Source organism: Panthera uncia, assembly GCF_023721935.1.
Source record: "Panthera uncia isolate 11264 chromosome D3 unlocalized genomic scaffold, Puncia_PCG_1.0 HiC_scaffold_8, whole genome shotgun sequence".
NCBI lineage: Eukaryota > Metazoa > Chordata > Mammalia > Carnivora > Felidae > Panthera > Panthera uncia.
The window spans coordinates 23226322-23298410 of NW_026057586.1; the positions used below are offsets into that span (position 1 = coordinate 23226322).

General features: G+C 41.7%; 1 pseudogene; it reads right to left on the bottom strand.

Moving 5' to 3' along the window:
* Nucleotides 1-9680: 9680 nt before the first annotated feature.
* On the bottom strand, nucleotides 9681-47348 carry LOC125914303 (cyclin-A2-like; annotated as a pseudogene).
* Between the last annotated feature and the right edge of the window lie 24741 nt (nucleotides 47349-72089).

Genomic DNA, 72089 nt, shown 5'->3' on the forward strand with positions numbered 1-72089 from the left:
TTTCAAATGTGGTTGGAAATGAATCTGCTTGGATCACTAGTTTGTTTTGCTCAAGGGGACAAAGGAAGAAAAGTCACACCATGGAACATTTATGCTTCCCACCAACAAGTGAATTCTTGCCATTTATTTACTGAGGTGACAGAGTAAAGCCAACCATGTCATGAACACTGAGTTAACCATCACAGTGTGTACATCAAAATTGAGGTGAATTAATTTAATTTCTATAACATTTTCTAATGAATTATATTTTCTTCTTTAACTTATAATGAATAAATAAGAATTCTTACCAAAACAATGTAAAGTTTTGCAACAATCACAGACACATGGGTAAGGGTTACATTTCCATAGGAGATAGCCATGAATATTTGTAGATAAATAGCAGTCATCACAGGAGGGCTTATCCTTTTCAGCAAGTAAGTAGTGAGAAATTTAATGTAGTAGTTCAGAATACAAACAGATATAATTTCCAAAGAACATTTGTCCCACCTGGCTAAAGTTTGTTCCTTTTCTTTCTTTCTTTCTTTCTTTCTTTCTTTCTTTCTTATGTATTTTATTTATTTTTTGAGAAAGAGAGAATGAGCAGGGGAAGGGGTTGGGGGGAGGGACAAAGGATCCGAAGCCAGCTCTGCACTGACAAGGTGACAGTAGTGACCGCCATGTGGAGCTCGAACTCATGAACCTTGAGATCATGATCTGAGCCAAAGCTGGGTGCTCAACTGACTGAGCCACTCAGGCACCCCTAAAGTTCTTTCTTATTGGACATTTTATAGTAACTGATTTGTAAATATTCCTTAACCTCCTCTCCTATCTTTAAGGGAAAGGATAATGAACTAGCCCGAGGCTTTCTATTCCCATAGTCTCTTGGGTTAAGTCTCCTTTTCACTCCTATTTTCTGTCAATCTGTTGAGATCTACAGCAATAGTTTAACCACAATTGTGGCCTAGAAAAATTGTGAATTGAAAAATATGACTTTCAATTTCATTTTTCCATATATGAAAAGTGCCTAGCTTTTCATATATCATCATCACCTAGCCTGATGAAAGAGCTCAGGCAAAACAGGACTCACTCTGCTTCCTGTCTGGTCTGTGCGCTCTCTCACTCTGGAAAGGCTGGCAGAAGTCCAAGCATCAAAGTTCTTCCTGGGGAACTCTCTGCCATGGGGGCGGGGGTGGTGGGCAGAAGGGGACAGAGTAGATCTGGTTCTTTCTAAATCTTAACCAGAAAATGAAAACTGGTTTGGGGCCAATATAGTCGGTAACGTTTCATGATAAACAATCATAAATCACACATGTGGAAGAGCTACTTTACTCCTCAAGGAAAGATAATTTCTTCCTTCACCTGGCTTCTCCCTGCTCTCATAGACTGGCTGAGACCCATTGTAATAAAAGTAAATTCACCTTGCAGGTAACTAGAAGGAAAAAAGACTCCACAAAATTGGTACAATAAACCTTCTCCGATTGCAAATACACATCACATAATTCTAATACAGGTGACCCTGGATTTAAACTTGCTGAACTTGTGATGCCCCCTACTTTTACACCACAGTAAAGACCAAATCCCACAGTGATGGCTTCTAATTCTTCTGCAAGCAATGCTTCAGCCTGCTGACTGGCAGCCTGATGTGCTCACCACGGTTGGCAGTGGCTCAGCAGACATCATCTGCAGGTGCACTTAGAGCAAGTGAATCTCTTTCAAACTGCTCTATACCTCATCTTTGCAAATTCTCTCTAAACTTTTAAATTACTTGCTCTTCACTGTGTCAAAGAAGAAGAAAATTTGATGGAATACACAGAATGTCAAAACTACCCACAAAAAAAAAAAAAAAAAAAAAAAAAAAAGGCAAGACAATCCATCTCTTTGCAAAGGAAACATGAGAGCTTAACTTAGCAGTAGGAGAAACGAATGTGAATGAGCAAACTTCCAAGTCCAGACCGTCACACTCCATGCACAAACACAATTCTGGAGTTCAAGGAAACATATCTGAAGATACGAAGAGCACTGGGCCACTGCAGTAGATGGTCTTTTTTAAAAATGAAAGGGCATTATTTATCAGATGGAAAATCTTACATTATGCAATAGGGTGCTGAAGCCATGTGCCACTTCTTTGCCGAGTTGGACAGAGCTAGTCACCTTGGAAAGGGTCTGCCGTAATGAAAGAAGAATTTTAAGGGGTCTTCCTTATCTGATAGGTGCTCATTGTTCTAGAAGTGTATATAACAGACTTTTAAAAATTGTCTAATAAGTAGGCTTTTGAAGTGTAGAACTGATGCCAGAAGAAGGTAAAGTAAGTTGAATGATTTTTCTCGAGGCATTTTGAGAGGGAAGGAACAAAGACCCCCCCCCATACCTGCTCCCTAAAATCCAACGTTAAGAAAGACTATTAGTGAAGACTAGGGTTGTCTGATCCAAGTTCTGCTGGCCTAAAGAGATCCCAGGCACTCTAAAGCATGACTGTGCTGGTGTGCTAGTTCCAATGGAAGAATCTGAGTGTGCTGGTCCAGGCTAGAGCTAGAAGCATTTCTATATTTGGCTACCTGACACCATGATTCCTGCTTTGAAAAAAGCAATGGGTGAGCATGTAAATGTGACCAAGAGCAACAAAAAGGCCCTGGACATCAAGCACGTGGCACCACAGGCAGGATCTGGGTGACCGAAAGCATCATCCCACGATCCAGAAGAGCCAGTTGGAAGATGGAAAACTAGCCTTCATATGAGATCTCACATAAGGGCCACAAAAGCACCAGCAGGGTTGACCTGTTTCTCCAGTTATTACACCAGAGGTATGAACTGATTGGGAGACTAGAGACAGGGAAAAGTCCACAAGATGGAAATATTAACTGCCTGCTAAAAGCACGTGTCAGGGATTGAACAATTAATTTGAAACCATTATACTTAGTGGAAGAACTCAGTACAAAAGGCTATGTATTATATGCTTCCATTTATGGGAAAAATCCAGAATAGGAGAATCTATAGAGACAGAAAGTATATCAGTGCTTTCCTAGGGCCAGGGGAGGGGTGCAGAGTGGACAGAGAGGGATGCTAAGGGGTACAGGGTGTCTTTCCTGGCATGACGAAGATGTTCTAAATGGACATTATGGTGACGGTTGCATAACTCTGTGAATACACTGTAAATCATTAAGTTATACATTTGAATGGATAAATGTTATGGATGGGTAAATTTTATGGTACACAAATTATATCTCACTGAAGATGTTTTTAAAAAGAGAAAGAAACAAAGTCCACATTTTATTCTCTCCAGAGAAATGGAGATAATTTTTCTTCCATGTGGACTATATTATCTCATTTTTCTCATTCAGCATGGAGAGACAATATATTCTAATAATGAGAAGCATTGGGTTTTAGAGTCAGACTCTCTGGGTTTAAATATCAGCTGTGCTTTGTACAGTTTGTGACTCTGTGCCTCAGTCTTCTCATCTACAAAGTGGGGATAGAGTAAAACCTACTTCTTGGAGTTGTTGGAAGGATTAAATGAAAGGGGTTAGCATAGTACCTCACATGAAATTGAGTGCAAAATGAATGTTTAATATTCAAGAGGACTTTTAAAATATGCATATTTACTTATATGTAAAATATTCTCTCTGCAGGGTCCAAGAAACTGATAAGGTTTATTGCATGGGGGACAGAATCTGGTGGCTAGGCAAAAGAAGTCTAGCGGGCTAGACTAGTTACACTTGTATATTCCAGGATCTGATAGAGCCCATCAAGTATCTGCAAATCAGGCACCAATCTTGGTAAAGGCACATATCTTATCAGAGAGAGAGTCAATACTGGTAAGTTGAAAGATACCCAATGGAAAATTTGCTATTGTAAGCAATAGATAATCTTCTTGCTTCAGACAGAAAACTGGTTGATAGAAAATCAAAGGGGCATCGTGATAATGTGGTAGTTAGTTGAGAGCATGGAATCTATACCTGGACTGCTTGGTTTGAATCCCAGCTTTGTCATTTGCGGTCGTGAACCTCTCTGTGCCTCAGCTTTCTCATCTGCAATATGGGAGAACACTGTCTGGTTTCCATGAGGATTGAATGAAGAAACAGACTAGAACCTAGAGCATAATAAGTGCTACATGAATGTTGGCTGTTGTAGTTTGTGGAGTTCCAGGGAAATTCCAAGCTCTGACACAGAGGCATGGAAGAATGACCTGAAATGTTAAATGAAAACATTGAAAAGATAAGCTATCATCTGAGGAAGGTGTTCTAAATTGGAAAAAAAGAAGTATTTTAGGGGCAAATATCTTAGAAATGATGTATATCCAGCTAAGAAAAATCAATAACAACTATAAAGCAACAAATGATAAATAATTGGTTTGAAATTAAAGAAATGGAAAGAAAAGAGAGACAGGAGGAAGAAGAGGAGGAAAAAAAGGAGGAAAAGAATGGGCTGCCAGGGGAAGAATTTTTCTGTTATTTACCATTTGCGAACGTCAGAGGCATTCATGAACAACGAAATCAGAAATAAAGGATGTTGGGAGCGACAACTCTAATTTTGATCACTGTTAAAAGGTGCTCAGACAATGAAGAATTTTCTTCTTGCTGGAAAGAGATTCCCAATGAAGAGATATCTTTTGTTTAAACGTCATTGGATATTTATTTGAAAAATTCTTCCTATATGAGATCTTTGGCAAAATATACATGAGATAACTATTTTATATTTTTTCACATATATAATTATACCATATGTAATACATACATAAAGGAGAAAGTACAATAAAAAATGAACATGTATGGAACTATCACCCACTTAACAATTGGAGTATTACCAAAATCACTGTATCTGTACATGCCCTTTCCCTAACTCATTCATTCCCTCGCTTCCTTCTCAATATATTGTTTAGTTGTTCTTGTTTTTAAACATTTTTTAAAATGTTATCTTGCTGTGTGGATTATTCTATGACTTATTTTTCTCATTCAGCATTCAAGTATTCATCTATAATGATGAATTCACCTGAATGAACATTCAAGTGAATGTTAAATTCATTTATTTTCACCCACATTGAAAAAATATTCCACAATTAATCATATTCCTGTCAATGGCAGTTTGATTGTTTCAGAATTTTTGCTCTTACAAACAGTGCTTCTCAGAACATTCTTGCATTTGTCTTTTTCCCCCCAGCTTTATCAATCCATAATTGACAAATAAAAATTCTATGTATTTATGATATACACCATGTTGTGAGATACACACACATTGCAAGATTATCACAATAAAGCTAAGTAACATATCCTTCACCTCACGTAATCATCATTTTGTGTGTGCTCAGTGAGAACATTTAATTTAGCAAATGTCAAGCATAAAATATAGTATTTTAAGTATAATCACGACACTGTACATCAGATCTCCAGAACCTGCTCAACCTGCAGAGACTTTGTAGCCTTTGACCAATATCTCCCCATACTTCTCACTGCTACAATGCTGTCCGTGATGGTTCTACCATCACCTGCAACTTACTACATGAAGTATTTCTTCATGACACCTGTGAGTGAAGTTACTCAGTTGTAATGAAATGTCCAGCTTTACACAAGAATGAAAGAATTGTCTTCCAAAGTAGTTGTACCAACTTACACTCCTATAAAAAGTGAATGAGAATTCCTATACATCACATCCTCATCTATACTTGGTATTGACAGACTTCTTAATTTTTGAGATTTTATATGCACTTAATGTTCATTCTCCCGGTTTGAGTGTGTGTGTGTGTGTGTGTGTGTGTGTGTGTGTGTGTGTTTATCTCTTTGCCATTTGTGCTTCCTCTTTGGGGGAAATGGCTGTGATCTTATGCCTATGAAGTGAATTATCATTCTGTTGTCTTTTTCTTTCCAATAAGTAATCTTTTGCAAAGTATATGCATTGCTACATGTGACTTATCATTCCACATATTTTGATAGAAGCACTTGATTTCTTAATTTTAATGTAATCTACATCATCAATCATTTTTATCTCCTTTAAGAATTTTTTCCCTACTCAAAGCTTCCAATGAAATTTAAAAATTTTATCTTTCACATCTAACTTCTTAAGCACTTGGGAATTATTTTTTGTGTATGAGTTACGGAACTAAGTTTATTTTTTCCCCACTATGGAAACCACCTTTTCCAGCACCATTTCTTGACAATTCTATTTTTCCTTAGTGATTTGCAACACTACCTGTGTCAAATACAGAATTCCCCTGCACAGTTGGGGCTGCTTCTGAGCTCTGGTTTTTCTATCATTGTCTATTTTGTTTATGATATTAACAATACTGCACCGTTTTAATTACTATAGCTTTATAATAAAGCTTAATATATGAAGAAAGTCTTCTATCCCTCCATCTTATTGTTCCTCAGGACTATCTTGATGATTCTTAGGCTTGGCTATTCCACACATCTAACAGGTAATACTGGTCCCGCAGCAGGTTTGCTTATGTTCTGGTAACACCCAGAACCACCACATCCCAGTGGTTTAAGAAGAGAAACTTGATTTCTTGCTCATGGTACGTGATCCCTGCATCAGCTCTTTTCCAAGACACCCCTATTCTACAAATCTGGCTGATAGGACAGTTACATAATGCTCCTCACTGAGGGAGAGAGAAGCAGAGGGAAAGAGAGTTCTGGAGGGTGCTACACTGGCAATGCCCTGATAAGAAATGACATACATATCTAAATAAAACTCATTGGCCAGAACTGGTCACATGGCCCCACCAAACTCCAAGCAAGCCAGGAAGTGCAATCTACCATGTATCTGGAAGGCAGACAAAAGTATCCATTGAACGAATGACTACCACATGGACCACTACCTTGAGGGCCTCAGCACCTTTCCGATGGGCTTGCAGAATGGTACAGATAGAAACAGACAGAAGGGCAAGAGACTGGACTCAGGATCTAAAGAATCCTACTTCAGCATTTTGCCCAGGGCCTATCGGCTTGTTTACTTCGTGGAATTTTAGATTCAAACTAAGACATGCCTTAAATAAACCTTTGGCAAATTCTGTGGAAAGAGAATGCTATAAGTCACATATTTGAGAGTGGAAATGATTAAATCAGAGAATGAATTCACTTTGTTTGCATTAAAGGAAAATTATGAAGCAGAGTTCTTGGATCTCAAATTCCTTTGTTCCAGAAACCGTGCTGTAAACCCCTTCTCTCTGTTAGCTAAGCAGAAAAGCTATCTGCTGGTTCATCACGTGGAAGAAAATGCTTCAAGTAAGCTGGCTGCATTTGACTATTTCTAATTTTTAATCACAAACTATAAACCCTCTCTGTTTCCTGACATTGAACATAAAGAAAGATGAAGACTCTCTTACTGTTACATTCTTATAGTACAGATCCAGCCAAACAAGTCTGACCTATGAAACATTTTAGATAACTTTGAAAAGTCATAGATTAAATTGTTCATAAATTATACATAATGTTAATAAGTTCATCATTTCAGGTAAGACATCATTGACAATGCCCGCACTCCTCATGACTGTATTTTTCTTTTCCCTCTTAGAGTTGAATCCATCGTCGCACAGTCTCAAGAATATCAGTGCAGCTGGGTAGTGCTTGAAATACACATCGTTGCAATCCTGCTGCCACATTTGTTGACAAGTATGAATTTTAAAAAATGCCTGTGATTCTTTCTACGTGGAAATACAATAAATACAAAGTCTCATTTTCCCATAAATGTGTATACCTCATCTATACCAGACAGTCCCTAGCTACTAAGCAATAGGCTGTGAATTCTTCTAACCTCCACCTGTCCCCAAGTCGAAAAAGAGCTAGCACCTGATTCGATACATCTGGTGAAAATATGTGTAAACACAGATAAAAATATAAACGTAGTGCACAAGAAACAGTGACGACTCTGAGTCAGATTGTCTGGGTTTGAAGCCCCACTCCTTCACTTTTTAGTTGTGCAAACAGGAGTGATTATAACGTGGAGGCTACAAGGCAGCGTTCTGGATTTAGGTTTATAGAATCTGCCTCTTGCTAGCCAGAAGTCTTTGCAAAAGTTATTGAAACTAAGCCTCACTTTTCTCATCTGTAAAATGGGGATAATATTAGTATTTACCTCATAGTGTTATTGTAAATGTTACATTTTTAAAGTGTTTGCAATTAGTGCCAGACACATAGTAAGTATTCAGTTAATAATTGCTATTACATTGCTAATATTGATAGTATACAAAGGTACATATATTTACTACAAGGAAAATGTTATTGTTTGTCATTATAGATAGCCATAAGCTCATCAATAGTGCATAGGGATTATCTTTACATTCCAAAGATCACATTTTTTTTTGTTTTCCTACTAGCTCATCTGGGAAACTTAGACTTTACTAGAAATATGGACATAGGATCCTAGGAATGAAATCAGTCTCATCTTATCAATATGCACGAACATGAGACTCTGCAGGTACAACCCTCACGGGAAAGCCTTGAAACACACGGGGATATAAACCCACAGGGCAGGCAAACCCACTGCCTGACCACGTGCTACACTACCTGTCCCAGAGGCTGCTCCTGTCCCAGGTGTCTGCAGGTTGTTCCAGAAAACAGGTTGTTCCTCAAGAACACAGCCTGCATCCCAAGAGACCAGAGTCCTGGATGACTTTGTTCAAGGACGTGTGATTGCAGCACAGTGGGAACAAGTTTGGGTCATCCAGGAAACCCTCCCGAGTTCAAAGAGAAGGCTTATACTGTGGGCTGAGGAAAGAATCTTACCAAAGTTCCCATGGCAATTTGGCTGCTGTCATGTCTCCAATATAGAAACACTCCCGCAGTGAACAGAAATTTCCAGATTTTTCTATTTCTGTTAAATTGGGTATCCAGAGATAGAAGCTAAAGGCATCTAGGAATTTTATAGTTTTATTAGCCATTACAGAACCTCACTACTGGCTCTTTCCTCCTAGTGCTGAGAAATAGTGGGGACTGTTGGTAATGGTGCTGATGAGAATGAGGCAATAAGTCACTTCTAGGACAAAGGTCACACACAGAGACGCATCTTTTCCATGGAGGCTCAGTGATGAGTGTGATACAGGACTCCTGTGACCCACAGCCTGTCTCTGCTCGTGGCTTTGCCCCAAGAACTCTGCTAATTGATAACAGGTTGCAACCTTTCATTTCCTTCTCACTCACCTTCTAGAAGCACCTTTGGCCTCTCCCTCACCTCGCTGATGCTCATTTGTTCTGATGACAGATCTCCCTTCCACTCTCAGGGGCTAGCCCGGCTCTGTTAGTTACAACTCCTCCATTTCCTGCCCAGATGCCCTTTCCTGAATAACCCCATTCATCCCACGCATGGGAGAAATTGGCTGATCTCTAAGCACTGATTAATGCAACCGCCAGAGCTGGTTTCTTTCCAACAAAGTAACCGATTTTCTTCCCAACAGACCAGCCCATGAGCTCTGAAGGGTGTGTGTGTGTGTGCACGCATATGTGTGTGTGTGTGTGTGTTTTAACACAGCAACAGAAAGCCAAGAATTTCTCATCTAATTACCTGTTTGGTAACTACTTGTTTCAACTTCTTCCCTTTCTTCCTTTTTTTTCAAATTCCCCAAATCCATTTACTGATTCCCATTATGATGACAGCTGGCATCATTAATACTTTAGCAAAATCACTTAAAATTAGCCAAATATCTGAGATAGTTACATGTACAAAAGATACAAATTAAAACCATTTAAAATGTAATGCATAATTTGTACTTGGCCTTATAAATAACTTCTGTATTTAGACATGATTATAAACTTAAAACCTTAGAAAAGCTGGACACCGTATACAATGAGTTATTTACATCGTAGAAAAAAAGGCAGTCTTCACTGCTACACATTTAGTGTCTCTGGTGGCTCGAGAAGAGAAACACCAGGATACTTTGAACTTCTGTTCCTTCCTCTTATGGACTGTTGTGCATGCTGTGGTCCTCTGAGGTAGATCTGGTGAAGGTCCACGAGACAGGGATGGAGACCTTCCAGGGTATATATCTTTAGTCTTTGGAACTAAAGTTTCAGGCCAGCTTTGTCTTGTGACTGTAGAGTGCTAAATGAAAGCCCCCTCCAGCAATCACTGATGCCAAATACTTTAGGTGTGGGTCAGCATCCATCAAAGTTAATTCTCCCAAAAACATCGCCAAACTTTCAACTTTGTGGTTTGCAGACTGCTGGTGCAGAAAGCATCAGGTAAGAAAAAGTCTTGGTGTGGCTAGGTCAAAAGCAAAGTACCTTCATAACTAGGTGCTCCGTCCTCAGGGCTGGTTTCTTGGTATAGGTATCACCTGTGATGTGCACAGACTCTGCTATTTCTGGGGTGCATTTCTTCAAACTTGGAGGCTAACAGCACAGCAGCGGTACCACCGAGAGCTGAAATTTTCCTGCCAATGCCGAGCCGACATGGGCGAAAGGAACCCAGCAATGTAGTTTACAGCCAAATGCAGGGTCTCATTCTGTAGTTTACATTCTTCTCCTACTTTGATGGACAGGTCCACAAGCATAGCCCTCCTACTGTTAGTGACGTCCGGCTGTTTCTTCATGTAGCCCACTTCAGGCTTACATCTAACCTCCACTTCCTTAAGGTATGTGTGAATGTCCTCACGGCTGCCTGTCACTTCAGGAACACCCACTGGCTTTCGTCTTCTAGTGCAACTTGCCCATAGTATGTGGTGACTCAGAACTACCATTCACTGGATAATGAAGGGGTACCAGCAGTTTTCTTGGCCCTGATAAAGTAATAGCTGAGCTAAAAGCCAGGACATTTTCATGTTCTGTTTTGTTTCTAGATGGAGGTGGCCTCTTTTGTGTCTCTTCTTCTGCTTCATCCACGTGAATGGTAAGGGCAGGCTGTTGACTGTTGGCTTTCCAGGGAGGAACAGGTGCATGCTCATCATTTAGAGGAAGATCCTTAAGAGGTGCAACCCATCCTGTCTTCGGCTCTACGGTGGTGCTGGGAGGCGTGGGTTCCCAGCCCGGGCGGGAGGCTGCTGGGCGGGCTCTGCCTTCTCGGGGTTGATGTTCTCCTGATCCTCTTGAAGCACCCAGCCACCCTCGAAGGCTGCAGGCCTGGGCGTGGAGCTACCCGACGTCACTGCTCCTGGGCGCGGCGAGGTCAACCTGCAGAGCCAGGTTGAATTTTTCCCTCTTACTGGGGTAAATTCAGGGTGTAATCAATTAAGAAAAAGTTATCTCATTTCTTTACCAAGAGAAAAGATAAATCTTATGGCCCAAACGGACTTGTGGGTGTAGTTAATTCCTGAAGAGATCCCAGCTCTTCAGGGCTGGGAAAATGGGAAAGTCCCTCTTTCCACTGGTGCACATGATGATGGGTCACAGTGATGGTCCCAAACTCGGGAAGACTACAGACTGAGACGCGGACGCATCAAAATGTTGTGTACTACAAACCTCCATTTGTAGATCCGTATTTTGGTCTATACCGATTTCCTAGCAATTTTCAGACACCGTGTTAGTTGCTGTTGAGAAATTTAAAAAATTGCCTCATTGTTATGACCTCACGATCTATGGTGGCCTCGCAATCTATGGTGGAGAAGAAAAACATCAACAAAGAGCTCCAGTTGATGGTAGAATGACATTAACGCCTTAAAAACACCAAATAAAAAGAGCTGGGACTTTACAGAGAGGGAAAGAGGCAATGAGCAAATGGGGAGACCAAGGATGATCTCGTGAAGGAAGTTGGGCTTTGCAAGACTTTTGGGTTGAATACGAATTAAACAGGCAGATAGACCTCTGTACCTGCTTTATTTACTTTCACGGCATGAATCAGGAGGAGACATGATGTTGTACATCCGCTTGTGTCTCCCCACCCCAGTAGAATGTGAGGTCCATGAAGACAGTCGATTCTGTTATCTACACTATCCCAGCACCAAAGCAGTGCCTCCCACATAACAGGCACATGATGAATACTTGTGAATAAAGAAAGAAATGATTGAAGAGTCACAGCATTCCAGGTAGAAGAAATAATATAAGCAAAGGAAGATTGGAATAGAAAACTCATTTATTGGCCGTCTGCTCAGTGTTAGGAATCATATGCTTTCAATATATTCTGCTAAAGTGAGAGCAGGCAAATTTTTTCTGCGAAGGGCGGGAGACTAAATATTACAGACTTTGAGGACCGTCCAGCCTCTGTTACAACTACTCTGTTCTGCCGCCATATAATGAAAACAGCCATAGATAATATGTGAAGAAATAAGTATTGCTGTGTTCCAGTAAAACTTTACCAGAACAGGCATGGGGCTGAATTTGACCCACAAGCTATCGTTTACCGGTACCTAACCTTTATCAATCAAAGACAAAGAAATTATTGCACTATATATGATTGATTAGTTCATGCAAATGTGTAAGAAAGAGATATATTATCAATATTTTTTTTAATTTTTTAACGTTTATTTATTTTTGAGACAGAGAGAGACAGAGCATGAACAGGGGAGGGGCAGAAAAAGAGGGAGACAGAGAATCCGAAACAGGCTCCAGGCTCTGAGCTGTCAGCACAGAGCCTGACGTGGGGCTCGGTGCTCAGGTCTCACGGACCGTGAGATCATGACGTGAGCCGAAGTCGGACGCCCAACCTACCAAGCCACCCAGGCGCCCCTATATTATCAATATTTGCATCATGAATTGATTACCGGGCTGCACATATTGTAGACGCCAGGCTGGCCAAAGAAATAAAGTTTATACGCAGTCACATGAATTTTCCTATGTTGAAAACTTGTCTCAGTTCCCTCCAGAGAATTTTGAACAGTTACCAAATATGATGAGCAAATTTCTGAATGCGCAGCAGAAACACTGGAGCAAAGGTCCCCAGGAGAACTTCCTTTCATGATTCAAATTCAAATTTTTACTTGAACTACCTAGATGACTCAGCACTTTTCTCATCAAGGGCAAATATATGTAGGATAAAATATTAAGCTCTTTTGTAGTGATTTCACATAGGAATCCCAGCAATTAGTATATACCATAATCACATTGAGATGAAGAGAACAACAAAATAGTGCTCAGCAGGACTTATATAAGAAGTCTTATGTAAGGATTTATAGTATAAGCAGGACTTCTAGCGCAACCCAGAATGTAGCTATGTCTCAGGAGACAGCCCGCTATTGACTCACACAAGTTAAAAGGAAAGTTCACACAGGCACAGCCTGGGTTGAAACAAGTAGGCAGAGAAATTCAGGCTGTCAAGAAGTGGAGGCCAAAGGAATTAGCTGAGGCATAAAGAGTCAGGCAAGTCTCAAAGGTGTGGGCAGCTCGGGGTAAAATCTAAAAACTTTGGCCAAGGCTGGAAGATTCAGACATCTAGATGCTGGCTCAGAGGAGTCAGAAAGGCAGCTGAAGGGAGGAGAGGGGTAACGCTGAGTACTACCCCTGTGTATGTTTACCGGTACCTAACCTTTATCAATGTATGTGCCCTGTGGGGCACATACAAGAATATGTTTTCTAGTGAAGGATTACTAGACCTTCTAATTCGTACAGCTGTTCTGTCCATGAAACTTTCTTCATTTTATGGTCAGTGAATGTTGATGAGGAAGACTTTCAAAAGGCACAGATTCTCTGCCCAACTTCTGGTTAAACACATCAAATATATCAAGTGGAATCAAAGGTATATTTCCCATTACCTTTATCAGTCCCCGTTTCTACACCTCTTATGAATAAGAGATGGATGCAAATAAAGAAACAAACAAGCAAATAAACAAATACATAGAAGTTATTCAGCAGACCCATCTCCCCATGTATCTGAGCATACAAATATATTTACCTTTCCCAGCCTTCCTGACAGTTCTACAACTGAACTCTCGTCAATGGTCTGGGAATAAGAAGTAACGTAATGTTCCCTCCAATCCTGGACAATCAAACATATTCAAACATAATCTTGCATCTTCTTTCCTCTTCTACCTGGCTGGAGCAGAAAAGGCTCCCAGGGCAGACTGAGATTCATGTGTATAACATGGCACAGATTCACGACTGACGAAACTGGGTTTCTGAGTCACTGCGTGGAGGAGAGCCAGCAATCCAGGAGAGCCATCATTGTACTGTGACATCACTTTTAAGCCTCTGATACGGGGGGCACATCTACTCCAGCGGTTAACATCACCTTAACTGATGTTCAATAGGAGAGCACACTTCGGTATTGGAAATTTTTGCAAATATTGCCTGACCTCACAGAGCCAGGGAGGGGAGTGGGAGATAGAGGGGTCCAGTTATAGAATGAGTAAGTCACGGGAATAAAAAAGGCACAGCATGAGGAATATAGCCAGTGATATTGTAACGGTGTTGTATGGGGACAGATGGTAGCTATGCTTGTGGTGAGCATAACATAACGTATAAACTTGCCGAGTCACTATGTTATACGCCTGAAACCACTGTAACATGGTGTGTGACCTATACTCAAAATTTGTATAAAAAATCAGTACAAAAAAGAAGAAGAAATAAATGAAATTAGGTTAACATAACGGTTTCCTCATTTAAGCGAAGTTCAATCATATCTCTGATGCATATGGAAAAGAATGAAGTAAAACACGACAGTCCTTGGGAACTGGGACAGGATTGGGAGATCTAGACTAATGTTGGTTCCTGGAGACCGTTGGAAAAATGGTGAAAATAAGGAACTTCCATAGACGGCCACACAGTGGAATGCCTCTGAGGACCATTGGCAGACACCACAGAACATTTGCCTTTTCCTCTTTTTTTTTTTTTTTTTGTCTTAAAGTTTTGTCATTTTTTTTTCTTTTTTCTCTATACTCTCTCAGCTATCGTAGTACTTCCTATCTAACTCATGAATATATAATGTCTTATTTATTCCACACATGTGACTCCTACCAAATTGCAATTCCTCAGGGCAGATGTCGAGTCTTTAACATTTTTCCTTTTGTTCCTAAGAGGCCGAGAACTGAGTCTATCCCACTTCTCAATTCGAGATCCAGAGTCAGCACTGATCTGTGACAAGGTGCTGGTCTGGTTTGTTTGTTGTTTTTCTCCTTTATCCCTCACCACCAGTCTCCATCTGCCTTCCTCCGACATAGGCACTTGCTTTAGTCTATTTAATGCATGTATATCTACTATCACTTAGACATGTGTTCCGCTTGGAAAACAGGTAGCACTGAATACGATGCATGTTATATCCGTAAATGGTATTTCACTATCTATCTTATTCTGTACCTTATTTTTGTATTCACTCCTTTGTTTTGGAGATCTCTCTATGCTGCCATATGCAAATCTAGCTCATTTCTTCTGACTCATGCATAGTATTCTCCAGCATGATAACTGATTTTGAATCCGTCAGCATGTTGCACCAGTGAATATAATTTAAGAACATGATGAGAAAGTTCCTAGTTGGCCACCAATTGTCTGGATTAGTCTGGGATTTTATTAAATTTACCTCCTTGGTTAATGACCTGGAGTCAGAATTGGCAGTGTGCTCATTTCATTCGTAAACGATAATAGCTTTGGAGGTAAGAGAATGGCAGGATGATACCACACTACCCCTGCACACTCCCTGCCTGCTGTCTCTATCATAATGACCTCCGCCTTAATCTGATTATAAATTTGTAAGGAATTACCCACAGTAGTTTCCTGTTTGGTACAGCTTCTAGAGAACCATGGCATTTTGGAGCAGTTTTTAGAAAGAGAGAAGCTACTCACTGAGGTTTTCATTTCTTGATTTAACTATCAAGAATACCATGTGTATCTCCCCTCTGCCCTTCACCCTAATCCCTCCCTCCTTCATTCAAGAGATCAGCAGTTATGATCTCCTGAAACACAAAGCCCTAGTTTGGTGTTTCTTAAGGTAAATAGTATAGAGTCACATGGGTATCAGAATGCCATAGGCATTTGCTAAAAATAAAGATTCCAGTCCTTCCTAGCTGAATCAGAGTCTCTGGGGGTACCTTCAGTAAGTGATCACAATGCACTTTAAGGCTTGAAACTCTCTGCCATAATCCTTGACTATCTAACTCAAAACTTAACGATAGTTAGTGTGCCCAGATAGTAATAGACTTTATGGTTATAGAACAGTGAAATGGAGGCTGCTTACCTGCCTTTACCTGCCAGGGCACCTGTTCTTGACATTTATAGCCAAAAGGGTCTACTTTGTCCAAGTTTTCATATAAACAATATCCAAAGAGGGTTATTTCACTTGGAATTTTATAAAGATGACAGAGTCACTCGAGATATTCTATGTAGAAAACCATATTCCATTTTCTGTACATGCTTATAGCTGACTGAGTTTGGAACATACTGACTGAGTTTCCTAATTGAAAAAAAAAAATGGTGACCACCTTCTAAAAAGACTACAGCTCATCCAGTCTGCATTCTCGTCTCCTAGGACAGAGATGCTCTCTCTACTGCTAAAATCGTGTATACTCATCCTTTTGCATATTTTTGCTAACATTTACTCAAGAAACTCCACCTATGTCTGAGTCCTCTCTTACTACACCTGGAGGGGTTGCAGGCAGAGATGCTTCCTACTGAAAGTGTAACAGGGATGGGAGCCCTCATTGCCCAGAAGCTGAAGAGCCCTGCCACCAGCACTTCTCATGGGACATCCTTAAACACAACCCTAATGACAGTGAGGCTCACACCAGCTGGCGCGCATGAGGAAGGAGGGGCCTACACGCCTCCGCCTCCCGCTCTGAGGGGCAGCTTTGGTGGGAAGGCAGCAGTGTCACTGAAGCCTGGACACAGGACCTCCAGGTCCAGGCCCCACGGAAAGCTCTGGCACCCAGGTGTGTACCAAGTCACAAAGCACAGCCTGAGCACCCGGCTGCCTCTGGCTGCCACAAAGCATCTGGGCACCAAGGACACGATGACTCACAGTTCAGTGAAGTCATTTTGAAATACTTTGCTGCACTTCCCTTCATCAAATCGAGGCCCAGACAGGCATTATTTTTTTGGATGACAGTCACTTCAAACAAAAGCTTATAATCACCGTTTCTGATTGCCAACAAATTACTTGGAAATTATTAGAACGATGTGATGAGCAATTTGCACCTCATTTTAAGTCACTCAATAAGCAATATTATAATATGCTCATTTTATCCATGTATCACACATAACATATGTAATATATTACTTGCTGAATGTTAGATATGTTGAGTTTCAACTTTGGATGCACACATAAAAAAGTGGTGGAAAATTAGTATTTAATTTCTTTATGCTCAGTTTTATAGAAGAGAAACCTGACTAGATTATACAGCCAAGATCCTATTTTGGTATGTAAAGATTCTTGGCCTGACCAATTAAATAAACTGGCTGGGCTTCTAACCACTTTTTCAGTCCAAAGGTAAAAAGAGTGGCACATCTCATTTCAGCTTGTAACTCTTAGGAAAGTGTCCTCAGGGCACCTGGTGGCTCAGTCAGTTAAGTATCTGACTCTTGATTTCAGCTCAGGTCATGATCTCATGGTTCATGAGTTTGAGCCCTGCATCGGGCTCTGTGCTGACAGCATGGAGCCTGCTTGGGATTCTCTCTCTCCTTCTCTCTGGCCCTCCCCCGCTCATGCTCGCTCTCCCTCTCTCTCTAAAATAAATAAGTTAACTTAGTTTTTTTAACACACAAAAAAGGAAAGTGTCTCTCCATTCATTAAGACCTCACATAGTCCTTAGTCTCTTGGCCATCCTAACAAATGTTTGAAGACACCCAAAGATTTATCTGAGATCCCAGTTACCAAGAGAATCTAGATGAACTGTCTTGACAACAAAGGGCTTCCACGGTCAGGCTCAAAGACTGCTCATCACTCAACAATCCATCAGCATACAGCTTCATTCTGTTCTAATTCAACTCTTCTACTCACAGGCTCCAAAAATGTGCTTCCATACCATATGCTGTGTTGCCTCTTTCCTTTGTCATCTCACATACCAATTTCTCTATCTGGTTCCAAACCAGATTATCTCCCCCATCCCTTTCAGCTTTTCCAAATCCTGCCCATTCTTTGGGATCCAAAAAGTGTCCTGGCTGTGTATGTATGATCTTCCCTCGGGTCCAGTTTTCCACAATCATGGCTCCATCTGAGTTCTTAGAGCATGCACCATACGCTCATTTCACATCTATCATTCACCATTGTGATGTCTCATATCTGTCCTGTGTATCTATTTCCCTCTTCCATTGCTCTTAACTTTCCAGATGCACTGTGCCTTCCATGACCATGTAGATGGTAAGCTCCTGAGAACGGGACTGTTCCTCATTATTTTTGGAGTCGACAGCAGCCCTGGGTTCAGGGCCCTGCACACAGAGGCAGCTCATCAAAATCCTCTTTATTTCTCTTGAAAGGCTTCCTGCGGCTTCAGGTGCTGTCTTTGTCAGGAGGCTTTCAGGTTTGAATGAGTTGCCTGTCTTTGCCATCCGAACCTTCACATAGTGCTTAGCCTTCTCTCCTGGCAAGTACCTTTCTTGTCATTCATGCCTTTTTTTAGTAGAAAAGATGTGAGCGACATCACTTAAAAAATAAATTTAATATAGGTTTTGGAGACAGGGAAAAATAGTTATTCTTGGTTAAAATACACTTTGAAAATGATTATCTAGGGGTCAAAGATTCTGGATTGTAAACTCTGCTAGATATAGTGAGCATTTTGAAGATGAAAGGTACTCCCCAAAGTGATACCTTTTAATTCATGATTCTTTTTTAGACTGGCTCTCATAGGCAAGATACAAACTGTAGCAAAGGCACCTTAACTTTAAAAACAGAAGTTTAGCAAATCATTCTCAAGGATGTTCAGACTCACCGGTACAGTTCAGGGATCCATGACGGCTTTAATCTGGTTTGGGACACACATGTAGCTTTATCTGGAACACAAGTTTCTCATTCAAATGTCTCCTAATGCAAAAAGACTCAGAACAGAATAGTTGGGAAGCAGTGGTTTCTCTGTGTGACCCACTGAGGATTGATATAAGGGAAGGGAAGATGTGCTTCATTAAAATGTAGGTCCTTGGTGTAATTTTGCAGAACATTATACCTCTCCCAACTGCCACAGTAAGAAACTAGCACAAATCAACCAGTTTTTTCCATTCAGTTCTGTTTTCATCACCTCTGTAGTAAATAACTAATATTATCCCCTTCTCATGGGGCTCTTGAGTTAATCCCAGAAGAGATAAATATCATCAACAGCATCTGGGGAATTGGTTAATGCTTCACTTACTGAAGAACTCTGTTGTTTTTGAAATCGCACTAGTTTGAGATACACTTTCCCTTGAATTACAATGTGTTTCCTTGAAAGTTTATCTCTCAGGAAAACTCCCCCAATGCCAATGTAAACTCTCTTCCAAGCTCCAAATTAAATCACATCTTAGTGCAATTCAGATGTCATAAAAGTAGATAAAACTAAAGCTGAGTGAATAAAGGACACAAGTTCTCCTTGGAGGGAAATACAATTTGATATATATTTTTAAGTCTGAGACTTCTGACACTCAGCTCTTATCATCTCCAAGATGTGCAGCCTAGAGATTTTCAAGAATTGAAAAAAGAAAAACCTTCAACAAATAAACAATAAAACACATTTTAAAGTCTTAACCAGTGACTTGAGGGTCTATGGGTATAACACTATCATATGCTTGCATGGCAAACCATTAACACTTAGTAGTTGAAAAATAACAGCCATTTTATTTGCTCATGATTCTATGGGGTCAACAGTTCGAACTGGGATTGGAGGGGTGGTTCTTCTATTGTTCTCGGGGTCACTCATGTACATGCAGGTGCCTGGAGGCTCAACCACAGCTGTTGGATCCATGTGCTTTCCCTTACATGTCCAAGGTTTGGTATGGCTGTCAGGGGAGTCACCCAACCCTAACAAGCTGGACAGGACTTCTTCCCAGGGCAGCTGATTACTAAGGGGTGAGAACAGAAGCCTAGGTCCACACTTAGAACTTCACACCGTTCCTTCTGCTGCATTCTATCAATCGAAGCAGCCACAAGGCCAGTCCAAAGCCAAGGGTAGGGGAATAGTGCCCAGTCTTGACAGCAAAAACTACACAGGATCTGTTGCCCTTTTGAACCACCACATCATCTACTTTCCAAAACACAGAATGGAGAGGACTGAATATTCTGACCTTAGCAGCGCTGGGTTGCTGTTTGTTTGTTTTTTCTTTTCTTCATGGGAAAGGAACACTTATTTTGTGACAATATCACAAAGACCACCTCGATACCACCAGTATTGAAAAGACTCAAGGTTAAGGGATACCCAACATGGAATCAGAACACAAATAATGAAAATCCATTATTCATGAACTAAAGAGTCTAATAGCTATTAGATATATATACTATAAATATTCTTGCTTTTGTAAAATATTCATATCCAAGTCTCACCTCAGATGTACAGAAGGGCTCCTTGGATCAATGATTCTTATTTTATTTTTTTATATTTTTTATAATGGAAAGGTCGGGGCGCCTGGGTGGCTCAGTTGGTTGAGCAGCCGACTTCGGCTCAGGTCATGATCTCGCGGTCCATGAGTTCAAGCCCCGCGTCGGGCTCTGTGCTGACAGCTCAGAGCCTGGAGCCTGCTTCCGATTCTGTGTCTCCCTCTCTCTGACCCTCCCCCGTTCATGCTCTTTCTCTCTCTGTCTCAAAAATAAATAAACGTTAAAAAAAATTTTTTTAAATATAATGGAAAGGTACCCCAAAGTAGAATAATATCATGAATTCCTATATATTCATCACTCACCTCCAGTAGTTAACAGCATTTTGCCAATTTTCTTTTATCTTTCCGTCCTGCACACACTTTTTTCTTTCCAGTATATTAAAGCAAGTTTCAAACAATACGGTATTTCACTTGATGTGTGTGTTCATTAAAGACTTCTCAGATGATTTACACGTGGGTGGCTAGGACAGAAACAGTCAGTGGTCACCATATCTTCCATGGGCTCCTCTACAATCTCAGTCTTTTTTATACTTTGGGTCTGGGACATGTGACTTGTCCTGACCAATAGCTATGGGCAATAATACCTGGTGTCCTTCCAAGTTGAGGCATTAAGATCTAGGGACCTTCTCCATCAAAGCCCTCCTGCTTTGGTGAGCTGGGAATTCTGATACCCCAAGTGACATAGCTACAAGTGGAAGGAGGCTGCTATTTCAGAGCAGATTTGATGTGCGAAGTAAGCTTTTATTTTCTCAAACTACTAAAACAGGGGAGTTTCTCTTTTATCTCAGCCTATGCTGAAATAATAGAACACCTGGTTTATACAGCCATAAAAAAAGGAGGAGATCGTGCTATTTGCGACAACATCGTTGGACTTAGAGGTGTTATGCGGACTGAAATAAGTCAGACTGAGAAAGAGAAATATCGTATGATTCCACTCATAAGTGAAATCTAAAACAAACAAATACATACATACATACATACATACATACATAAATAAGCAGAATCAGACCTGTAGATACAGAGCACAAACTGATGGTTGCCAGCAGGGAGGGGGCGGAGGGTTGAGTGAAATGGGTGAAGGGGAGAGAAGGATACAGGCTTCCAGTTATGGACTGAATAAGTCATGGGATGAAAGGCACAGGATAAGAAATACAGTCACCGACGCTGTGATGGTGATGAAATCCCACAGATGGCAGTTATACCTATGGTGAACATCCCGTAATATATAAACTTATCAAATCACTACGCTGTACATGTGAAACTAATGTAACATTGTGTGTCAACTAGACTCAAATAAAACACTGAAAAAAGAAAATTAAAAATTAAAAAACACCCAATTAGAAGGGAACACAGCTAGGAACTACTGACTATGTGATCAGAGGCAAATCAGCAAAACTCTATAAGCCTCAGTTTCTTCATCCACAGAATGGGTAACAGTAACACCCATGCTCTCTCCGTACCTCAGAAGGTTATCTTGAGAGTGAAGTGGAAGAAGGATAACTGTTTGAAAAGCGACACGCTATTATAAAATGTGGTGGTTTGCTAGACTGTTGTTCAGGCTATCAGACCCGCTTCCCACCATCAACAGCTGAAGAACGTGACTATACACAATTTGCCGCACAGAAAAGTTTTTATTAGTTCATCTCCAACGTTACTATCTTTAAAATTACTGACTTTGGGATTGTATGTATCGATGGTCACAATTTTAAAACCTCAACAGTAGGACAGATGGAAAAAGAATCACTTTTAACCGATTCATCCACTCTCTGCCGCTCTTTGTGGGATCCAGTGCTAGGTGCTTGGAGGGTGTGTGGGGTCACTACCCACAGATCAATGTTCCCAACTCCACCAACGTATTTCGCAGGAACTGGCTCACATGACAGCAAGGTAGTGATATAGCCCATCATCCAAACCCACACATTTTTGAGAGTGAAAGGAGAAATAGTAATAACTATGCCAGGATGACAGGTGAACCTAGGACCCTGGGAAGTATGGTCATCCTACGCTGTCATGGCAGAGAGAATAGGGAAGAGCAGTAGGAATGATTTCATCAAGTTTTCAAGAGGTGAACACTTGTACTGATTTTTTCTGTAAAGAAGAGGAGAGGAAGGAAGAGGGAGAGGAGGAAGGAAGTGAAGAGAGGGCAGAAAAGAAAAGCTAGGAAGCTAGAAAGGGAAGAAAGGGAAGGGAAGAAGAGAAAGAAAGAAAACCTGCTGGTGCCCTAACCTACCCCTGTGATGAGACTAAACCGTGGGGAACAGCCGTATGGGCCCAAATTGACGGGCCTTTGTGGGAAGCAAACCACACTCTTGAAGGTCAGGGGACTGCCACCATGGGGGAGTGTGGTGGGCGGCCTGACCACCCTGACGGGGCATGTCTGAGGAGCTGGGTTTGGAGAAGACAGTTTAGCAGCCAGAACGGCAGCTTGCTGGAGGCCCTGCCAGCCAGGCCAAGAATTTTGGTTTGTTAATTCTTTAAGTTCAGCTTCTCAGAGTTACCGTGTCGTTGGGAATGCACATTTGCAGTCCAGAGAATATAAGAAACCATAGAAGAAACTAGGGGCATATTTCTAAGGGATCGAATCTTTAAAGGGGCGCCTGAGTGGTTCAGTCAGTTAAGCATCTGACTCTTGATCTCAGCTCAGGTCATGATCTCACAGTTCGTCAGTTCAAGCCCCATATCAGGCTCTGCACTGACGGTGCAAAGCCTGCTTGGGATTCTCTCTCTCCCTCTCTCTCTGCCACTCTCTCTCTCTCAAAAATAAATAAACTTTTAAAAAATTAAAAAGTAATCTTTTAAAAGTGGTGGTGGGGTATAGGCAGATATTGAAAAACTTAACCAAAAATCATTTTAAGATGATTACACTAAACGATCAGAAGTGTTATGAAATTCAAATGCTTTATATCATTTAAAGACAAAAAAACAAGGATTCACTTAAAAAAAAACATTTGTTTTGCAATTTTGCAGAATTTATCTATTCAAGCATGATCCCCAGGCCACAGAAGTTTGTATTTACTCTTTTCTTCAGAGAGGAGACTTGCGGGGTGCGGGGAGGGAGGTTTGAAAGAGCCTCGTTTAAGCTGGAAGACATCGGCACAGAAACAAGACGGCAGGGGGTGTGACACAAATGCCACCTCACGGGTTAGTGTGGCACAGGTGGGGTGGATGGAGTGCAGGACAAGTGACAGGTCAGGCCCACAAAAGGCAAGGCAAGGGTAAGCTTAGATCTTTTTCTTTTTGTTTTTTTCGTTTGGCTTTTGTTTTCCGATTTTTGTATTGGGACAAGAAGGAATAATTTTATTTCTCATTCTATTTTAAGTTATCATTGTCTTTTTCAAATATCCTATTTCTTTTTGTGCTGATTTATGCATTTTATACTTGTCTAGTAATCCGAACTTTGCATCTGGTCATGCAGTTACCCACATATGCTTTTATGATCTTTATCATACATCTGTGGTTGGATCGCCATTTTCCATATGATTTGTTTTATTTGTATCTTTTATTAGTCCTTCCAGGAAATTGGCTCCGATGGGGCCATGTGGCCAGAAGTTTGCGGTGCTCTGATTGGCTGGGTCTGAGTCACACACCCTGCCCCTGGAGCCAGGGGGGATATTGTTCCCTAGACAGGGGGAGGGTGGTTTCCCAGGATACATTTAGGGCACGGCTATCTGAACAGAGTGAATGTGCGCTGGAAACAAAATACTCCTGTGTGTACTAATTTCACACGTGGAGCCAATGCAGACAGATATGCCACAATGTAAACAAATTTGTCAAAATGAGAATAGAAGGAGTAAGTACTTTTAGCCATCAAATCGTTATACAGTGTAGTCAAGTTTTCGTCTGCTAATATGAAACAAAGAAACATGACATCACTTTCTATCAGGAGAGATTATATACATTCTTCCACAGAGATCAAACTTCTAAAGTTAACCTAAGGGCAAGCATTTCCCAGATGCTGTGTGTGGAGCTGAGTGACAGGGTCGGCAGGTGCCCTTTCCAGCTCTCATGCTGACAGTAGGAGCAGCCAGTGACCACGGTGAAAGAAACCAGACACAAAGAAAGTTGAATCTGTACCTGGATTAGCCCAGAGCTAAGGGTGTTGCTGAGGTTTTGCTGAGTTCTTCACCTTCTTCATGCTTTGCGTGGCCTTTACAAGGACAAACTCCTCCAGCAGAATTTGTCTATTCAAGCGTGATCCCCAGGCCACAGAAGTTTGCATTTTTTTCAGAGAGGAGACTCGGGGGTGGGGGGGAAGGTTTGAAAGAGCATTGTTTAAGCTGGAGGACATCGGCCCAGAAACAAGATGGCAGGGGGTGTGACAAATATGCCACCTTATGGGTTACTCTGGCACAGGTGGGGTGGATGGAGTACAGGGCGAGTGACAGATCAGGCCCACAAAAGGCAAGGCGAGGGACACGTGGCCTGGCTGAAGAGCTTAACTGGGCTGAGAGCTGGAGGGAGGCCCCAGGCTTCCCTTGTGCTACCCCGAAACCGGTCATTGTCACAGGTCTCAGCCACCCCATCACGTCTTCATACAAAGATACAAGAAAAGCACTAGACATAGGAGCTTCCTCTTGCAGCCACAGCACAGCACCCAGGGTCTGGCATGTAAGACATATCCCTTAAGTGTCTGTGGAACAGGATGGAATGGAACAGAAGTGACAAAACTTACTGACTGAATGAATAATCATGTGGAAAAGAGAATCCAGAGAAAAAGTACTGACCTGCTTTATGAGGAAGAACATGTAATTTTTTCAAGTTTATTTATTTTTTTTTCAGGGGGGTAGAGGGGCAGAAAGAGGGGGAGAGAGAGAATCCCACGCAGGCTCCACACTCAGAGTAAACTCCCACACGGGGCTTGAACCATGAACCATGAGATCACCACCTGAGCCGAAACCAAGAGTCAGACCCTCAACCAACTGAGCCACCCAGGCACCCTGAGTAGCATGTAATTTAATTTGAAATGAAATGTGAGATGTATGCAATTATTACAACAGAGATTTGGTGTCGGGCAAACTAAAAAGCTCCTTACATTTATAAAGAGCTGTATAAATAGATGCAAGGTATTGGTGCTGGTGATGTTATTACATCCTGGATAAAGGATCAGTAACACCAGAGGACATGGCTCTGGGTACAGACTCCATGGCCCTCACCATCAGCCCACCAGCCTTAGAAAGGTGTTTACCATATTTTCATGGAATAGACATTTCATGTTATGGATGTTTTATACAATTTACATGGACAATAGAAAAAGACAAGGAAGGTGTCTGAATTTTCCAATGAGATTAGTATTAGGTTGCTACCTAAACCAGTAATTCAGCACAAGAGAATTCTACCTCCAGCCAAGATGAAGGTAAGGGGACTAGATTTACCCTCCCACCAGAAACAAACAAAAAGAGGGATCCTTTTTCCATCTGTCCTACTGTTGAGGTTTTAAAATTGTGACCATCGATACATACAATCCCAAAGTCAGTAATTTTAAAGATAGTAACGTTGGAGATGAACTAATAAAAACTTTTCTGTGCGGCAAATTGTGTATAGTCACGTTCTTCAGCTGTTGATGGTGGGAAGCGGGTCTGATAGCCTGAACAACAGTCTAGCAAACCACCACATTTTATAATAGCGTGTCGCTTTTCAAACAGTTATCCTTCTTCCACTTCACTCTCAAGATAACCTTCTGAGGTACGGAGAGAGCATGGGTGTTACTGTTACCCATTCTGTGGATGAAGAAACTGAGGCTTATAGAGTTTTGCTGATTTGCCTCTGATCACATAGTCAGTCAGTAGTTCCTAGCTGTGTTCCCTTCTAATTGGGTGTTTTTTAATTTTTAATTTTTTTTTAATGTTTTATTTGAGTCTAGTTGACACACAATGTTACATTAGCTTGATGTGTACAACATTCATGAGAGTTTTCACACACTGGGCACCAGGAAACCAAGGATTGTGATCCCCGGGTGAGGGGGAACAAACATGAGTTGTGTGCTTGCCCCACATCATTGCCTGGACAGAGTTTCTAGATGTTCTGTAGGAAGGAAGAAACTTGATGAAGTCTGGTGAACATCTTGAGCCCCAGGATTGGGACTATCCAGGCTCAAAGTTTTCTGTGTCTATCTAGAAGACAAACTCAAAAAAAATGGATTGTGATGCACTGCAATTCACCCGGTAGCCAGAGCTGTGACACTAGAGTTGGCCTGGCTTTGGTCTAAATCTAGGAATTAAATGAATCAAAGTCAGAGTTATGCCTTCTTGGGTAAGTCCAGAAGATCCAGACAAATCAGAGTTTAAGATGTATTTATTAAGAATTTAATCACGCTTGGGGCGCCTGAGTGGCTCAGTCGGTTGAGTGTCCGACTTCAGCTCAGGTCATGATCTCATGGTTTGTGTGTTCGAGCCCCACATCAGGCTCTGTGCTGGCAGCTCAGAGCTTGGAGCCTGCTTCGGATTTTGCCTCCCTCTTTCCGCCCTTCCACCACTCACACTGTGTCTCTCTGTGTCTCTCAAAAATGAATAAATGTTTAAAAATTTTTTAAATAAAATAAAATAAAAATAAAAAAAAGAATTTAATCATGCTGCAGTAGAAGGAAAGAGGTAAATGTATACCTACTAATATGAAAAAATCTGCAAAGCATATGGCTGCATGAAAAGGAAAGCCATAGAATGAATAATATAGTGGACATCTGCCATTATTTTGTCTACTCAGCAATAACAATGAAAACTTTCTATTTGGGTGGACTTGCCTACTTTAGGGGGATTACTGGGCGGCAAGGCTCCATTTTCTGCTGACAGTCTGAGAGTGGTAGATATCCCCTCTCCCCAGCCCAGGCACCAGGAAATGAGCCAGGTCTGACCAATGGGAAATTCCTGCCTGCGATGTTTAATCTCCAGGGAAGAAGGCAAAGGTGGAGGGACAGCGGAGGTCATCTGACCCACCTCTCATCTGGACTATTACCACAGCTTGCTAACTGACTTCTCCTTCTGGTTGCACTCCCAGCTCCTCCACGCCTCTCTTCACAATGGCTAGCGACCCACTGAAAGGGTAAACCCTGCTGCTATCCTCCAAAGAGCCCAGCATTAACTCCTGAACACCAATGGAAGGCAGTTTGAGCTCTTTAACACCTAGTCTGCCTCCAGGATCTGCCTCTGTCCAGCCCTTCAGCCCCATCACTTACCACTACCCATCCCACCTTCACATTAGACTCCACCCTTGTTGACCTCTTGGGAATTTCTCCAGCTCTCCAGGTTTTTGTATCACTCTTAGTTTTCTGTTCTCAGCTCACTCAGATGTTTCTTCCTCCAGAAAAACCTTTCATAACCAGTGCCAACACCTCCCAACACCCAGACTGCCTTTCCTTTTGATGATGCCTCCCCTTTCTTCCATAGTCCACTCTGCATTCTCCTGTTCCCACATGAATCATATTTCAACTATGGGCAGTAGTTATGGCTGTACCTCCAGTGAGCAACACGAGGACAGGAAATACGTCTTATTCGGCATGGCGGTCATAAGGAGTATTTGTACAAGTGAATGACAAGCAAAACAGCTTGGATTTTTTCCCCTTACTGCCTGTAGTGAGTGTCCTCTTCCATCCCCCACAATGATTATTTTATCCCTTCTTCACACCTCTCATAATTCAGACAGATTTACCCAGCTCTTCCCTTTCAGCGACTCTCATCTCTCCATTCATGAGGACACCAACCAGAGGTCCACCAGAAGGAACACCTGTTCCTGCTCACCACTAATTCCTTTGCCTGTCTGTCTCCACCCATCTTCTTGCTCCAGCCTCAAAAAGCTCACCCCAGCCCCGTGTACCATGGGCCCCTCTCCTCCCCACCTTGTTGGGAACAGATTACATCAGTTTTGCCTCTCACTTCTTCAAGTATCTTCAGCCTGCTTTCTATCAACATCCAAAAAAGCTCTATTCTCTCCAATCTTGAAATAAAAACAAAGAAGCCAAAATTAAAACTAAAACATGCTCCTTGACCCAAAGATTGTTCTACTTCTCTACTCTCCTTGACAGCCAAGCTACTCATTATGAATTGTCTGCAGATCCTATCAATTCCTCATTTGCCTTTATTCTCCCACTTACCCCAATCTAGTACCGACGTCCTGCAATCTATGAAACCCGATGTGATCAGGCACATCAAAAAATCATGTTACTACCAAGATCTTAGCAGCCATCTCAGGAGCTATGCTCTCTTTTGAAAAACTGTCTTCTTGTGGCTTCTGTGACTCCACACCCCACTTTCCAGCTCCCCTTCTGCCTTTCTGGCTATTCATTCCCAGCCTGCTTTGCTGGCTCTTCTCCTCTATCTTAAAAAAAATTTTTTTTTAACATTTATTTATTTTTGAGAGACAGAGCACAAGCAGGGGAGGGGCAGAGGAGGAGGGGAGACACAGAATCCAAAGCAGGCTCCAAGCTCTGAACAGTCAGCACAGAGCCTGACGTGGGGCTCAAACTCACAAACCGTGAGATCATGACCTGAGCTGAAATCGGACGCTTAACTGACTGAGCCACCCAGGCGCCCCTCCTCTATCTTAATGCTATTGCAGTTAATCAAGGCTGGGACCTGGGTCTTCGGCACCCCTCACTCGTCATTTTCTCCCCTGGCAATTTCAAACTGTCCACAGCCCTTTATGTGCCAAAGACTCTCAAATGCATATCTCTAGGAGAAACCTCCCTTCTGGGCTTCAGATAGACTATTCTACTGCCTGTCTGCTCTCTGCTAGAATATGCTATTTCATGAGCATCTTAAATTAGTCGGTCCAAAACCGACTCTTGATCCTCCCGGCCCCAAGCCCTCAATAGGCTCCTCCTCCAGCTTTTCTCATCTCCCTAAAGAGCCTTTTCCTCCATGCTGTGGCTCATGCCAAAAAAACTGGGACTCATCCTTTGCCACTGTCTTTCCCTCAGCACTTATATTCAGCCAATGACCAAATCCCGTAAGTTCTATTTTCAATATAAACCTCAAGCCCATCCATCTACACTGCTACCACCCTAGCCTGACCACCGTCAGCTCTCCCCAGGATTACTAAATCTCCCCTATCTGGCCCCCCTTCTCTGAATAGCCTCCAGAATGATCTTTTATTAACAAACACTGAATCTTAACATTTTCTTGCTTAAAACACTCTAATTGCTTTCTATTGCACTTGAGATAAAAATTTAAAACCCGTAACAAGGGTAATAAGATGTTATGTACTCTGGTCCCTGCCTAATTCACCAACCAAAACACATGTCACCCACATCCCTGCTCACAATGCCCCAGCTCTGATGGCCTTTTTTTCTTTCCTGGAAATTACCACCCACATCCTTTTCCTGCCACTGGGCCTTCCGCACGCTAATCCTATGTCCCTCCGTCCTTCCCCCTGGCTAGTATCTACTCATCCTTCAGGACCAGTCCTAAACATCCCCTCACCAAAGAAGACTTCCCTTCTCACCCAAGTAAAATATGGTCTGAATTTTTCCTTCTCAAAAGTTCCAGAATTTACTGTTATTTATCGATTCCCGTGATTACTTGTCTAATGGCTATAAGCTTCATGAGAACAGGAACAAATGCTATGGCATGGATGAGCCAAATGCAAAAAGCCAAAATTGTATGTTTCCATTTATTTGGAATGTCCAGAATAGGAAAGCCCCTAGAGGCAGAAAGCAAATTAGTCGCTGTCAGGGGCTAGAGAAAGGGGTAATTGGGAGTAACTATTAATAGGTATGGGGTTTCTCTCTGGGGTGATAAAAATGTTCTGAAATGAACTAGTGGTGATAGTTGTACAACTCTACGAATATACTAAACACCACTAAAATGTACTTGTTAAATGACTGAATTGCATGGTATATAAAGGATATCTCAATTAAAAAAAAAAAAAAAAAGGAACACAATGTCCTTGCTTTGCCCTCAGAAACTTGCCGTGAAGATATTGCACAAGCACAAAGCAAAATATGGTAAATGCTTAGAGAGAGGGAACCACTAAGTCTTTCCAGGATGCTCTGACCAGGGCTTAATCAGGGTCATCTGTACTGCTGACGCCAGAAAGGAGCTCTGACTTGATTTGATTGTCACTCTTGGCCTGACTCTGAGATAAACCTTTGCAAACAAGATAGTGAAGAATTTTCCTTCCACGCCCTCCATTCTTCCCTAGTCACTCCACAAATCTAGGAACACCCTTCCCTTAGATAGATAGATGTCCCCCTGCACACACACATTCCAATGAAACATCAGCTCATGAAAAAGACACACAGCCTAGTGCACTGCCTCCAACCTTGATTTCCATCCCATAGGGAAGACCAATGTGTCAGGGCAGACCAGGAGACCAGCCAACCTCACACAGACAGAAATGGGAAGGCTTCACCTCAGATTAGCCTCTGGTTGCTTGATATAAAATTGTGTATGATCTGTTTCCTTCACTATAAGGGTATATGTTATTCTAGCCATTTCCATGCAAGAATTTTACCTTAATATAATAATGTCTATAATTTAAAATTCTGTATTTTTACATAACATTATAGTACAAGTACTTAAGATGTTATTAGCTACTTTCTTAAGCAATTGTACAAGTTTATGATGTTCCATCAAATAGATATTAAACAGTTATCTTAACTAATCCCTCATGGTAAGATATTTAAGTAGCTCTCAATCCAATGCATTATGAAAATGCAGCAAGAAACAAATTTGCACATAAAGCTGTTTCCATACTTAACTTTATTGCACTAAGATAGATTCCCCAAAGTAAAATTTTTATTCCAATTTCTTTAATTTCTTCTTCTTCTTCTTCTTCTTCTTCCTTTTTTTTTTTTTTTTTTTTTTTTTGGTCCATAAGCAGAGGCACATTATTTTGTTGGGTTAAGTTTGATCAGATCTTACAACTGCTTGCTCCTCAAAGTGTAAATGCAAAAATTAAAAAAGCAGAAGCAATGTTCACACTTTCTTGATACATGCAATACAACCAAGTGATAGGAAAAACACCCCTTTGATGCTTATATTGAACCTACTACATGCCAAGTACGGAACTCCGTGTCTTAAAAATATTAACTAATTTAATCCTGTCAACAACTCTAAGAAGTGGACACTATCACTATCCCTGTTTCACCAGTGAGGACACCAGGCAAAGCCTTACGTGATGGATCCGTGGTCATGGACACTGGTAGTTCGGCTCCAGAGTTGGGGTTCTTGACCACTATGCTACACCCAAATTTGGAGTCAGAAGATCTGGGGTTCAGGTTCCAGCTGCACCACTTACTGACAGGGCAGGTCAGTAAACTCTGCCAGCTAGTTTCATCATCTCTCTTATTTAAACATAAGCTCTCACGATTTTGCGTAAATGCACGCATTATCATATCACTCATTTTTAATGCGGTCGTTTTCCTTCCTTTTTAGTTTAGCTTTATCCTTCTCTCCCACCCCTCTCCACCATTCACCCCCATTCCAATATTCCATGCTAACAACCTAGTACTAATCCTTTTATGGTTTCTCCACACTCGCATAATCATATATTACACATATATTCCACACAGACCTATTTTGTATAGATTAGCATTTTTTATCTAGAAGGATCATATTTGTTTGAAACAGGACCCAATCAAGAAAACAGAAACCATTCTAAGTAAGAGAGAATTCAGTGCAAGATATCGGTTACACTGGTAATGAGTGAGCTAAGAAGCCAAACATGGAATGCTGAGGCAGCCCAGAAGCTGGCAAGAGCAGCGAACTGCTCTCAGCCCTAGGCTGAAGGTGCACGGGAAATAATGCTACACCATCCCAGCAGCTATGGTCACCTGGTGGAAGCTGGCACCATGGTGACGCTGTCCAGGTGGTCAGAGCCATGGAGGAGAGACACAGCTGCCAAAGATGACTCCCTGGTTCCTCTCTTGCTTACAGCCCACAGAAATCCACCATGATTCCCATTGGCTCCACTCAGCTGGAAGCCAGCTGACATGGGAGCCTGGAAAACACAATCTGCAGGCATCTGCCACTTTGTAATTCAGAGAGCAGAGGAGGAGGGAGGAATGGATCAGGGAGCAAACATCCAAATGACCAACATAATGCTATGCACACTTGCCTGTATCTCCTCTCAATCAACGTTACCCTGGGGGAATTTCTCCATTGATGAGTCTTCATGTTCTTGTGCTCTTAAGCGGGAGTAATATTACTTCCATATGATTATTGCGAGCATGCAAGTGAATGGATATTGAAGCTAGAAACCCAAGTAGTAGAATGTAAGTTTTATTAGAATTAGTAGGTCACTGTAAGGTGGTATTTATAGCAATTGCCAAAAACCTGATGAAAACAGCTAAGCTAGAAGTTACAATCTAATCAGATTCTAGGCAGCAGGGAAATGCCCACCTCCCAGTACTTTCCCCCTCAGGGAAGGTAGGTCTTAAGACCTCCCTCTGACCTCCCATCTTGCTCTGCTTCCCAATGTGCCATTTCTTGACTTAGAATACACAATAAACGTATTGGATTCGTGCTTTATAGCAGCACTGACCAATAGAACTTTCTGTGATGATGGAAATAGTCTATATTTGCACTTGATATGTGGCTAGTATGAGTGAGGAACTGTACTTTCAACTTCATTTAACTGATTTAAGTGTAAATTACTACATGTGACAAGTGGCTAGTGTATTTGACAGGGAAGCATTAGAACTTCACCATCATTAACTCGTGAGAGTAGTTTTCTTATCCACAGTGACATGGGAGAATCAACTGAAGCTTTTTCAAAATTCATGTATTTAAACCCACTTCAGATTTACTGACTCAGAACCTCTGGTACTTGTACTATAATGGTCTGTTAAGTTCCTTGCCGCTGTACATTCTCTGCAAGACAAAGAAGAAACGTTACCTTAGAAGTGTACACATTAGCTCAGCTACTCATTAGTGAAGATTAAAATTTTTTGGATGGATTTATTGCCTTTTATATTCACCTAGCTGAGAACAAGACCCTGCAGCAATGGGGGGGGGGGCGGATAAAAAGAAGGGGTAGGTTTTAATAGAGCAGAAGGCAGCCAAGAAAGCCCCAAGAATTTGGCAATGCTCATGCCTTCATAGGCTTTGTGTTGGCATCTCTGGGCAGCCCAGGGTCAGCACGAAGGCACTGGAAAAAGGAGCATACTGTCCGTAACTTTTACCTACTTAAAATGTTTTCCAGGGTCACCCTGGCAGTACAGGGGCAGTGCCAGGAGATCTGGAACTGAACAAGCCCACAGTACGAAAATGGAAGGTAAACCACGCCAAGACGAATTCGTGGCTAATGAGGCAGGCAGCTGCTTTAATTGCACAATAGGATGGATAACAGTGCTGCTGAAAGACAAATGATGGAGTAACGCACTTATTAAATATAAACACCAGGGTGAAGGTGAGGTGTTAATTTTCAAGGCAAAAGACAGCCGTCGTGTCCTGTCACATAATTCCATTTCACATTAAACTTACTGTGGGCAAGAAGGTAATAATGTCAACGACTCACCTCTATTCCTCAACAGCAAGGAAATTGATGGTGAGCTAAAAAGTTTCCAGCCCTGAAGTTAGTACATGACTTGAGGGGATAAAACTAGAATAGGGAGAATATGAAAAATTCAGAACGAATGCCTACAATGCTCTCTCGGTTACAACTGCTCGGTGTTGCTAAGAAAGCATTAACATGCCCTTCTCTGCTCTGGATTCTGCCAGTAGCAGGTGAGAAAACGCCCTGCCCCTCATTCTGACAGCTTGAGTAGGTGCCAGTGTGGATCAGTGGAGTCTCAGACACTCTCCCTTTCATTACTTCCCTTTGAGAATGGGTACAACCTAATAAACAAATTAGGACTGACAGGAACTGAAGTAAAAAAGCTCGCATTTCAAAGATGAGCTGAGGAATTTACAGCTGCCAGGTTAAAGCTTCCTAACTCACCTCCTTTATTGTATCCTAAATGCCATTTCCCAAAGTCCCAAACTGAAAACTTTGACAGCCTCTCCATTGTCTTTAAGATGAGCCTATCCTCCTTCACTGGACATCAAAGCCTTTATAAAATAGCCCCAACCTCACTTCCTATCTAATGTCGCTGAACTGCTCCCCTTTGTGAGTCTTTACGGAATAATTGGTGGGAAAATACACTGGCTGTGTGAGGGATGGCAAGTTAACTTTCATGAACAGCTTCATTATCTGTAAAGCGGACTGAGCATCGGGAACGTAATGGAATTATAGTTGACCCTTGAACAACATGGGTTTAAACTACACGGGTTTGCTCATATGTGGATTTTTTTTTTTATATATATATACAGTAAAGTGTACGTGTATTTTCTTAATACATTTTCTTAATAACATTTTCTTTTCTCTAGCTTACTTTATTGTAAGAATACAGTACCTAAGACACATATCATACAAAATATGTGTTAATTGACTGTTTATGTTATCAGTAAGCCTTCCAGTCAACAGTAGGCTCTTAGTAAAGTTCTGAGGAAGCCAAAAGTTATACACAGATTTTTTTCTTGCCCAGGGGCACCGGTGCCCTTAATCCCTGCCTTGTTCAAGGGTCAACTGTATTGTGAACATTAAGTAAGGTACTTGGCACAGGGCCTGGTTTATGAAATGCAAGCTCCCGTCACTTCCTACCCTGCTCACGAGTGACACTTGTCTTCTCATTGTGTCTAAACACACCCAGTAAGTTCCTACTTCCCTTTATCCAATCCCTATACCCCCTCCCCATTATCGCCCATGCTTCTGCTGGAATCTACACCATCTCCATTTCCCAGCTCTCCACTTAACCAATTCTACTCTCTCTTTGAGGTCTAGGCCCATCTGCCCCCTTCTACGAAGGCAGACTCAAGTTTCTCAACAAGAGCATGCCTTAAGGCAGTCTTGGATAAAGTCTCCAACTCTAACATTCCATGATGAAGCTGTGCAGGTAGGACAAAGTGAAACTTTAGACTCACCAAAGAATATAAGATGACCTCTCCAATTGGTAGGCAATTGGGCAGAAAGTGAAAATACTATTTTAAAAAATACTAAGCTATTTAAAAATCTGCATTCCTGTAAAGGGTTATTATTTTAAAGTCTCGTGTTAATAGGAGCTGTTTCATGCCAGAGAATAGGCTCCACCATATATGGAGCCAAAGTAAGCTTGTAGAGAAGTCCCCCACAGTTTCAGAATGATCAGAGTCATAAAGCTCAATGCTATCTACCTAGGAAGTGGATGATGTGAGAGCTAGACCATGGACTATGTCTGTGGTCTTATAGAGAATTCTGGAATCCCTCTCTGCACTACATTTAACTTCCATAAACCCACCCATTTTTCAAGTGCCTTGTTACATATAGGACCTTCAGTTAGCTGTTGGCAAACGTGGGCACTTCTATATGTATAAGATGTACTTCTTTCCCTCAAAGAAGTTGCAGTCTAGAAAGAGAAATAGAATATAAATAGAATATAGGGAGAAGTCACCGGATGTGTCAAAATGGCATAGTATTTGAAGGAAATCAAAGGATGTGCAGATCCCTTTCAACTAATGTGATCAAAGAGTTGTGCCCAGTGATCTAACTTACCAAAACTGCATCTACCCTGCTCTAGAGAAAAGAATGAAGCTCTAAAATCCTACAAGCTCTTTAAAAAAAAATCCAGAAGCCTATTTTTTATACCTCTTTCATGCTCACCCATTGGAAATCTTGAAATCTCCTCCCCAGCAATAATTCTTCTGTGATTTCTCATTAGAAACTTGCTTAAGATAGAATATTAAATCACAGCAATAAAACTGGAAAATGTGACATCAGATTGAGATGTAAAAGCTAATAATTCATCTTATAATGACTATTATATACAAGAGAAGATAAAACCTTTTCCCCAAATGGACTATGGAAATTCCTATTCATACTGAAAATTACTTTTGATCCTCTCTCTCTGCACTCAGAAACCGAGATAGTAATAATTTTCCTTAAAACCTCTGATTTGATAATTCTTCTTTTATAAACCTGAAGTCCATCTTCCAGAATCCATTGTGACTTGTCAGAGCTCTAAATGAGCCACAATTACACACCAACTTTTTTCCTTCGCAGTCACTACCCCTGGGCTAAAGTCACCTCCATAGATCAGAATTGTCTATCGCAGTTAACAGAAACTTTAGATTTATTCTTCAGCTAGTTATGAAATCATTCATACAACTGGTCAACAGCAAAACACCTGGGGTGCTGGGCCCACTTGACAGCTTCACTCATTTTGGAAAAGAATACTAAAAAATGTCTAACAGTAGGAATAATAATAGGTTATATTTATTGAGCATGCACTGGGTCTCAGGCATGTTGTAAGCCCTTTTCACAAAGTATGCACACAGCTAGGTAACAAGAGGAACTCCAGTCCCCATCACTGGTTGGGTCTCCCTAAGCTGCTCTGTATTGTCTCAGGAAGTAGAGAAGTTCCAGAAATATGGGAGCTAAAAAACCTAATGGTGCCTAGAATTACTTTAGAATGAAACTCCTATTTGCCAACTCTTTCTCCTGTTTTCTGTTGCTCAAACTTCCACGTGTGAGCACAAGGATTCCTTTGCTGGCTTCTTTGCACCCATTTTGCTTCTCAGTCTTTCTCGTGCTCAGATGGTCTCTCTTCCTTCCTGACAACAAGGTTCTCTAGGCACTGGGCTTCAATGCCCCATAATTCAGACACTTACTAAATGCCCCTTCCTGTGGGAGCTACACAAAAGGGATCCAATCCCTGCTCTTAAAGAGCTTATAGTCTAGAGGCATAATAAGTAGAACATAGGGTAGTGATATTGTACATCACCATTATATTAGCCAGGATTCTTTCCACTGCAAATGATAGAGCCCCAATCAACATGGCCTTAACCTGGACTTCTCACATACAGAAGAGTGAGTGAAGAAATGTGTTATTTTAAGCTGCTAGATTTGTAGTAATGGTAATGTATTATGGCAGCAATAGAAAACTAAAATATATACCAAGCCAGCTCTGGAGAGGAGGGAAAAAAGTTATTCCACAAATCTCCAGAAGTTCTCTAAGAAATTGCAAGAAACCAAAAAACACCTAGACCTATGGCAACAATAGTAACTCCAGCTGCTACCATTGGTGGGGGCTCCCTGACCTGATCTACACTGGCTCAAGGAGAGAAGTTCAAGAAAAGCAGGAGCTAACAGTCTGGGTGGTGCCTAAAAATTTTAGCCAGGTGTCCACTGCTGTTAGTTAAATCAGGAGTTGGCAAATAACAGGCCGAATTTGGTCTGCTCCCTGTTTTTCACATCCAAAGATCTGATTTTACCTTTTTTAACAGCTTTTTTTTAAAGCAAAAGATGAATAATATTTTATGACACATGAAAATTACATGAAATTCACATTTGAAGTGCCCAGAAGTAAAGTTTTATGGGAACACAGCCATGATCATTCATTTACATGTTATCAATGGCTGCATTTATGTGACAACGGCAGAGCTGGGCAGTCCCAATAGACATCATATGGCCTGCAAAACCTAAAAGATTTACTATCTGGCTCCTTAAGGAAAAAGTTTGTCAAACCCTACATCAGAAAATGCGAATGTAAATACCCATGAGAACTTTAACACACCTGAGCATGCATTTGTCTTGATTACTGGCATGGAACACGTAAAGAGTTCAGGAATGTCTGAGTCCCAAGAAGGCTCAGGGCAGGGGCACCTGGGTAGCTCAGGGCTCAGTCAGTCGAGCAGCCAACTCTTGACTTCAGCTCAAGGCACGATCCCGGGGTCGTGGGATCGAGCCCTGTGTTGGGCTCTGTGCTGAGCATGGAATCTGCTTAAGATTCTCCTCTCTCTCTCTCTCTCTCTCTCTCTCTCTCTCTCTCAAATAAAATTTAAAAAATTAAAAAAAAAAGAAGAAGAAGAAGGCTTGGGGCAGTCTAGGTGAGAGTTCTGAGGAATACAAGGACAGACAGCCAAAGTCTAGCTCTTCTTACTACATGTTTGTGTCCAGGGTAGACCAAGAGATACCCATGAGGAACTGTTCCCTTACCCCCTACCATGAATCCCCAGAGTGACGCACCAAACCTAGGCAGGATATAACCTTCCCTTTTGGGGAGACAGGTGGGTACCTCTGATTTTTTGCTACATTACACCCTGTGCTGAACTAAGTGGAGAGTGATGGCTTAGCAGGGTTCAAGTGAGTCCAAGTATAGCCCATAAGTAGAGGGCTATACTTGGACACAACTGAAAGTAACCAGTATGAAAGGCAGAAACACAGGGCTCAAGACCAAATGCTAAGATGACAGACAGACACCCCCTTCTCTGTCACCAGCTGGAAGTAAGAGCAGGATTAGTAAGAGGAAGCTCTGAGTTCCATTCTGACATGAGTTCCATTCTTCCCAGGCTGGTGGCTTTTCTTCCTGGAATTGTGGTCTAGCTGGCCAGATCAGCTCCTGAATGTTCAAGGCATTAACCCTATAATTAAGAATTCTTCTCTATTGAAAAACAGGTTTATCTTTATCAGTGTGAGGCAGGGGCCTCTGGCATCTGTCAAATGGTGGAATTAGGACTGATAGGAAGCAGGCTGCAATAAGGTGACTTACCAAGTGGAGCCTTAAATGTCACAACTAGATATTCCCTGAGTTTCCACAGAATCAGATTGGCTAAACCTGGCTTCCCTTTTTACTCTTCCTCTTCAAATTTCTTAGGTTTTCTTTTGAGCTTCCCAAAGTAGGAACCAAAGCTAGAATAAGACTAGACCCTTGTCAGTAATTAAAAGAAAGGATTTGTTTCTTAAAAGGAAGTTTGGGGGCCCCTGGGTGGTCCAGTCCGTTAAGCATCTGACTCTTGACATCGGCTCAAGTCGTGATCTCGTGAACTCCATGCTGACAGCACGGAGCCTGCTTGGGATTCTGTGTCTCCCTCTCTCTGTCCACCCCACACTTGTGCTCGTTCTCTCTCTCTCTCTCTCTCTCTCTCTCTCTCTCTCAAAAATGAATAAATAAACATTTTTTTAAAGGAAGTTTCTTAAGAGATTAGCGTATCTGTCAAATTCACCACATTCCCCAAGCAGAATTGTAGCTCAGTTCTGATACTTGGGTGAGTGAGAGCAGATGGCATGAGTCTAGAAAGAGTATTAGATGAGAATGTTTGCCCTCCTGCAGAGAACACGGGAAAAGGTGAATGGTGACAAATATTTTTAAAATCGATGATATGAAATAAAGACCAGAATTGCAGAAACCGAGCACGTGAGAGACGGAAAGACATATAGTTTAACGGGGGAGCACATTTCCAGTGCTCTGGAGAATCCAGGTCACTGGATTCCTAGCCTGTGTGCTTTGCACACTGCCACAAGCCCCACAGTGGTCACTCCTATTGAGCACCTGAGCCTGTCCTGAGGTCTTGTCCACGGAGAACGTAGCGCAGCTATTTTCTTGGCTGAATTCCATCGGCCCCTGCCATCCCTGTCAGGCTGACCCAGCAACTTGGCTTTCCAGGACCAGCCTGGGTAGATATTTCCCTCAGATATTCTTTCCACCACAAACAAAACCAATGCTGAACATTCACAGAACAAATTTTTCAAATTAACCTGTAAAATCCCCTCCTGGCACTGCAGGGAGGTCAGGCAAGATGCTGATGATTCCGTAACTCAGCATCAGGCATCCACGTTTCACCACACACTGATATCAGATGGTCTCTCCCTTGCTCAGGTTTTTCAGAGTAAGAAAGGTTACATTTTTCATCCACAGAAAGCCAATGTCACAGCTAGTGATAAGAAAGAATTTATTATGGGAATCACAGAAGAAGCGAGGCAAAAAAGCACTAGATTTGAGGAGGCAGAACGGTGCCGTAGAAAGCTTGGAAGACTTCAAAGCAGAGACCTCAGTTAAAATCCTGGCTCCTCTAACTAGCAGTGTGCTTGATCCTTCGAAGCCTCTGTCCTTATCTGCAAGGCAGGTTAATGCCTGTACCCCAGGCTGGGAAAATCAGATGAGGCAATGTGTATGGAGCATGCCGAATGCTTCTTAGTGAAGGACTGTAAGTTATGCGTAAATATGAGTAGGTGGGCATAACTAGGGAACACTTAGAGACGCAGTGGGTATTAAAGGAATCTAGTGCTGCCTGCCCCCTGCTCCCACCTCAACATCAACTATGTCAGGAGTTGATAACTTTTGCCATGGCTCCTTCCTCTTGACTCTTCTGACATAAGAGTGAGGCGATTACAAAGGGGACATCAGCAAAGTAAACACTGTACCAGTGAGGAATCAGCCAGGTTAACAGACCTCCTGCTGGTACGGTAGAGTAGAAATCATTCACACCACCCACTGGACGAGGTGAGTCATAGAATCCACTCAGCCATGTAGCCGAGAGCTGCACTCCTGGGGGGAATTAAAAAATTTCTGACCCAAGACCCAAGTCGCGGGGGAAAAAATGGCACTTTGGCATCTGAACACTTCAACGGAAGGATGGCTGAGCAGGTGGACAGAGCCCTTGGGCATTCAGACATCAGGGACAGCATGAAGTGGGGGGAAAGCAAGAGGAAACCAAACAAGAAGAAGCGAAAGAGGGCTTGGAAAAGCCAGTGAAAGAACCCAAAGGAAACCACAGCCTGATCTGTGATTCTGCTAAGAGCCCTGGTGATCACCCTGTGTAGCTCAGCGTTGGTATGAGTGATGATTTACGTTGGCCTTGAACTCCAAACTACCATGCAGAGGCTGTGGTGAGGTCACTACTAGGCTGGAACAATCATGCAATTTGAAACAGGAAGACCAAGTGCTGACAACTCTTGGCACTTCTGGATGGTTCTGCGACCCTGAGTAAATCATGCTCCTTCCTTTGCACCTCAATGCCTTCATTTGTAAAATGAGGTTAGACCAGCTGAACTCAAAGCTTTGTTTAGGCTCCAATTCTAAGAGTCCCCAGAGAGGACATATGACTAGAGAGGAAAACTTCCCTCCCACACAGAATCTGCCATGCTCCTTGTTTGTTATTTCTGTGGGAGAGGGGACAATGGTTTTCTCTAAAATTCTCACTGAGTGAAGAGAATGATGACATATCTAAGAGTCTTGATGGCCAATGAACACAGGTTATGAATTCAGTCCACAGAGACTCTGTACTGTAAGTGCCTCTTCAGACCCTCCATAGAAGGATAGGTTTGGGTCACAGCTCTGGGGTGTACACGAAGGGGCGGGGAGTCAGGAGTGAGGGAGATGGCCAACCCCACACGGACTGCCTCGCAGCTTAGTGCATCTGTGTTCTTGCGCATCTCCACATGTGCCTGCTCCGTGCTTGCCAATTTCCATGCCTTTCAGTACAAGTTCTTGGTTCCCGGACTGTTACACGTCCCAGCTGGTATTCTGCTCTCCCACAAGCTGCCTGAGAACACACAGCCCCGATGTCTGTCCACCCACCTCTCCCAAAGCTTCATTCTTTCCTCAGCAGCCCCACACCACCCAGCCCAGGGAGGCTGTGTGCCCACTGCCGCTGAGGGCCAAAGAGCATGGAGCCAATTCCAGTTTCCTTTCCCTCCTGTTCTTTACACACACGCACGCACACACACATACACACACACGCACCCCAGGAGAGGGGTTCACAGAGCTTCTGCTTCTGTTTTCCCTCCTCCTTTGACACACTTCTTTTCATCTGGATTCTTCTTCCAAATGAATTGTTCGGTTCTGACGCGAGAGTGAGGGACTGGATGTCTCCCTTCTATGTAAATGGTAAGTCAACGCATTAACTCAGTACAAATTTGGCATATGCCTACCACGTGTCACACATTGGGCTGGTTGGCATGAATGCCGATAACAAATCAGACACAGTCTGGAGAGTGTTAAAGACCAAACCACTGATGAGTGAGGCATTCAGAAACTATTCCTTCAATGCGGTTAACCAACACATGCAAGTTAATGATCAAGAGAGGCTTATCAATAACTCAGCTCTACTGCTGTGTGAATTAGAAACAGTCTCCACGGCATGTCCACCAAGGCTCCCTCTTCTGCCCCCTATTCTAATCATGTAGTCGGGGGGGGGGGGGTGGTGTAACATGCGTGTCAGTCTGTGGTATTGTGGCAAGAGCGCGAGGTAGGGGTTAGGCGCCCTGGCACCGAGCTCCACCTCTGCAACATAACTAGCTGTGGGAGCTGGGCAGTTTCCCTCTCCTTGTCCCTATGTGACCTAGGGGAATTGGAGTCCATTGTTTCCAGCAACCTTTCCAGCTCTGAACAGCTTTTATCCCACTATCTGCTGCATACAATTCATTACAGAAAGAAAGAAAGGCTTATTTTGAGACCACCAAGCCAGGGAAATGACATGGGAAATGACTGTCATAGGGGAAGAGAGCCCAAAAGAAGTCTGTGGTATTCAAAGGGACCAAGGTGACTGAGGCTCCCTAAGGAGAGGGATCAGGATGCAGATAAGGAGCAATTAAACCAGCAGAGAAACCCTGCCTGGGCAGCTTAGGTTTACATTAGGAATGACATCATCTTTCCATGAAAAGCTTAATGAGAATATGGCTTTTTAAAGATAGCAGCCCTGATCATTAAAGAAGCGTGTGTGCGTACTTCTCTCTGACTATTTCCAAGGGCAGTCTTCGACCCCATATCCAAGACGAGACCATCCCTTTAGGGACCGCGTACAGTATTTGCTTTTTAATTGTCCTCCGGCCTGAGCCACCTTTATTTCTTCTCCCTCTCCCTTCCTTCCTCTTCCATCCCTGTTCTTCCTCTCTTCCTTTCTCTCTCTCTCAAAAACACACAGTTAAAAAAAAAAAAACTGCATAAAATCGTGTAAGGCGAAAATTCCCTCTTTCTGCCTTCCCCCTGACTCTTACTTCTGTAGTCCCCTTTCCAGAATCAGTCACCGTTACCACTTTCTTAAAGAAACTTCAAAAGGTGTTCTCTGCACAGACCTGTATATATGCATTTATAGCCCCCCTTTTATAAGAAGGTCTTGGCTCTTTGTTTTTCTATGTTCCGTTCAGTCTCAGCATAAGTGTACCTTGTTTAATACAGTGTATGTGCACCCAGAAGGTTGTATAAATCAAATTTTATTGTGATAGGCGTAAAAAGAAAAGTTATGTTATTTAAAAAGAAAAAAAATGTTCTATGCCTTAGCAGGCAATTTAAAACAAACAAAAATATCTTTGTGTCAATAGACCGTTCTTTCGTCCCCTCCCCACCATGTAGTGAGTTGTGCGTGTACTTTGGTATTGGGGTTTCCTGAGGCTGAGCGTTCCTGTGTTTGAATTGTTCTCATGATAAAAAGAAAATACATTATGACTTGTTGGACGACGTGCGTTTTATAGTTTTCCGTAATGAGCCAAGAGAGCCCATCAGTATTCAAACCCCAGCAGGATGGCACTGCCCCAGAAAAGCGCATTGCAAGTGACCTAAATGAGAGTATCAAGTCAGACTGTGTTGTGTAACTGCCAGCCAGAGTCACTGGTGAGGGAGTGGCTCCCGCTCAGCACTGCCTTAGGCAGTGTGAGATGTGCCAAAAGGTAAACTGCTTACACTTTAGGTAAAAGCAGATCTGGAATCAGTTTGGAGGAAATGACAATACAATAGGAATTATATGTTAAAATTATGCATAACTGTGCCAGGAGCAGGCGTGGCTGGAATTCTGAGAAGGCAGGGAGGTCCTCCCTGTGACCAGGGAGTGGGAAAGGCTTGCCAGGAGCACTAAGTTGAGTGGGGCAGAGAGTTTAAGGGGCAGCAGTTAGAACCAGGGGAGAGGACAGGGCTGCTCTAACAAAGCACCACGACCTGGGTGGCTTGAAACAACAGAAATGAAGTTGTCCCCAGCGTGTGCTTCCTCTGAACCCTATAGGGGAGAATCCTTCCTTGCCTCCTCCTAGTGTCCAGGGGTTGCTGGCAATCTTGCTGTCCCTGAGCTGTGGCTGCGTCACTCCAATCTCTGCTCTGTTGTCATACTGGTGTGGGAAGCAAAGACAGGAGGAAATGGCAGATAGAACTCAATTTCCTTAGAACCTGCAGCCCATTATTGACAGATACTTGAGGCTCCAGGAACTCCCTAAGGTCTTAATGCTAATGCTTTGCTGGAGGGAAAACAACCCTAGCTTGACAATAGCTAGGCCTCCAGTACCCTGGGAATCTTCTTTAGCATATGGAAATCTCACTGTAAACTTCCCCTGGACTTTACCTCCCCCAACTCCACAGTATATAACCAGTGTCTCCTCATGTTCCCACAGGTCCTGTCCCGGTGCTTTAATAAAATCACCCTTTTGCACCAAAGACGTCTTCCAGAATTCTTTCTTGGCATCGGCTACGGACCCCACGAACCCCACTATCACCCCCAAAAACCTCATCAATAGGGCCACCTTCTTTCTCTCTGTGTATCTGTGTCTTCACTGGCATTGTCCGCTCTTATAGGGACACCAGTCATATTGGATTAAGGGCCCACCCTACTCCAGCATGACCTCACCTTAACTTAACTAATTACATGTGCAGTGACCCTATTTCCGAATAAGGTTACATCCTGAGGGACCGGGGAGATAGGGCTTCAACAGATCTCTTGGGGAGGGGAGCACAATTCAACTCAAGTGGCAAGGATTCTCCACTTGGCTCCATTCCCAGTCTGCCTCACCTTCTGCCCCCCCTGGACAAAGTCAGTGTGCACAGAGTTCATTCCCCTCTTCTCCAAGGACCCAACCTCTCCCTCAGTACCCCGTTCGCACAGCCTCCCTGTGGAGGTTCCTATCACCCAGAACTCCTGCTCCTACAAAACAGCAGCTGAGGGATGCTCTCATCTGAGCATCCTTTCCCATAGCCCAGGGCCCTTTGTTCCTTGTCCTGCTCTGTTCCCCACCTCCTGACTCACATTCCTCTTCCCTACCTTGGACCCCACTAATTCACCTGTGTTCTCTCATTGGCACCACCACGGTCCCTGTCCCCTGATGGCCCTTGCAGCCAACCAGCAAGAGGCCTGCCTCTTCCAGCAAGGATCCATACTGCAGGAAAAAACTAGAAAAACAAACAAGCAAACAAAACAAAAACACATGCCTTTGCCTGTTTCTCTAAAAACCATCCATTTGTCATTTGAGTCTTAGCCGTGTCTCAGCACATGTATTCTCATCCCCATTTGATTCCTTTTCCTGTTTCCCATATCAGCTTCCCAAACTCCCCCACCCCTGTCCCCATTACCTTCCCTCCCTCCGGATTGACATTGTTCTCTATTACACAGAGTATAGGAACCATCAAACATAAACTTGTTTAACTTCCTCCTTCTCTGGCTCAAAGTGCTGACCCAGCTTCCCTCTTCTATTCATGTCTGCTCTGTAGTCTCAGGGCATTTTTTCTAAGGAGAAGGTAATTCATGTTTATTGAGTCCCTCCAGAGTGCCAGGCATTATGCTAGGTGTTCTCGCCTCTTATCTCACTGTGACACTTATGTTGTTCTAATTTTGCTTGTTTACATTTCTATCTGACCCTCCAGCTACAAGCTTCTTGTGAAATCTCTGGGGACATCTTTACTCATCGGGCATTATTCCATGTAATCCTCTAGAACTTTATGAACCAAGTACAGATTATCTCCAAATTACAGATGAGGAAACCAAATCTCATTGTGTTAAGCCACTTGACCAACCTTGGTACCACCTGGACGTAGCAGAGCCCGGATGCAGTCACAGGTCCACCGACCACACGGCCCACCACACGACACGGAACAAATGAGTGGCACGTTGCTAACTCTGGGCCAAACAGAACAGCAAATGAGGGCCTGCTCCCACTCGCCTGATTGGCTGCCTCCCTCCTTTATAAACAGGAACCATTCTCAGAGTCTGAAGTAAGGATTATTCTAAGAACTATTTAAGCTCAGTAGGGTACCCTTTCGTTCATTTGCTCAACAAATATTTGTGTCTTATATGTGTTAAACCCTGTGCTGGAAAGGGTAGACACAATCATGAGCAAAACAGAACAGGGACTTCAGGCTAAGGACCTGTCCGGGAACAGCTTAAAACACAGACCGAAGGCGGTCGTCCCCAGCCCCATACGCAGCCTGTCCACAGCCCTTCCCTGTAGTTCAGGACATCTGAGCCCGGTGACAGGGATACATTGCCTCCCCTAGGGGTGCCTGGGGAAAATGAGAAAAGGGTTTCCCTTTTTCCAGTTTCCCTTCCCTCCCTTGGAGAGAAAATGGTGAGCAAGTCTGTTTTCCATCACCGAATTTATGGATTATGGCCAGAGTTCAAAATCACTCCCAAGGTCCCTAAATGAGGAGGCAGAATCCCATGCCTACCCTGACCGCACTTACTCACCTGTGCACCTGCCCATGTGAAAAGTGTGCTTACTTCCTGATAGGCTTCCCCAGGTACAGGCTTCTCCGCTTTAACTATTGGCCTTTGGATTGGATAGTTCTTTGCTCTGTGGGGCTGTCCCGCACACTGTAAGATATGAGCAGTATCCATGGCCTGTACCCACTACATCCTGGTAGCAGCATCACCACCATCCCACTTAGGACAATTAAAAATGTCTCAGACACTGCGACCTGTTGCCTGAGTGAGGGCAGAATCAGCCCCCTGTTAAAAACCACTGTTTTTGAACAGTGCATTGAAAATTGCTCCCATGACCTTTAAGGTACCAGCCAGAGACCCACATCACCTGAGTGCCACAGAGGAGCCTCTCTGAGAGGAGACCCAGTGCAGCCAGGACTCTCCCTCTCAAGAAGGCTGCGGAGGTAAGCACTGTGTGCATCACACACTCAGCTCAGATTAAACACATCCAGGCTCACCCAGGGACTCGGGAAATGCTCAGTCACCAAACTGTGCCCAGAGTCACAGGACATTTGTGGTAGTGCCCACAACTGGAGAAGTGACAGGTTAATCCTCCCCAAAGACTCTGATCTGCATAGGTCATATCATTTCTTCTGTAGTCACTTCCTACCAGATACCTTGCTGTCATCACTTCCTGAAATGCTTTTGTTAGAGTATTGTCTCTCTTTTTCACATGCCCTCTCCTTTAAAATGTGATCCTCCCCACGAGAGCACAGTAAATCACCGACATTTTATTTTGAATTAGCTAACAAATCCTTTCCCTCAAGGTCCTGTGGAAATCAGACACACATCAGCCACCTTTGACTGGAAGCTGGCTATGTCCCCAGATCTCAATAGGTGGCTTTGCAGCCATATCGTCCATATGCCAAGATGAAATTGACTGAATTTGGGCATGTCAATTTGAGGACAGTTTTTCCAGTCCTAACGGTGCAAACCCCAGGACATCAAACTGGTGTAAGGATGCTGTATGAGAACAGCCTCCCCTTAGGAGGGTCCTCTGTGAGCAAAAGGACTGCTGCACTGAGGAAGGGAAAAAAAAAAAAAAAAAAGCTAGTCCAGTGAAGCAGAGACAGAGGAAGAGAAGATGGAGACCCTTGCCAATTTGACCTTTTCTGCCTACTTGCCATGAAGGCTGGTGGGGGATTGTGACCTGTTACAATGGTTTCTTGAGGAGAAATCATTCAATAAGTATTTATGACAATCAACTTTGTGCCAGACCCAGTGGGATTCATTTGAACTGTTTTCCTTCCCAGACCTCATTCTACATCAGTACTAGCCCCCATAGCCCCTTAGTAAGGGATAGAGTATGTGCCATTGAGAATGTGTTGCCAAGAAATGGGGTCGTGTTTCCTGTCCAAGACCAGTTCAGTTCTAACCAGTTATAACATGGGAATTTGGAGCTGAGACAAATAGGATACAGGAAGATTAAGGAGATTCTGACCCCACTGGCTGCCTTCTAGAATCTCTGACCCTAAGGGGACAAGAGAGAAGATCCAAGAAACACCTGGGCCACCAAGCTTCTCATTAGCAGACCAGAGGTCCAGGCTAATGGCATACGCTTGTGCCAACCCAGCCCCGGACCCCAAACCACTGGGGAATCTGAAGTCCATCCCCCGTAGTTCCCCATGACACGGATATTCACCCATCTGAATTCACATTCCACTCTCTGGGGTAGATTCTTCCATTCCTGCATGGTTACAGATACCCAGAAAGTGGCTTGGCCATCGGTGTAGCTCCATCCCACTGTTCCTTAAAGTATGGTATTTCAACCACCTGCATCAAAATCACCATGGAGTGTTTAAGATGCATGTTCAAAAAAAAAAAAAAAAAAAAAGGTAGCCTCACTTTAGACTAAATAAATCAGAATCCCAAAGGAGTAAGAGTCAAGTATCTGATTTTTTAAAATTACACTTTTAGGTGATTCTTATACAAACTAATTTGGGAATCATTGGCAAGGTGAAAAGAACACAGACTTTGAAACTAGGCTGAGCTAGGTTCACACCCAACCCTGTTACTTCTAAATTGTGTGACATTAAGCAAGTTACTTAGCATCTTTTTCATTTCTAAAATGGGGAAAGTAAAGCCTATGTAATGGGTTTGGTATAAGAATCAATATGATAATATGTAAAAAAAAAAAAAAAAGGCTCAGTTCACTTTACGTGCTTCCATAGTGCTCCATATGTCAGTGGTTGTTACTGTCTTTGGTGCTTTGGTGGAATTTAGCCAAATGATCAAACCTACTGTTGGTCCTTGGAACCGCTGAATCTTTCTGGAACTATCCAGCCAACCCCCTGCTGCAGATTATAACAGTCAAAACTGGAAGGTCCGCATCACCCGGGATCATTGTTACCCTTCACTGGAAGCTCTGGACCCTAAGGACCAAACAGAGCTATTCAACCCATCAGAGCTCTGGGAAGGAAAGGCAGGCAGATTGCTGGGGAGAAAGTTCCTGTTAACCCATCCACTCCTTTTTAAATGCTCAAGTACCCAGATGCCAAAAGGACCTGATCTCAGCAGCACACACACACAGACCTGACCCTGCCTGCAGCACCACTGTACCAAGGCCAGCACCCACAGTGCAACTGACAGGCGCAGTGTGATAAGCAAGCTATTTTCTGAATCTGCACAAGGAATGTTTGATATTCCAGAGCTCATACAAATGGAAGAGGCTGCTAAACAGTGTCGGAAAGTTCTGCAGAAAAGCATTATGCATTTCTCAAGGAAATTATTTTTAAAAGCTTTTCCACTGACAGTTTCTTCAAAGGGAGACAATTGTTCCTTTCAAAAGTTCCTATGTTCTAACAGAGATAAGCAGCTTAGGCCTGCTTCTGGGGTGACTAAGTGCTCCTTTACATTCTTATTTCTGCCCCGGATTATTCCAAACCCTCAGCCTCTCGAAGAAATCAAGTCCCAAGCTTAGGCGTTAGCAGGAGGACTTCTGATCCCCTAGTTTTGAACCAGAAGAATGAGACTCCTTTATTAAAGGGACGTTTCTCCAGTTTAGGCATTCCTGGGACTAATCGTCCTTATTTCATAGCTGGATCTCCCATCAGGGTCCTAATTCATTCAGGACCCTGCTGTGGACTGAAAGTTTGTGACCCCTCCTCCCCATTCACACACTGAAGTTTAATCCCCAACGCGCTGGTATTTGGAGGTGGAGACTTGGGGAGGTGAGGAGGTCATGAAGGTGGAGCCCTTAGGAATGTGGTTAGTGCCTTTATAAAAGAGGTCCCAGGGGCACCGACTATTGATTTTGGCTCAGATCATGATCTCATGGTTCATGAGTCTGAGCCCCAAGTTGGACTCTGCACTGACAACAGGAATCTGCTTGATATTCTTGGTCTTCCTCCCTCTCTGCCCCCCCACACCTCCCCCCCCCCGACTTGTGCACTCACACACGAGCATGCACAAGCATTCTCTGTCTCTGTCTCTCTCTCTCAAAAATAAATAAACAAACATTTAAAAGAGGCCCTAGAGAGTTCCCTCACCACCACCCCCCCCACCACCACCTAAAGCACAGCAAGAAGACAGCAATTTATGAATCAGAAACAGGCTGCCCCAAACCCCAAAACTGCAGACATCTTGATCTTGGATTTTCCACCCTCCAAAGCTGTGAGAAATATGTTTCTGTTGCTTATAAGCCACCCAGTCTGTGGCATGGTGTGATAGCAGCCCAAACTAAGATAGGCCCTATAAGAAGTCTATCTGGCTAGGATTTTAAACATAAGCCTTGGGGCACCTGGGTGCCTCAGCTGGTTAAGTGTCAGACTCCTGATTTTCTGCTCAGGTCATGATCTCCCTGCTTATGGGATCAAGCCCCGCGTCAGGCTCCACACTGATAGCACAGGGCCTGCTTGGGATTCTCTCTCTCCCTCTCTCTGCCTCTCCCCCTCCCCTGCTCATGCTCTCTCTTTCTCTCTCTCTCTCAAAATAAATGAATAAACTTAAAAAATAATAATAAAGACAAGACTAACCCACATATCTCAGGAATAGTTACGTAAGTTACTTTGTTGGTGGTTTTTATTTTTGTTTCTTAATTTGGGGGGTGGGTACATAAATATCCATTATTTTATCCCTTATAAATTTTCATATATCTAAAATATTTTCTTTAAAAATAATGTTTCCAGATATGCATTGAATACGCCCAGGAAAACGTCTTGTCAGTAGCCCTAATCAATACTGGTATCACCCAGCTTGTGACATGTATTCCTGCACTTTCTCCTTTGAGCATCTTGGCACATGGTTGCTATGAACCTTCCGCAGACAATAATACCTGAGAGCAAAGACCTTAGAATTTCCAACACACTGCATGGGAATGGACACCTGGCAAGTACTATTTATTGAATTTTTTGTTCATTAGATTGAGGCCTCGCCTCCTCTAAGAGCCTCTCCCTTAGACCTGTAGACTTTTTCCCTTCCTCTTCACCCCAAATGGGTTCACTGCATGATGGCTGAGGTCATTCCAGCACACATATGCTTTGATGACAGTGTAAAGGAATCTCAACTTTTATAATATGGATCTGATAAATTATATGCATACATGCTCATATTTAATTAAGTCAACTTGGCATAAGGTTAAAGCATAATTCATTTTCCATAAAGCAGAAGGCATCACAATCTCACACTTTAGCCTCTACTACAGAGCTGTAATCATCAAGACAGTATGGTATTGGTATTGGTATTGGCACAAAAACAGACACATAGATCAATGGAATAGAATAGAGAATGCAGAATTAGACGCACAAATGTATGGCCAACTAGTCTTTGAGAAATCAGGAAAGAATATCCAGTGGAAAAAAGATAGTCTCTTTAGCAAATGGTGTGGGAGAACTGGACAACAACAAGCAGAAGAATGAAACTAGACCACTTTCTTAACACCATACACAAAAATAAACTCAAAATGGATGAAAGACCTAAATGTGAGACAGGAAACCATCAAAACCCTAGAGGAGAAAACAGGCAACAACCTCTTTGACCTCAGCCACAGCAATTTCATGCTCGACACATCTCCAAAGGCAATGGAATTAAAAGCAAAAATGAACTATTGGGACCTCATCAAGATAAAAAGCTTCTGCACTTCAAAGGAAACAATCAACAAAACTAAAAGGCAACCGATGGAATGGGAAAAGATATTTGCAAATGACGTATGGGATAAAGCATTAGTATTCAAAATCTATAAAGAACTCACCAAACTCAACACCCAAAAAATAATCCAGTGAAGAAATGGGCAGAAGACATGAACAAACACCTTTCCAAAGAAGATATCCAGATGGCCAACAGATGCGAAAAGATGCTCAACATCACTCATCATCAGGGAAATACAAATCAAAGCCACACTGAAATACCACCTCACACCAGTAAGAGTGGCTAAAATTAACAACTCAGGAAACAACAGATGCTGGTGAGGATGTGGAGAAACGGGAATCCTCTTGCACTGTTGGTGGGAATGTAAACTTGGGCAGCCACTCTGGAAAACAGTATGGAAGATCCTCAAAAAATTAAAAACAGAACTACCCTATGACCCAGAAATAGCACTACTAGGAATTTATCTAAAGGACAAAGGAGTACTGATGCATAGGGGCACATGTACCCCAGTGTTTATAGCAACACTTTCAACAATAGCCAAATTATGGAAAGAGCCTAAATGTCCATCAACTGAGGAATGGATAAAGAAGATGTGGTTTGTATACACAATGGAATACTACTTGGCAGCAAGAAAGAATGAGTCCTGCCATTTGCAGCAACATGGGTGGAACTGGAGGGTATTATGCTAGGTGAAATAAATCCGTCAGAGAAAGACAGATATCATATGTTTTCACCCATATGTGGAACTTGAAAAACTTAACAGAAGACCATGAGGGAAGGGAAGGTGAAAAAATAGTTACAGAGAGGGAGGCAAACCATAAGAGACTCTTAAATACAGAGAACAAACTGAGGGTTGATGGGGAAGAGTGGGGGAGAGGGGAAAATGGGTGATGGGCAGTGAGGAGGACACTTGTTGGGATGAGCACTGGGTATTGTATGTAAGCGATGAATCACAGGAATCTACCCCCAAAACCAAGAGCATACTGTATACACTGTATGTTAGCCAAGTTAACAATAAATGACATTTTAAAAAATACTAATAAAATATAATACAAATTAAAAAAAAACCATAGTTTTCCAAAGTTCATTCTGTTGTCATTCCCCTCCAGTTATCCCTCTGGTTTTTTTTCTAGTCTAGATGGAGGCTATTTTTTTCCCCCCAAAGTCAGCCCATTTCCATCTTCCATTTCAAAAACCATACAAAGTCTGACCAGAGAGTATCCTAGGCTTCCTCCTGGTAGTAGCTCACAGCAGCCCGCAGGTCCCCCCATCAGCCAGTCTCCCCTAGCAATTCCTGAATTCCTTTGTCTCTCCTTTGCTCTCTCCCTTTTCCCCAGCCTATGCATTCTTGGAAAGTTCAGGTTCTCTCATTGTTTCATTCTCCAGAGTCACCATCTAGACTTTCCTGCTCCTAACCCTCCCCTCACCCAGAACCAGAGGCTACTTCTGGGATCTCACCCCCAGGCCATTTTTCCTCCTAGTAATTTGCTTCATCCACCCGTAAGTGAAAATAAACTGGGCCAGGATTCTACAGGAGACAAGAGGCAAGAGTCTTTCTTGGCCTCAGAGATAATGCCCGCAAATAGAGCCATGATGTTCCTACTGGCCTCCTCAAAATCTGTACGAAGCCTTATTTATGACTTGTGCTGGATTTAAAATGGGGGAGATGGAGAGCACAGTGAACTTACTGAAACCTCACGACCTGTACACAGTGAGGGCTTGGGTCCACAGGTACCACAAGGGTAGCTGGGCAAGGAATTTGAATAACAGCCCACCATAACCAACCACTGTTCCTCTCTGACCCACAGGCTTTGTAGTAGGATCTGGCTTACTCTTCAGAACAATTTCTTCCTAGATGACAGTAAATTGTCTCTAGGGGACACCTTTTTTACTCTCTGCCCTCTTGCCCGTCCAATGCCCCTAACCCTCCACAACCACATTCTTCCCCACACCCAACAGAAGGGTCCGTGTGTGTCTTTAGCCCAAGTGGTGAACAGGGTGTATTGTTGTGCTCAGTATTGTCATTGTTTATCTAAGAGGCTACTCAGTGAATGTAAACAGATACTTAGAACCAGAAAATGTCTCCTAATTCTGCATCCCACATATACCTGGGCCCAGCAGAGATATACTGTTATGTTAATATTGACCCTATTAAGAGGTGATTGTACATCACCTGTCCATTATCTCTCAAGTTCCAGGACTTCAGCCAAAGTGGATGTGTCCTCCAAAACAAAAGTCATCTAAGTAAATAGCTTTTCTGTACAGTGTGGATTAAAATAAACTTCAGAAAATAATACTCTTTATCATCTAACTCTCAGTTGACCCCAGATTGGGTAGTGTTCTTCAAGGACTAGGAATGAGAGCAAACAATTTTTCTGGAGATAAATTCACTAGTAGCTTTTCCCAATTTTGAGCAGGAGTGCCTCATATTTGATCATTTTTCATCCCAAGGAGAGAAAGCAATCTCAGTAAGGGCTTAACTCAACAGCTTTGCACCCTCCTCCTCCAAGGTGCTCAGGAAGAGCCAGTGTACTTCTCAAGGCTAGATGCCCATTACTAATACTGACTTCATGTGGGAACACGTCCACCTCTACAAGCAATAATCACCGTTTCCTTCCTTAAGAGTTTTGTCACTGTCAGACTGATCTTTCATGAAGGGTCACCTGATCTTAAGAACCAGAGTCAAATTCTGACAGAAAAGGTTCAACATCTGAACAGATAATAACTATATAATTGATACTCTTAAAATAATTAAAATAAATGTATGCCTGGTATACGAGGAAGAAGGAAAACACAACAGACTTATTTCTTCATCACGAAATTCATTTGGTAACAGTAAATTCTGAATGTGATATTTACCACATTAAACGGTGAATATTCACCATACTTAATGGTGGGGGGAGGCTGGCATGCCAACTCCTGAGTTTTCTCTTAGGGTTGTTTCTGGGTCTAGTTCTTAGAGGCTCTCTCCTGCTCAAGCCCAGAACTGCCCTTCTCCCCTCTCCCATTCTCCCCTTATCTAAGTCCACATAGCCTTTGGAAAGGGGGAGCACCCAACAATCATACTACAGAACCTAGACCCTTAGATCTGGGCAGAGGCTGGGACTGACACCACAAGAGTCACAGAAATAGTTTTCCCAAGAGGCCCAGTACCTGCCTCCTTCCAAGAGCCCAGACCACTGCCTTCCTGGTTTCTCCTACCCTGTACCCCCATAGGCCCCCAGCTCCTTGTGCTTTCACTTCTCTTTGGATTCCAGCTGTTTTATTTGATTTTTTTAATCTGAACATTAATGTTTGAAGTAGATGGAGCAGCATGAACAAAGATAGAAGCAAGAAAATCCATGACTTTTTCCACAAGTCGAGGTAGTTCCGAATAACTGTGTATGTAGAAAAGGGAGTGGCAAGAGAAGGAGCGGAAGCCAGACATTCACAGCACGTACACTGCAATGGAATTATAATTGCAACCACAACCGTCCACCATTCACGCTCCCTGTGCAGGCCCAAGACAATTATTCTACCAGAGCCTCAGAGTGCTGCCTACTGATGGATCACAGCTGAGTCCCTCTATGGGCCTGGATTCAATTTCATAAGGTGTCAGGATACATGGCCAATATACAAAAATCAATGTATTCTGTATGCTAGCAATGAACAATTGAAAATAGCAATTCAAAAACAATACCATATACAGTACCACACAAAAACATAAAATATTTAAGAACGAATTTAACAAAATGTGTGCAAGATCTATAGCTGAAGCCAATAAATCATTGCTGAAAGAAACTAAAAGTACTAAAAAACTTAAATAAGTGAAAAGATATGCCATCCTTAGGGATTAGAAGACTCCGTATCCTCAAGACACAAATTATCCTCAAACTAATCTACAGATTTAATGTGTTATTCTAATCAAAATTCCAACAGTCATTTTGTATAAACTGACCATGTTGATTCTAAAATGCAGACAACCACAAATATCAAAACAATCTTTTAAAAGGAAACATTTGGGGAGGTGCCTGGGTGGCTCAGTCAGTTAAGTGTCCAACTCTTGATTTCAGCTCAGGTCATGATCTCATGGTTTGTGGGTTCAAACCCCACATCGGGCCTTGTGCTGACAGTATGCGGAGCCTGCCTGGAATTCTCTGTCTCCTTTTTCTCTCTGCCCCTCCCCTGGCTCACAGATGTGCTTTCTCTCTCTCAACATAGATAAAGTTTAAAAAATTCTTAATTAAAAATAAATAAACAAAGCAAAAAAATTTTAAAGGTTGGAATGATTTGCACTACCTGTTACCCAGACTTACTATAAATCTACAATACTCAAGACAGTGTGATATTGGCATAACGTCATATATACAGATCAGTAGGTGAGAGTAGAGTCCAGAAATAGACCCACACATACATAATCACTTGATTTTCACAAAGGCACCAAGAAAAGTCAATGAAGGGAAACTATAGCTTTTCAGCAGCTGGTGCTGAAACAACTGGATATCCATAGAGATAAATATGAATTTTAACCCTTACCTCACACCATACACAAAGGTAATTCAAGATGTATTGTAAACATAAATATGAAAGATAAGACTTTTGGAAGAAAACATAAGAACAAATTTTGTGACCTTGAGGGAAGCCAAAATTCCTTAGGCCACAAAAAGCACAAATCATAAAAAGGAAACAATGGATAAATTGGGCTTTATTAAACTTGAACCTTTATCTATTGGAACCCATCACTGATAAAATGAGTATTTTCTCCACAGACTGGAAGAAACTCATATGTATGACAAAGGAATTGCATCCAGAATATCTTTTTTTTTAACTCTGTAAATAAATAGTAATAAACTAAAACAATACAATTTAAAAGGGGCAAAATCACTTCACAAAATAAGGTATTTGAATCGCCAATGCACACGAGAAGATGCCCTATATCAAGAGTCATCTGGAAGTACTAACTAAATCTACATGAAATACTTCTGCATGCTCACTAGAATGGCTAAAATTTAAAAGACTAATAATACCAAGTATTTCCAACAATGTGGAGCAACTAGAATTCTCACGCATTACAGGTGGGAATTTGAAATAAGAAAACCACTTTGGAAAAGTTTGGCAGTTTTTTTAAATTTAAATGTACAGATGGGGTGCTTAGGTGGCTTAGTTCGTTAAGCGTCTTCTTTGGCTCAGGTCATGATCTCTCAGTTCTTGAGTTTGAGCCCCAAGTTGGGCTCTGTGCTAACAGCTCAGAGCCTAGAACCTGCTTCAGATTCTGTGTCTCCCTCTTTCTCTGCCCCTCCCCTGCTCACGCTGTCTCTCAAAAATAAATAAATGTTATAAATAAATAAATAAATAGATAAATAAATAAATAAATAAATAAATAAAATTTAAATGTGCAGATATGATGGGCCCCTGGGTGAGTCAGTTGGTTAAGTGTCCAACTTCGGCTCGGGTCATGATCTCACGGTTCATGAGTCTGAGCCCCCACATCCGGCTCTGTGCTGACAGCTCAGAGCCTGGAGCCTGCTTCCAATTTTGTCTACTTTCCTCTCTGCCCCTCCCCTGCTCATACTCTTTCTATATATATCAAAAATAAATAAACATTTAAAAATTAATAATAAATAAATAAATAAACAAACAAACAGGTATGATATGATCTAGGTATTTCATCCCAAGGTATTTACTCAAGAAAAATGAACATTTGTCCAAAGACTTTTACACACATGTCCATAACAGCTTTATTCATGACATCCAAATAGTGGACAGTTAGTAATTATAATAATTAGTAATAGTGACAGTTGACTGTTATTTCAAATATGAATTTATAATTTTCACTAAGGGATGCAATCAACATTTTCCCTTACAACTCTAATTCATTAGAAAATTTCAGATCTCCTCAGTTTCTAGTTGGATAAAGAAACTCTTTGAAGACAGGAACTGTGCTTATTTAGTTTTGCATGCTTAGTACGTAGTTTATTGCCTGGCATATAGGAAATACTAGACAAATGTTTGTTGGTCATGATACAATTTAGCACAATTTTAGGTCCTTTAAAGGACATAACATTGCTGTAAATCACAACGTTGGTACCATTTGTAACAGACATGTCTCCCCCACATCCTTGGTTAGGTACTCCACTGAAAGCTCTCAGAAGCCACACCTTCTGTGGCAGGGGACACTGTCACTCCACAGCATCTCTGGGGAGAAGCTCTGGCTCAACGCGGTAAAGGCAGTCTTTCCTCTTGTTGCTAAAGGCTAAGACTGTGCAGCAAAGCTGGGTAGAACCTTAGGCACTCTAACTCCCAAATTAGGGGGATTCTAATCACATCTCAGAGGAAACTGACACGCCAATTGTTTCCTCTGATTTAAGAGAAATTTTACTGCCAGATGTGAGAGCCTCCTGAAATAAGGAAAAAGACAGTAAACTAGGTTCCTAGGTCCCCCAGCCATATCATTAATGTCAAACTCAGAGGAATTCAATAACTGGTTTAACTTGGGTATGATTCCAAGATTAATTCCCACCCACTGTTGGATCAGTAGACAATACAAAATTAAAGTGGCAACAGGAATTATATTTCACTCTGAATTTATAGTATTATTTTCAAGCTCAGCCAAACTGAAAAAAATTAGAAGCACAACACTTCAAGCAGCTTCCAGGAAAATAATACAAAAGAAAGAGAGAAGAAGAGAAAAGAAAAGAAAAGAGAGGAGAAGAAAAGAAAAGAAAAAAGAAAAGACCCCAATCCCTTTATACATAAACACTAGGGCTGTTTCACCCCCCTTGTTTCCAATCAAGAAGTGGTTTGGAATGTCAGCAGGTAAACACATTTTATTTTCCACTCACAGCAGCTAAGAGAGTCTTCCCTTCATCTTGGCCGTCCTTGTAAAGGCAATGAAAATGCCAAAGTCCGAAAAGTGTAAGAGAACATGTATGTTCCAAAACCCCCTGGAAAGATTAGGGGTCATTATTAAAGTGGAAATATAAGACAGGCTGTAGTTTTTCCAGGGCAATCACTACATTGTTTATGCCTTTTATTTACTAGTCTCTTTTATCATCATTACATTCCTTGCCTTTGAGGAGATGGTGGAGATTGGTGAAAAACTCCAAAGGGCCCAGAAGTTCTTTCCTTCAGACTTTGCAAGTTTTAGCCATTGGTTTCTCAAATAATTGTATCTGTTATAAAAGAAAACACAAACCATCTTAACTTTCCAGAGGCTGTCTGAAAAGTTTCAGGCACCCTTAATTGATGAAAGAAAACTGGTTTGCAAGGAAGATGGATAGGCTAGATTTTGATATATCAGACTGATCAGTTTGTTCCTCTTGGAGCTCTGCCCCTCATTATGTGCTAGCAGCCAAATGACAGCATCACTGAGCCTCAGTTTCCTTCTCCATAAAAATAATGTTGTTAGGATTAAATAATGATCTAAATAAAATAATGATCTGTACCTGGCATGTAATTAACCCTTAATGAAGGTATCTATAAGAGGATGATGGGCATAAATTGGTCAAAGAGTAGGAAAATGGAGGGAAAGATTGAGAGGGAGAGAAAATGGATAAAAATTAGAGAAGCCCAAGGAGGCTGAGAAAAAAGTAGTGTGGGGGAGGGGAGAAAGGGGTATGTCAAACAAGGTCACTCCACCCTAGAGTTTTAGAAATCAACTGAATATACATATGATCTATGGCCAGCTCCTCGACAGGGCACTGGAACCAGAACTTTACAAGTCATCCTTTGTTTTGTGGGTGTTCAATAAATTGACAATGACTGATGATGTAATCTTCATCCTTCCCTGACCTTATATTCCTTCAAAGATATCGGAGAATTGTTATTTAATGGGATAGTAGGGGAAAAACAGTAAATACTAAATGTTTAGGTCTTCAAGTGTGAAAAAGTATTAAATGTCCATTTAATCAAACAACAAAATGCCAGGTATTTATTTCACTTGCACAGATGTTGGACCAGTTGGACAATGATCCTTAAGGGACATTTTTGACTCGGTGTCTCCAGTACCTGGCACCCAGGAGCTCTCAACACAGATTTCTTGGAATGAATAAGTCTAACATTCTATGAATCTCAGTACTGAAAAGGAAGAAGACGTTAAAAATAGGTCTCTGTCCTCCAGGAATCAGAGGAAGTTCTAGAGTTTCCTCCAGAACTCCAGGAATTCCAGAGTTGGAAAGGGCAAGATCAAACCAGAGTGGATCAGTCTGTAAAGACTTTGCAGATTTTCTTAGTGTAGATTACCTACAGAAGAATCTTTGTGGGGAGAAACAATTTTCTAACTACAAAAAGAAGAATCTTCGTGGGGGAAATGACACCTGAGAATCTTAGTGAAAGCACACAAGCACCTCCTAATACTGACTCTCAAGAGTAAGGCTCCTGAATGAAGCAGATGTTCAAAGGAGCTTGAAAATCCCTAGCCTAAAAAAAGTCATAGGATGAGCCAAATACACCTGAAAGGCTTTCTTGTCTAACCAATTCATTTTTCAATGAGGATCTTAAGATCTAAAACAATGAAATTATTACCCAGGGTCACATAGCAAGTTTACACCTTAGGACCCCTCTCTTTGAGTTTTTGCAACGTTTGCTATTCCATGGAGACATTTTTGTCTGTTATGGAAAACACCAGTGATCAGCTGAATATCTGCAACCCAGGCTCCTCCAGTCAATCGAGGTATCACTGGCAATGATTTGATAACTCGACATCCACTACTATCTTTTCCAAACACTTTTACTCCCTCGGCACTGGCATCCGCACTTTTGGTTCATCTACAGGAACAATGTTAATTATATTGCTACATTAATCATTCCAGGAGCAAGAAATGAAACAGAGGAATGAGCACTACACTTCTTTCTTTAGAAAAATAAGCTCGGGGCGCCTGGGTGGCTCAGTCGGTTAAGCGGCCGACTTCGGCTCAGGTCACGATCTCGCGGTCCGTGAGTTCGAGCCCCGCGTCGGGCTCTGTGCTGACGGCTCAGAGCCTGGAGCCTGTTTTGGATTCTGTGTCTCCCTCTCTCTCTGACCCTCCCCCGTTCATGCTCTGTCTCTCTCTGTCTCAAAAATAAATAAACGTTAAAAAAAATTTTTTTTTAAATAGAAAAATAAGCTCAATGTTTTGTTTTGCTATCCCTCAAATACCCAAATAACAGCCCCCTGGCACCCCACCTCCACCTGCAGGCCTTCCTCTCCCTAAACTATTCCTGCCCTCTGATCCATGGGTCTCTGTTCCAGTTCTTTCCTTTGCCCATGGCAGTCTTCCCTTGCTCCCACCCCATCCTTTTCTTCATCTACTCAACCATCAAGGTTTCATTTAAAAGCTCCCTCTTCTGAAGGACTCTTCAGGTTACTCAAAATCATAACAAATGGATCTTTTCTTTAAGACCCCAGATGTGCAGTCTGCCTCTATTTCAAGTCTCAGTTTCTCAGCTCCAGTGTTGATCCAATCACCTTCTAGACTGTAAACCTCCAGAAAGTAGGGATAAGATGCATCCTTTTTTACTGTTTCACTCAACATCACAGAAGAGATATTGACCATCTGCATTTTAAATGAAGACATCCATGAAATACCCTATCTGGATATTTCAAAATGTTTAGTATGTCTGTGGAACTATGTAAATTACAATATTTTAATAATTTCCATAGTGAAGGAATAGTTGATAGGGTGACAACAGAATCCACCTCAAAACTAAGTTTATTATTACTCTAGAAAATAATACTGGTGAGCTTTTTTTAAAGTAAGAAAGGGGTGCCTGGGTGGCTAAGTGGGTTAAACGTCCAACTTGATTTCAGCTAAGGCCATGATCCCAGGGTTGTGAGATCGAGCCCCACATCTGGCTCCACACTGAGTGCTGAGCATGGAGCCAGCTTGATTCTCTCTCTCTCTCTCTCTCTCTCTCTCTCTCTCTCTCAAATTCTCTCTCTCTCTCAAATTCTCTCTCTCCTTCTCTAAAATAATTTTTTTTTAAATTAAAAAGAAGAAAATAAATTTTCTAGAAAGATCCATGATACCATGTGGTGAAGAAGAATGCAGGAAGACTGTTGTACAACTGCACAGTTATGGATCCATAGCATTAGGAGAAAAAGGGAGGCAGGGAGATGGCCATGGGGATTTTTTTTCAGATTATATAGGTCAGCGCTTTCAGAATACTTTTATTCAGTGTCTTTATCCCCGCTTATTTCAAATTAAGGTTTAAGGAAGTAGAAAGTAATATCACAAGGAAGGTGTAAAACAGAGCAAAAATACTATTTTTCAAAAATCTGTGCCTCTGTGTATGGAGGATGAAGAAAAAATGCACAACAGGCACTTTCCGTGGAAACAATTTTTGCAAAGACATAGGTATTACAGGAAAACAACAGCATCCAAAAATAATCCCAAGCACCTATGGTCACTAAAAATAATTAGCAGTAGTTATGAAAATATTCCATCAGAAGTGGAGTCATTAATATCTACAAGGTTGATGAGCACCCGGAGACTTGATCCGAAGTTAAAGCCAAATGTCCTCTCTGAAAAGCTCAGGAGATTACAAATCGTTCATTTAACAAATATGTATTAAGCATTAAATGAGTGCAAAGCACAAGATGAATTATGGAAAGATGTTTCCTTAAAGAGCTTATAGCCTAGAAAGGAAAGAAAGCATTCCCACACCTACTATATTATTACTCAGCAGCAGTTGATGGGGCATATACTATGTCTCAGAATTCCCCGGAACACTAAAGCTGGATGCATAAAAGATGATCTCTGTCTCCAAAGCACTTATAATCTAGGTTGGGAGAAAAGCAGTAGACATGAAATCATTTGTGAACCATACAAAACATTTATAAGCAAGCATTTTAATCCGGTGGCACAACAAATAAATGTTCCCAGGATTTTGAGAGTGAAGATTTACTTACAGCCTAAGATAATCAGGAGACACTTAGGGGAGCAGAGGAAACCCAGAAACGACGGTAAGTCTTGAAAGAGGACTGAGAATCAGGCACCAAGGAAAGCTGAGGTGAGAGTTCCCAGCCACACACCCAACACACTGAGAAGACAATGTGTGACTGATCTGAGGGTAAGAAATCTGCTCATGATTAAGTAGAGAAGTTACATTTCAAGACAGGCTAAGGAAAGATTTTTTTTTTTTTTCCAGTCTCTGCGATTCTGTTACCGAACCATGTGTTTTCAAGATGCGTTTGTCAGGCACCTGTTGGCATGTGGCACTATGTTGACCCAACACAAAAGCACCAATCCACTGAACCTTGAGGCTAGATCCTACCACCTCAGAAGACACCACCAACCAGGATGCATGCTGAGCTGCTCTCCTCCCAGCCAGGGTTTCAAAACCTTTTAACTCCAGGAACCCAGGATTCGACGAACACAGAGCAGAGGAAAATGGAAAACGTAAACACTGACAGTAGATGCTGAAAGTATGAGCAGCCGCACGTATGGCATGCTTAGAAGTGATTCAGCAGAGCATTCCCCCCACCCCCCAACATTTCTTAGTGATTCTATACAGCTTTGAAAATGAGGTCTTTCTGCCTCGTTTTTCACAATTTCACGATACAGAGAAAAGAAACATTCGACTCTCTTGCAAACTGGAAAAGGAATCTGCTTACATTTCTTCCCATTCAACAATAACTTAGAGGCAGCTAATGAGATTTTCTTTCCTTCCCTGAGCTCCCAGAAATCATCCATCCTCTACCAGGCAGAATCTAGCCATGAAAATTTCCACCCAATTTGTGGTTTTTCAGACAGCTAGGAGAGGGATGAAAATGGCTTAGTAATGGGAGTTGCCATAAAACTTATAATTACAGAATTTGCTACAGTGAACACCATAATGGATTGTTTGTTTAAATCAAATAGCCATTGACTCTCTTTGAAGATAAATGATGTATTCCATATCCCATTTTCCCCAAATCTACACAGAAAGCATTTTTGCACAATGGTGGTTCTTCTATCTTTCTCTGGTACACCGGCTAGACTGGCTACAGCAAGTACACCCACTTCACTCAGGAACCACATACGGATTCTGAGCATAGCCCAATATCTAAGCTTAGTGTTGGTCAGTGACACAGCCAATTAATACCTTCTCAAAAGACCTTCAAGGTAAGCAGACAACTTATCTAACAGAGAGGCCGAGGACACGCCAAGAAACAAACCAATCTAGCCCTGCTCGACCTTAAAATAATCTAATCTTTCTCTGCCTTAGTTTTCCCATTTGTAAGGTCATGGAGTTTAATATCTGTATCTCCAAGGTCTGAATCTTCTAACATTCTATGATTCTAAATCAGAAGGAAAATGAGGATTAAAATTAAGCCCCTAGAAAGCCCTTAGACAAAGCTATCTCCACAAAGTTTATTCCCTGGAATGAACCTGTACCAAAGTCCTTAATGGAGAATTGCATGAAGGTGGTAGAGGGAACTCCTCTCAAAATCTCTCCTTTCCCCTTTCTCTCCCCTATTCTGTATTCTAGCTAATGGCAGGAAATGTGCTTTTGAAGCTTGAAGACACTTAGAAGAAGAGTTAAGAATCACTTTCCTTCCCTTTCCTATTGTTAGCCAACTATTAATTGTCCCCATGGGACAAGGAGTGTTGAGAGGATTAATTAGTTAATCTTGGTGAAGTGCTTTGCAGAGGAGGAATGCTACGCCTAGTGTTAAGGAGTGTTAAGGAGAATTAATACTCGACTAACTTCATACCAAAGAATAAAAGCCCCAGAATAAGAACCCATTGCAAGATTTTGAATAACTGAGAGCTGTAGACAAAAAGGGACAGGTACAGAGTGAGGGGATTCCATTTTGCTCAGTTTGGAAAGTGAGGAAATCCAACCTAAAAAGAGGACGCTAATCAAAAAGATTCACAACAGAGGCGCCTGGGTGGCTCAGGCAGTTGAGCGTCCGATTTTAGCTCAGGTCCTGATCTGGATGGAGGTTTCCGAGTTTGAGCCCCACATCGGGCTCGCTACTATCAGCTGTTCAGCCTGTTCTGAATCTTCAGTCCGCCTCTCTGTCTCTGCCCACCTGCCCTCACTCATAGGTGTGCTCTCCTGTGCTCGCTCTCTCTCTCTCTCTCTCTCTCTCTCAAAAATAAATAAACATCTTTTTTTAAAAATTCACAATAAAGCCCTTGAAAGTGCACAGGCTCTGAAAGAGGAAATGGTAAAGGTAAGGAGTAAGGTACCTGAAGTCTACAGACTAGAAACTCCGTCCTATGAAGGAGAGACAGCCAGCAGGCCGGCTCTCTCTTGGGGATAGTGTGGAAGCACAACTTTGTGTCCCATTCTCCAAAGCTTTCTGCAAGTCCCTCCTCTTTCAAAGAGCAATCTGCTCCTGCGAACCAGCAATGCTGTAACCAGCAGCAAGAAAGGACATTTCTACAATAGCGTCATTACTCAAGCCCTGGGAGGAATCCCACACCACTGGAAAGATCCCAGCCCCATTAGAACCAAGAAGCTCCAGCTGCTCCCTTCTGCTGGGAGATGACAATTTGTCTTCTCAACTAAGAGTTTACGCTCAGGCAAAGTGAAGTAGAGAACTGAGGCATTTATCCCACCAATTCAGAACAAGAACAATAAAATACTGATTTTCTTCCTGGAGACTTAGGGAAAAGCCTGGGGCTAACACTGTTCCTTGGGATGGGAGATACGGCAACCCTTGTTTCACCCCACGGATTGTCCAATGCTTCTACTTCCTGAGCTGAGGCTCTGGTCAATGCTGCCATTAAACATGTAGAGGGTCCGGTGTTGGCAGCACGCTCAGAATCACCCTTCATAGCGGCCTCTGCTATTCTGGACCCTTGTTTTGCAAAACAGGCTGGAAAGCTCTACTTTCTCAATGCATTTCATCTTATATGTGTAGATGGTCCACAAGGAGTTCCTACGTGAAACTCCATTCATAGAGACACTAAAGCCCTTGCACAGTGAGACAAAAAAAGAGGCCGTGTAGGCACATAAGATCAGTTGGATAATTTAATGGCTGACTGTCCCCTTTCTAGGACACACATTGAAGTATTTGGGGTATTTGGGGCTGGAAGAAACAGAGCATAAACCCAAGTGCTCCCATCTTGATTTCTATCTTTAGAACCTTGGAGAAGTTATTTAACGATCCTAAAACACATGGTTCTCATCTACGAAGTGGAAATTATAATAACATTTACCTCACAGAGCTGTGATTAAATGGAATTAGGCACGAAAAGCACTTAAAACAGTACTTTCAGTCAATAAATGTTCATTTTTTATAGTATTTGGATTTTTAAAACTTACTGTTAATTCTATTTGTATTAAGGAAAAAATATTATGAAAATTTAGTTACCGTCCCATTAGCACAACTGTTGTTTTTATTTTTCCACATTCCCTTCCAATTTTTATCCTTAAATATATAGACATTACACATTTATAATTACACTGAATATAATTTTTATGTTTTATATTGTAACGAATTATGCAATAAATACTTTCCATCATATTTCACTCTCTATAATTATAGTATACAAGGCCTCCATGATGTGCATTGAATTGACCTGCCATAGTTAACAAGAAGTTCCTTTGTGAGGGAGTACGGTAAAGAGAATGTTGAACTTGGACTAAAGACATAGAGTTCCCATGTCCTCTTTTAACTAAAGCACATGCATGTTTAAGTGCTTTGTTGTGGGTCCTTTTGACAAGTGTTCTATCTTTGTTGGTTGAGTTTCCCTGCTTTCCAAACTAAGCAAAACCATCAAAACTCTATCACTCAATCCATGGGTGCAGCCTTAAAGAAACCATACCACTCCTCGAAGCCTGTTCCCTCATTTATAAAGTAAGGAGGAAAAACAAAACCACCTCTCCCAGAGGGTTGCTGTGAACATGAAATGAGATAATTCATGTGAAAAGAATCTGTAATCTGTAAATTAATATAACTCTGGGGGCGCCTGGGTGGCTCAGTCGGTTGAGTGGCCAACTTCAGCTCCGGTCATGATCTTGCGGTCTGTGAGTTTGAGCCCCACGTCTGAGCTGTCAGCACAGAGCCTGGAGCCTCCTTCAGATTCTGTGTCTCCCTCTCTCTCTGGCCCTCCCCCATTTGCACTCTCTCTCTGTCTTTCAAAAATGAATAAATGTTAAAATATACATACATATATATATACATATATATATATATTTCAAAAATGAATAAATGTTAAAATATACATACATACATATATAGATATATATATATATACATATATATATATATACACACACACACACACACACCTCTGTGTGTTAAAAAACAAACCTCCATGTATTTTATAACTTTCTCTTTCTTTTTAATGATTCCGTTGGTATCATTTCCCCAAGAGGAATTACTATGTCCAAGAGGAGGTCCATTTTTGTGACTCAGGATAGGTATGGCCAAATGGCTTAAATTGAAAACAAATGGAAGAACACCTGACTGGCTCAGCTGGTAGAGTGTGGACTGTTGATCTCAGGGTCGTGAGTTTAAGTCCCACATTCGGTGTGGAGCCTAATTAAATTTTAAAAACAAAACAGAAAAACAAATGGTTAAAGGTACGCCTTGTCCACTACTCCAGTACTCCCAACAACCATAGGCCAAACACAGAGATATGTTTGTATTTGCACAAAGTGTATATACACATGTATGTGGATATATCCACATGCATATGGATACACATAATATATAGTGGTTTGTTTTGAGGCACTGCAAGCTTGACTCTAGAGTTGGAGATGAAAACAGAAATGTAAATAAAACATTTCTGTTTAATTAATTCTTATTTTACCAGTATTGCTAATATCCATTCAAAGTTACAGCATTAAGGAAAATATGGGAAAACCAGGGGCAGAAGGAAGGCATGCTTTGACTCAGGGACACCAGCCCGGACCAGATGCATGTCCAGAAGGACAAACATCTGATGTTGGGACCCTTTGTGTTGAGGAGCAGTAACAGCACCCACATCCACAGCAAGACTGATCTAAATCACTGTATCACATACACACACTAAATCACAAAGGCAGAGCACCAACACCACACTATATGATCTTGGGCTTACAGAACAGTCTTTTCGATCTGGGTCTCACTTCTTTACCTACTCACACCTGATTTTACTCACTTTGTGGAGCTTAGCGGTAGCTTAGAGTGTCCTCCTCCTGAAGAGGAAGGTCCATGGATCAGACAAGAAGCACTTTGAATCTCAGCTCTATTTGAGAAACTTCAAGCAAGTTCCTTAACTCTCCTGACCCTTAATTTCCACATTTGTAAAAAAAAAAAAAAAGGGGGCTAATTAAAACCTCCCTCATCAGATGCTCAAAGCCCCTCTAAACAATCAGAGTTGTCTTACTAAACACATTTTCTAAAACCAACACTTAGAGCACAAGAATGTTGTGCGTGTTTTATATTACCACTTAAAAGATCTGCATGCTCATACATGAATTTGGGCTTTCATTGTTCTTTCCATAAAATCTCTAATTCAATTTAGTAGCATTGTAGACACTAGGAGTCCAGCTCTGGTCTCAATTATAGAAATACAACTCTCAAATGGAGATGGGCCATCTCCTGAAACCCACTTGGGCTCCCTAATGCAACAGCCCAGAACATCATCCCACCATGTTTGCAACAAAAGACAGAGTTTATGAAGAAATTTCTGTCAATTGATATTTTCTCAGAGAATGGCTGCAGGAAAATCACAAGAGTTTTTATGACCAATTTCATACCCCATCCCACTGATGATTTCAGTTCAATGGAGAGTTATCAAAATCTGTATCACCCTACTTCCTTTGTCTTAATCCCAGACATAGATGAATATACAAAGGAACTCTACAAATAAATGTCAAATTAAACCTCTGAGATCAACAGTCCATCCTCACAGGTTAATGTCCTGAAACAATGTGCACATTATAGAAAACTCTCTGTTCCCCTCTCTTGGTTTCTCTCATATTATTAAAGCATGTACAAATGTCTCAGTCAAATTGTGTGACTCAAAATTGTGGGTAAAAGAAAAAAATTCTGGCCAGTGAGATATGAGGGAAAGCTTTGGGGAGACATTTGAATTTCCTGAAAGGGTTGATGGTAACCCTTCCTGTTTCCCTTGCTCCCTTTCCCTTCTCTCCTCTACCTTCTTCCTTCCTGGAATATAGACATGTTGAGTGGAGCTGCGGCAGCCCTCCTGCAACCACGAAGAAAAAAATCAAGGAAAACTGATGAGATCCAACCCCATCATGACAGAGCCACTGAACTAAAGCTGGCAATTGCTACCTCTCAACTTCCTGCTAGGTAAAAAATAAATAAATCTCCATTTGCTTAAGTCCCTGTGTTGAGTATTCTATTATATCCACTGAATAAAATCCAAACCAATACACCTAACAACTATCTTCTTCCTCAAGATGCTTCCAGAGAAGATGTTCTCCTTTACAGCTCCATAGGACAGGCTCCCACTTGTACACAGTCTCCTAATTCTATCAGTCCTCAGAGCAGGACAGCAGCCACCTCTTAGAAACTTCCAACCTCCTTGGATCCTTACCGTCTACAAACATGTGACATCAAGAACTGTAAACTCATCAGCCAGTAACCTAGGTCTGTTCAAGTCAGATTAGAAAAAAGCAGTCAAAACAGTATCAGGAGCCTACTAAATATAACATTCTTTGGAGTAAAACATGTGTCATCAACTTAAAAAGAAAAAGAGAAAGGCAAAGAAGAGAGAATGACAGAAAGTAACAAAAATATCTATCAAGCTTCTCTTTATTTTCATAATTACCTGGCACCAAAGCTGAATACAATCATCGTTATTTACAAAGTTGATGGGAAAGTTTCAATAGAGAAAGCATTGAAGATGTACCCTCACACCTGCTTTTGTTTATTCCTTGCCCATGTGTACCACCAGTGCTCCTTCTCCCTCCTCTGTGTCCCTTTTCTGCCTCTTGTCTTCCTTCCTCAATCTGGGATATAAAGTAAAACTTACCCCTCAAACTTTCCAGCTCCTTTAGGATATTCATCAATATTCATTCATCATCAATTCTTATAACTGCCTCCAATCTCCCTTAACAGACTATAATGCTGTACAATAAGACTTGCCCCTTTGTCACATGACAGGCCTGCACAGAATTTTTTTTAAAAACATTACTAGAAGTCCCATTTCTCTTCAATTCTATATTTTGTCAATACACAGCTTCATTGTAGCCCTAGGAATACAAACATAACACAATCAAGGTACCATAGGAGTGCTTGGCACAAGTTCACCTCCATGTACACTTTTATCCAGGATATGTCACTTCTGTAAAATTCTAGGCTTGATTTGTCTGAAATAGAGCAACAATTTTTTTTCTACAGATAAATCTATTCTTACTTTATTTACTAATTAAAACCTTTTAAGAATACATGAGTGTATAGTTGTGATAAAATCCCATGCAACTATACACACACATACGCACACACACACAGATTGAACATAAAAAACTGGTGAAAAGTAAGGGTGTAGTGTGTACAAATGTCAATTTACTGGTTTTAATAGTTACTATAATTATGTAGGATGTTACCATTGGGGAAATCTAAGTGAAAAGGTACACAGAACCTCTCTGTACTCTTTTTACAGTTTCTATAAGTCTAAATTTCAAAATTAAGGGTTGTTTTTTTTTTTTTTTAATTAAGTATCCAGAGAGAACCTAAGACCACACCAACTTTCTTGGTATTCCTAGCACACTATTAACTCACTGAGCTCTATCCTTGCTGTGATGTTACTTCCATGAATATCTGGTATCTCAGGCCTTCCTATCTATCTTTATATACTTGAACTTTTAGAAAAATACAAATAGTTGATCTATTGCTTTTAAATTGTCTCACCAGTTTTAAATTCATTGTTCTGGCCTGTCAAGACCCTTTTGAATCTTGGTTCTGTTATCCAGGAAACTATCTCCTCTTGACCTTTTTTCTAGCTGAAAATAGGAGAATTATGTCTTCTATCTTCATCAAGGCCAAAGGAATCCAGGTTGGCACAGACTCACTAATAGCACTCTTCATGCACATTCCCTGAGTCAACTGCAAAGGCACTTTGATGTATACATCACTCAACTTTCATTTCTCCATTTTGTTCACAAAAATATGGCAAACTTTATGAAACATATGGATGAAATCCTTATAAGAGAGTTTTGTGGCATCTCCCAAATCAACCAATCTAAGATTTTGATTTTAAAAACCATGAACTCAGAGGTCATAAAAGAAAAGAACAATAAATTTGACTACATTTTTTTTTAAATTAATGTGACAAAAGAAAAAGCCATAAGCAAAGTCAGAGGAAAAATCACAAGCTGGAAAACTATTTGCAACATGTGATGAACAAAGGGCAAGTTAATTTCTAAATATCATTCAAATCAATAATAAAAAGTTAAGCAACATATTAAAAATGGACAAAGGATTTAAAGGGGTTCATTAAAAGACACAAATGGTGAATAAACTTTTGAAATAATGCTTAAGCTTGCTAATGAACAAATGCAAATCAAAACATAATAATTTGATGGATTTCTCCCCCCCCCCCCCCGCCGCCCCGCAACTAGATTGGCAATTTTTTAAATGCTAAAACCTAGTAGTGTCAATGATGCGGAAAAACAAGCATTCTCATGTTCAGCTCATGTGAGTATAGAGCAACAGAAGCATATTGGAGAATATTTTGCAATATTAAAACGTATGTACATTTTGACTGAGAAGTTGACCTACAGGAAATATCTCATGAATGTACTTGGAAATATATACAAAATATGTGTACAACATTGTTTACACATTGTTTATTGCATCATTGCTTGCAATAGCAAAACAAACATAAATAATATCAATGTTTTAAAATACCTATAGAACAGTAAAAGAGATGAAGGAAAGCTACTCAACCATTAAAAATAATGAAGTAACTCTATGGGTGTAAACGTGGAGATACAAGATCTCTAAAACATAGAGATAAAAGATCTCTAAAATATACAATTCATTTCTTTCTAAAGGCAAAGAGCAGAACAGTGGACTTGAGGAAAGAGAGAACAATCCTTTTATCTGTAAATTTTCTTTTCCAGAAGAATACAGGAAGCTTTGATGCACAAGAGCAGGGATCTCAGTTATCTTGCAGTGGGATTGCAGGCCATCTTTGCTTTCTTCTTCGTATTTTTTCAGTATTTAGACATAGGAATGTTTTTTAATAGCAGAAATAAAAGGGGTGCCTGGGTGGCTCAGTCGGTTGAGCGTCTGACTTTGGCTCAGGTCATGATTTCATGGTTTGTGAGTTCAAGCCCCGCTTCGGGCTCGGTGCTGACAGCTCAGAGCCTGGAGCCTGCTTCCAATTCTGTGACTCCCTCTCTCTCTGCCCCTCCCTTGCTTGTGCGCTCTCTCTCTCTCAAAAATGAACATTAAAAACTAATAGCAGAAATAAAACGCACGGAGTCTATTTGGTGTATTTGGGTGTTAATGAACCTCTTCTGGCTCTTGATACTCAAATGTTTTCCTTGTTAAGTGTCCCTACCCCAACCATCTAATGAAGCAGTCTAGATTTTTGCCAGAGATCAATGCCAAGGTAACCAACTATAGTTTTCAGGATCCATCTAATTCTGA